This window comes from Quercus lobata, chromosome 5, assembly GCF_001633185.2.
Source record: "Quercus lobata isolate SW786 chromosome 5, ValleyOak3.0 Primary Assembly, whole genome shotgun sequence".
Taxonomy (NCBI): Eukaryota; Viridiplantae; Streptophyta; class Magnoliopsida; order Fagales; family Fagaceae; genus Quercus; species Quercus lobata.
In genome coordinates, this window is record NC_044908.1 from 3,986,391 (window position 1) to 4,044,928 (window position 58,538).

Genomic DNA, 58,538 nt, shown 5'->3' on the forward strand with positions numbered 1-58,538 from the left:
GGAAAAATGCTTGGAGGTTGAAATTGGATGTTATTACACCATTGCTTCCTGTCCAACAAAGTGTAGAGGATGTGCCTATACATAGCCCCTTGTTTGAGATTGAGACCAAAAGTGATCCAACGCTTCTCCACAATTCGTTGCCTCAATTGATGTGCACTTCAAATGGGGAAATATATTCGAACCAGACAATGCTTACATTGGATAATGAAACCCCTCCGTGGGGGTGGAATGGTGAGAGCATGGAGAGCAATGGCTCATGCTCATGTTGTAAGCTGTTTTGTTCTAAGCTTTTTTTACTGATTGAGATGCCATTGACAGTGCTAAGACGGTTAACAATTCCATTAGTCGACGATGAAACATGGTCGAAGGCATATGCTGTTTCGAGTGCTACATTGGATCCCATTCTTCTGGCATTTCTGTGGAATACCCAAGATGATTTGGGTTCTGAAATTAGAATAATTACATATAGTATTGGTATAGCAGTTGGTTGCACACTTGGTATTCTTGCGTACTGGTATACTGTACCTGATCATCCACCCCAGAAGTTATTAATTCTCTGGGTTTTAGGTGGATTTGTTATGAGTATTGTATGGTTCTATATGATTGCTAATGAGCTTGTTGCTCTATTGGTGGCATTTGGTCTAATTGCAGGTGTTAATACATCCATCCTTGGAGTGACTGTTTTAGCTTGGGGCAATTCAGTAGGTGACTTGATATCGGATGTTACATTGGCAATGCATGGCAAGGATGGCGTGCAGATTGCTTTATCTGGATGCTATGCCGGTCCCATGTTCAACACACTTATTGGTTTGGGGTTCTCCTTGCTGCTTGCAGCCTGGTCAGAGGGAGGTTCATACACAATTCCACTAGACAGTAGCTTGGTTTACACCATGGGGTTTCTCATAACAGCACTAATCTGGGCATTTGTTGTTTTACCTTTGTGTGACATGCGCCCTACTAGGACATTAGGAGTGGGCCTTATTGCCCTCTATTTGATATTTCTTTCTTTGAGGCTGGTCAGTGCTTTGGGACTTTTCTCATTTGCAATTTGAAGTTGACATTTGAGTTATGTTGTAATTAAAAGGACCAGTTTATCCAAAACCTTTGGTGCAGATATAATGTATTGATATACAGAGGCTACCCAAATTTGCAAATTTATTTTTATATAATGTCTATAAATGGTATTTATCCCCAAAAGAGTTCTCAAAAATTGGTTCTCCATGTGTGTGTGTTTCTTAAGTGATAGGTCATAATTTCAAAGGATAAAATACAAAAAAGGTGTTTGGGCTAATACTAGGTAATATTGAGACTCTTCAAAAATATTTAACTTGCTCTCTAAAGCACAAATGACACTTAACAACGTTTGAAAGTTCCCAACTCCTCCAAGTCTTTTGTTTCTTAACTTTCTTTCCAACAATTTGCCTTGACTGCACAAGTCTCACAGTAACTGCATTCTGAAAATTATATGCAAAAGAGAGTGTCTAGGTAGTTAATAGTAGATAAACAGCAGTTAGAGATGGAGAAGGAACGAGAAGGAGCAAATGAATTTTCAAACGATGTTAAGTAAGGTTTGTATTTAGCCCAAATCTTGGAATAATTTTTGTATTTTTTTTTTCCAAGTTTTAATTGTGATCCTGAGGGCTTATTCCTATTCTACCTTGAAATATTGTATGGCACAAACCACTTTGCGCAAGTGACCCAATTATAAGGATTAGTTGGGGTCTTAAGTTCTGACTTCTGAGTTCAGACCCTTGACCTTGAGGGAATCACATTGGTTCATTATCATCATTCTTTCTTTATGTGACTTTTTGAATGTTGTAGAGGTAGAGATAGGAGCCCCATTAACCAAAGTTAGCCCAACACCAATACACCATGGTCTGGATTTCGTGGGTTGGGTCATGATTTTTTTTTTTTTTTTTTTAAGCTCAAGTTGGGTTTAATATAAATTATTCAATTCGATTCATGCTATTAATAGTTTATATTAAGAAAATATGACTCCTAATGCCTATTGCACAACTTATTTTTGGGGCCTTACCTAGCCTACATCATGAGTTATTTATGGCCTGTTTGGTATGTGATTCTAAACAACAATTTATAGTGTTTAAACACTGAAAATTGTGGTTCTAAAAAAAAAAAAAAAACACGTTTGGTAAGGGTGTTTTTTTAGAAATGTTTGAGTTACGTTACTCATTTTAGGGTGTTTAAATATTGAATTTGAAAAATTCCTTTTACCAGTTTTCAAATTTCAAACAACGTTATTCAATGACACTTTTGTAAATATTTTGAAAAACATGGAGTGCACTTGATTAGTAACACATAAAGCTTCATTTTTCAATTCCAACCAGAGGGTCCACTTGTCAGCTTAAAAAAAAAAACACACACACACACACTCACACATAACAAACACACAATATATTTTTTCACTTAATGAAACATGTTATTTGAAACATGATACTAAACACTTTTTTTCTTTATGAATATTGTAAACACGTGTTTTCATGGCACTTTTTAAACTACAGTTTTTACATCATTTTAAACAACAATATTTAAAATCTCCAACCAAACGGGCTCTTAGCCTTCTCAGGTGGTGACACTTCACTTTTTCTTGAGGATATCTATCTCATTGTGGCTTTAGCACTACTTTGGATATAAAGTCTTTGTCGCTTTTTCTCTCGATGCTCTAGTTGGAGCTTATCTATTTAATAATAAATTAGCTTTTTAGATTTATATTAAAAAAAATTTTAATTCAATAATTAGAGGAAGAGGATTTAAACCTCAAATGTTTCAGGTGAAAACACCAACAAATAGTTAGTTAAACTGTAAAGTTTTGGATTTAATTGTTTAGCAACCAGCGTACTTGGTATGGAGTTTTGAGTTCCCCACCCCCTCCCTCTGTTTTAGAGTTTTTCAAAACTTAGATCTAAATTTGTTTGGCCATCTATTTATGATTTCCAAGTTATTATGCCATTTTGGCTATACTTTCATTGTAATTTTCTTTGAGGGATTGTGTTCCCCTAGCGTGTACTCCCTATAAATACTTTTTAGCAATAGTTTTTTTTTTTTTTTTTGCCAATTTCACTAAAAAAATATTTAAGAAAACATAGGTACTTTTATATGTACACTACGTAACAAATTTGTTAGATTATTTTATTTTGATGTTTTGAGACTTAGTTTTGATAAAGTTGAAATATTAAACCCTTCAATTAAAATTACAATTATTTATTAAATAATCAAATAAAAGCCTAACAAAATAGATCTAAATCGTAACTACATGCCAAGAGCTTTATAATTCAACTGACATTTTCTCATATTTGTAACAAAAATGTCAAATAAAAAAATAATGGAAAAAGTTTAGCTTCAAATTGATTTGGATTTATTTTCTTTCAACTCATTTTGTGGTGATTAAAGAGAGTGCATATTTAGTTTTAGTCACATAACTTTTTTATTAAGTTATATGACTTGTTTGAATAATATAGATAAATAGTTTTATAAACTGTTACATTGTGGGTTAAATAAGATAACTACAAATTAGTTTGAAACTAAATATTGTCCAAAAGTAACTAAATTTTTTTTTTTTTGAGTAAAATCCATTAACATACCTTTAGATTTGGACTAATATCAACCAAGTCCAAAATTTTTCAAAATTGACCAATTTAGTCCTTAAAAAGTAAAAATTGTTAGACTTGTGAGTCATTTGTATAAATTATTTTAAGAATTAAATTGACTTTAAAGACCAAATTGATTAGTTTTAAAAAGTTTTGAATTTGGTTAATGTTAGAGTGAGTAGGTCAAATTTACCCTCTTTTTTAATGATTAACTTATTAAAAAAAAAAAAAAAAACCCTAGTATCTACACAACATAACACATGGAGAGAGATGTGATGTAAGAAGAGATATTTCATAGATGGAGCCGAGGTGAGAATAGTTCTCTTCCTCTATTACATGACGTCACAGGAGCACGTTTAGTTGTCTGCGCCTAGATTTGCTAACATGCTCCTCCAGCGATGCACACGTCAGCAAAGGCATCGGCACGAGCGCATGTTTCGCTTGTAAATTGTAAGGTCTTGTCACTTTGACTTTTGGAAACCTCGAGGAAACTATACCTGTACCTTGTTCTCATCCTTGACCCTTTTCAATATTCAATTTTACACTTTCATCCTATTTTTGTAAAAAATATCTAATAATTTTGTTTTGGGTAAAAAAAAAGTTGCCACAAGTTTAATGATTGATGTTGTGTGTAATACATTTGGTTCTTCTAAATTATTTTATTTATTTTACTCTAAAATTTTTATTTATTTATAGGTTTGGTTGTAACATTTGTGAGGAAAATAGACATTTGCTCCTAATTTATAAATTATGTAGTAAAATGTCCATATTTTAAAATTATTTAGTAAAATACTCATGTTTTTAAAATTCAATTTTAACAAAATCGAGTTATAGGTGAAACTTGATATTAGCAATGTCAAGTTCTATGTATATTTTGCTACTTAAATTTTTTTTAAAAATAGAGACATTTTACTACATAGTTTGTAAATTATGGATAAATGCCCTTTCTCCTGCAAATGTTACAATCAAATAGAAGCATTTTGTTGCATAGTTTGTAAATTAGGAGTAAATTCTCATTTTCCCCTTAAATTTGCTATTCATACATAAAAAGTTGTGAATGATGTAATATAAAGTGGAATTAAAAAAAATGAGACATAGGATTCTAATTTAAAATTATATTTACATTTTTCATGGAACTAAATTATACTAAAAGCATTGAATATTTTGAAATTAAGAATGTTTGAAAAGATTTTTTTTCTTTTGCAAATAATTTAATCTTAAATGTCCGTTTGGAAATAATCTATTTAGTTTTTTGTTGAAAGTACAGTAGATAAAAATTAAAAGATAAATAAATAAGTTGATTGATTTTTTGTTGAAAGTACTTTAGCAAAAACAGTAGAGTGAGAACCGCAATAAGCAAAAGTACTTAACATTTTGAGAAAAACCATAGTGTGAGACCCATTTAGTTAATTGTATTTACTTTTTGACCAAAAACATAATAGTGGGTCACACAATAAATAAGCTACCAAGGCAAAAAATAAAAAGCTCCTTTATTGCTAGACCCACAAACAATAGAAGAAAAAAAAAAAACTCAAAGCTAGTTTATAATCTAATCTCAAATGCACTTAAAAAAAAAAAAAGCTAACTATTATTTATTTTTCTTTCTCACACATCTAAAATAAAAATTAGCAAAATGTATATATTTTAATAATCATTGCAAATAAGCTACCATAAGTTGTGGGGTACCCAAATAAACACTAGTGTAATTTCATTTTTCAAATAAAATGCATATCAAAATTTAGATTTTGTAATTTCTACATCCTATAGCAAAAACTTAAAAAAGAAAAAGAAAAAAGAAATATATATATATATATATATAGAGAGAGAGAGAGAGAGAGAGGATTTAAAAAAAAAATTAATCATTGTTATGCACATAAAGAGAGCTTATATTTTTGAAAATATATTAATATCTATAGTTATTACTATTACGTGCATTAAGAAATATCTATTACAATTATTATAAAAATTGATAAATTATTCTTCAATTTAAGAAATAACTATACTTAAAAAAAGATTCCATTACAAGATCTACAAATATGTACTAATAAACACTCCATTATTTTGAGGGGAAAAAAACAGCTATAGCTTGTAATATATATCTTTTTGAAGACAAGTGTAAATCACCGACTAAATAGAGATTATAAGGTAAGATTTTACTAATATTCAAACTTATGATCCGTTCAATAAGAGGTGATATTCAAAGCATATATATCACGGTGCATGAGTAATGAGTGATTGTCTTGTGTCAACAATTGCGGTTCAGCACTAATATGAGTGATTAAAGATAACAACTTTTGTCACTTTCATTTGCTAAATAATCAACTTTTGCTAGAAAATTAAGTACTTTTTGTCATTTTTGCTTTTAATAAAGACTAAATAAAGTTTGAACTGGCATGCAAAACTACAACCCCAATTCATTGGCACTTGGCAAACAAACCTGTTAATTTCACACCAAATGTTGCTGTGTTCCAAGGGGGTCAGTTGGTAAAAATATTCAACTCCCATGAATTTTAGAGACGACCAACAAGCTCATCATACGTGACCACTCACGTGTGATCTCTGCTCAGTCGTACTTTTCACCTCTCTGACCTCTTTCTCTGTGTCTTTTACGTGTGCAAACGTTTCAGATACCAAAGCCTTTGTTGTTCTGAGCTGGTCTCGATCTCTCTCTCTCTCTCTCTCTCTCTCTCTCGCATTCAGTCACTTATATACCTTCAACTAACATCATCGTTTACCTATAGACTGCATGGTCTTATAGCTAATACTACTACTACTACTAAAGGCTTAGTTTGATTCATAAAAAGAAATAATGGAGATAGTTCAGTTTCATGATTCTCTTTCCCCTTCATCTTCTTTTAGTTCTTCTGTGGTGAAGCCTAAGCCTACGACTATGAGACCAGAATCACCGTCTCATGGGGGCTTTGATTTGTATGGGAAGCGTAGGCTAGTGCTCAAGGTTCATGCCATGGAAAGAGAGATTGGTTTGCTTGAGGTCAGCTTTATTTATTTTATTTATTTTGTATTTTTCTTGTTCAAGCTTGATGATTTGCATTAATATGCTACGGGGGGTGGCCTAGAAATCGTGGATTTGAACTTTGAAGTAATAAATTGACACTTTGAAATTTGAATGATAGGCTTTCTATGTTCTTTATTGTTATTATTATTATTTTTGGATATAACATTGATGTATAATGTTATATTTTTTTGAATATGGATTTCTGGGTTTTGAGAGAACAGTTGAATATATTGTGATGTCCTTTCTATTTTGGATTTTCATGAGCGAAATCTTGGGAACCCAATAGGTTTTTCTTTCTTTGGATAAATATGGGTCCCAATAGTTGATTTTAAGAACTACAATTTGTAGGGATGAACAGAAACATTCAGTTAATATTTTTTGCTCAAAATTAACATTCAGTTAATTGTTTAGATCACGAAGCACACAAATTTAATGATAGATTTTGTTGACTTCATGAATATTCTTGCTGTGATCCTGTGGTATATATATGTTACTGCTTGACAAGAAGTTTTAGGGAAAGAATATTATCCAGGTTTCATGTGATATGCGCCCTTTTGTTTCTCTCTTTTATGTCACTTGTGTGGCTCCAAAGTTTTCATCTCTGTAGCCATTCTTTCCCAGCCAATCTCCTGATTTCATAATTATTTTTCACTACTTATATGATATTGTAATAGGAAAAAGTTAATGAATGTCTAAGCCATTAGTTTATGAAATATTTTTTTGAATTGTTTATGAAATAAATAAGAAACAATTAATTGTTTATGGATTTTTGTATTTCTTATAACAGTAGTATCAAAACTTTTTAAAAATATTTTGTTAATAATTGTTCTAAGGTCACTCATTAACAAGACCCATTATAATAAAGAAAACAAATTAAGTACAGTTTTTAGGTACAATATGTTAGATTTTTTATTATTATTATTAAATTCGAATACATATTTGCATTGACTAATGCACTATAAATAATATTATCTTTTTAAGTGACTATTAGTTCATTGCAGCCATGTGTTTACATTCAATTGAAGAATTTAATATATTGATTTAGAAAATTATACTGAAGTTATAATCAAGATCATTCACATCAAATATGCTAAAATAATTTAACTTTTAGTAACTTAAAATGTTATTTATTTATTTTAACATCTTACTTTATAATACACTCAATATCAAATATTCTATTATTTTACCATTTCATTTAAATATTCTTCATTTTACCACGCAAGTCTCTCTCTTTTAACTTTCATTTAAATATATATTATAGATATATAAATATAAATATATATATATATATTTAATGTTTACCATCTAGCTAAAGTAAAGTGCTTTTTTTTTTTTTTTTTTTTTTTTTTTTTTTTTTTTTGTGATAAAGCACTTTATTGTTGGCACTTTAGGTGTTAAAAAATTTAACTTTTGACACCTTTAATGTAGTCGATTTTTTTTTTTTTAATGTTTTTGGTGCTAAAATAATAGTTTAACTATTTTGGCATATTTGATGTAATGTAAATGCTCTAATTGTCACATATTGAAATTACGGTTAGTGATGAATCCATTTAATAGCAAGGTTCCTTTGATCACAATATATCAACTTAACAAGGTGTGAAAAAGATAATACTCCCCCTTTCTATAAAAAATAATAATAATAATAATAATAATAATTAAAAACTTGCTTACATGGATAGACACACGCTCAATAAAAGTGCTTTTTTCTGGGAACATACACAAAGGGTTGCTTCTTTTTAGCGTTAATTTGATTTTTATATGCTAGTCTATTTTTTTTTTTTTTTTTATCATATGTATAATGTTTAGCGTTGAGGATCCTATTGTACTCTTTCTTAATGACAATTATTGCATCGACTTTGTTGCGAACATAACTTTTCCACAACTTTTGAGTGGGGTTCAATCACTTTTGCATAGACCTATCATTAATACCATTTTCATTTTCACTATTTACAACATGTCACTTTAGCAAACTGTGAACAATGTGTGTCAATAAACTTATTCTTATTGTATAATATTTGAAGGAAGGAGCTAAGAGAACTGAAAATAGGGTGTCAATTTCTCTCTTTCATTCTTCTTTTTTTTCCGTTAACAATGAGCTGTTTAGTAATTTATGTGTTAACCCCTTGTTTTTCGCATATTCAGATAACTATAAAGGAGTAATTATTCAAGAATTTTGGAGTAATAATTCCTTCTCTCACAAAATAGTACATCTCATTAATTAAAATGATGACAAAATCTACCATTTATATGAGAGATGGGAACATTACTTTCAAAGTATTAAATAATTTTCAACTATAAGGGGCATTTTTTCCCATCAAGTAGAAGATAAAACATCTATTGTCTTTCTAGAGTAAGAATATTTATTTTTTGATGTATTATTAGATATGATAATGTGCTTACAGAAGATTTGATTGCAAGCAGGAGGAATTAAAATCACTTGAAGGCATGCAACCTGCTTCCATTTGTTGCCAAGAGTATGTGTGGATTCTTTATTAGTATAAATTTCTGTCTGGTTTTTTCAACAAAGTATGCTATTATCCATGCAAATTTATGTTACAATATGGCTACATTTGACCTCTTAACTCTCTATTTTCAGGCTAGACACCTATATAGTGGCTAAACCAGATCCTTTTATTGCAAAGTATAACTCTTGAGCTTAACATTTCTTCAACTTTAATATAGGTTAATTTTACGTTTCTAAAGTTGGATGATCCCTCTCTTTCTAACAGGAATCAGGATATCCAGAAGTCCCATCATTTCTGGAAGAGAATCTGGTACCTTTCGATAGTCTTCTCTTTGTTTCTACTTCATGAAATATCTACTCCTTTCTTGAATTAGTTGTGGTTTATATTTGCATTTATAGGCAAAGGACTTTATTTAATTGGAAATTTTTCTTGAACAAGATCAATTTATTCAACCTATGTTTAAAAAGAGAAATATGTTCGACTAGTAGGCTGACAAATAAGTTGATCCATTTTTTATGTTTTGGGACTAAGACTTTGTTGTTATATTGGGAATTGCAAAACTATCTTTTGTAATTGTTAATGCTTGCCTTATTATACAGTTTATTCATGACCACAAATGTAGAGAGGTATATGATGAAAGTCTCAAACTCAATATTCAATTCATTGGGATAATGAATGTTGAAATGAACTATATGCACATCTTAAAATATATACTATTGTTGACCAGGGCCAAATGTTGTCTCAATCTTCCATGGATTTGCTGCTTTAGCGGCTGCCAGATTCGTCTAAAATTGCCAAACTTATGTATCAGCTGTCGGCCATGCAAGTTCCAATGGCCTGGATGCTGCTGCTTTAAGAAGATTAGTTGTCAAACGTGTTGCAATTGCCTGAAAAATTCATGCATACCTTGTTCCTGCTGCTGCTTTAAGAAGATAAGTTGTCAAACGTGTTGCAATTGCCTGAAAAATTCATGCTTACCTTGTTCCTGCGGCTGCTTTAAGAAGATAAGTTGTCAAACGTGTTGTAATTGTCTGAAAAATTCATGCTTACCTTGTTCCTGCTGCTGTTTCAAAAGGTGTTCATGTAAATGTAGAAAGGTAAATCTTTGTTCTGGTTGTCCAACATACTCTTGTAATCCATGTAATCTATGTTGTTGTAATCCATGTAATCCATGTAATCTATGTTGTTGTTAACACATTGTAAATATATATTGCAGCGCCTTCTTCAACCCCTTATCATTTCAAATAGTATTAGCCTATTAGGATCTATCAATTTGAAATACATCTATTTTATGGTTTAGATTAAATATTTCACAAATTTAAAAGTGCATCCAATGCGACGTTATTTAAAATTTCAAATGATGTGATATTCTATCCAAAAAAATAAAATTTTAACCATGAAATGAAAAGCATTCTAACTGTTTAACATTTCTCCGCATAGTCTTGACTAGTTGACTATATTATGGTCTATATTCAAACTTAAATAATGACCTTCCACATTGATTACATTCATAATTTCTTAACGGTTTAAATTTGGAATAGTGATAATATCATGAGATTTGAGTTCGAATCTTGTCTTTTCTTTACCTATCATTTAAAAAGTTAAAAGTTACAAGTATTAGATCCTACTTTTAAAGAATCCAACAAAAATGATAAAAATTCACAATATTTTTAAATTAGCCCATTATCTAGGACATGAGACATTAAAATAAATAAAAAAGTTGTAGATTGTGGTGAGCCCACATATGAGGTGGTAGACTAATTTAAGAATATTGTAAATTTGTTCGTGAATTTTTGTTGTATCTCTAATTTTATTACTTATTAAAAGGGAGTTTTTTGTTTTGTTTTTTTTGTTTTTTTGTTTTTTATATATGGGAATTAAAAGGGAGTTAATTTACCCACACATGAGGGTAACTTTAGAATAACAGTTAAATTATTAAATTTACAAATTCATGATAATTTAAGTTTTTGGTATAATAGTAGATTTTAGTTAATTTAATTAATAAAATCTTTAGTTGGGGAATAAGAGATTTGATCTTTGGTCTCAACTTATACCAAAAATTTATTGGTGTCTTAACTTGATAATAAAAATCAATCATTATGAACACTATTAAGTTTAAAATACTATCATATCTATAAATATAAAAAGAAGAAAAAAAAAAAGTAAAAAGAGAAAGGTTTGTGGCATAATTGGTAGTTTATCATCTAGATATTGGCAAGACATGATGTTTTCTATTTGCTTTATATGCCTTGTTTGATTGTGTTGCGCTGATTTTTTAAAGTTTCTGGCAGAGTCTTTTCACCCTAGCCATGTAGGACCAGATTGGGCACCTTTATGAAAGTCTGCCATTAGAGATATACATTAAACCAGGCATACCTCTTTTTCCAAAAGTGGATCAAAGAATTCGGTTGGTAAAATGTCCTCTTCTGGCTAAGTGAATAGATATCTGCAAACGTTTTACACATTATTTTACCAAAGCAATCATCAAACGGCCAGACCTGTTTTGGTCCCACAGAGACAAATGGGTTTGATTTTGTAGTGCTACTTTATTTCTTAGTCATGATTCATTAGGCATAATGCAAAGTGTACACGCATTGAGATTCAACATGGTTTTGTTAAATTCAACCAAAAAAAAAAAAAAAAAAACTCATGGATTTGTTGAAACTTATAAGCTAACACAGACAAGTTGTAAAGGGTTACCAAAAAAAGGTTCATAAAGAAGGTATGCACTATGTAGAATGCAGAATGCCAATGAAATTGCTTCCAAACATTGAATGTAAATGATTGGTCATTAAAGGCATTTTTTAGTTACTAGATTGACATGCCACCTTATAGGAAGGTGAATTTGAAGATTTGAACATAAAAGATAGGTTGGTATGCCGTGTATAGGTCTCAATGCTTGTTTCTTCTACCAACACCCAACTCAGGTGTGGTTATCTTTAAGTGATGAAATCAGAGAGGAAAGACCAAAAGAGAAAGAAATATCCCAAATAAGCCAACTTAAAGCAAGTGATTATTATCACTAATTGACCATGGTACTAAATTCCAACTAGTTATTGGTATATAGTTTACACAACAAAAACATAACATCAAGCAGGAAAGATCCTTGAACTAACTAGGTGTGGGTATTGGAAAGTAGTGGGATAAGGAGACAAAATAAATATGTAATTGGTAGCATTCCCTTTGTCACAATCGGAGTCAGACTTTTGGTATTGCTTAGTCAGAGTTTTGGTATTACTTAGAGTTTAAGCTAGGCTCACCATTTGTCTGTATTTCAGCTATTAAAAAAAAAAAAAAAAAAATCAACCGTGAATAATAAATCACCGAATAACAACTTGGACCGGCATTAGGTTATACCTTTTTTATAGATAGTTTTAACTTTATGCGTTTGATGATTGCTTTTTTATTATCAAGCAAGATATCAATTAATTTTGGTGTAGGTAGGGATTAAACCTTAAATGATTCATGATGATTACTCTTTTATTATTAGATAAGATATTGATTGGTTTTTAGTATTGGTAAAGATTGAACCTTAGATCTCTTATTTAATTACAAAATATTTTACTAATTGAGTTAAATGAAACCCACGAACTAGAGAATACCTAGAGTCACCGTCTAAAAATTTTCATACCATACAATGATTTTGATTTATTATTATTATTATTATTATTATTATTATTAATTTTTTATTAGTGTGAGATAGAGGGATTGGATCTGGAATACAAATTCCACTAAAAGGGTCTTGAAATTACCAATATGGCAATAAAAAATTTCCATGTTGGTATAATTTTTCATTGCTAATCAATACAATTAAGTAACCTACTAACATGGTAAGCGTTTTGCTCAAAAAAAAAAAAAAAAAAACATGGTAAGCGCATCCCTCCAAAATGAATTTCACCAGGAAAGAAGTCCATGTGCAAATATGCACATCACTGGATGGTGGATATCGCCTTGCTTATTGATTAACGGCTGTGCCAAGCCACATGTGTTGTCGTTTTGTCAATAAGCTTGATGAATTGGCCCCACCAAAAATATGGATCAATTGTATTTTGATTGATACACTTCCATCCTTTCATAGTTTCATACGCCAAAAATATGGGCCAATTGTTTTTTATTTTATTTTTTTAAAGAGAGTTTTAACTTACAGAGTTTGTTTCTGATGATAGCTTTTTATCATTAAACCAAGATATCAATTGGTTTTTGGTGTAAGCGGGGATTAAATTGTAAATCTCTTATTCAACTATCAGAGATTTTATCAGTTGATTTAACTGAAACTCACGTTTTTTATTAATACACTTCAAACCGATCATACACCAAAAATATGGGCCAATTGTATTTGATTGATAATCTTTCAAATCCTTCCTCCATCAAAAATAGACAAATTTTGTGAAACTTTTATGTCACAATTTTTGTTACAATCGTAACATGTACATATGTGATTAATAGAGAAAAATTGATGAATCCATATGAAAGTATTGATTCACCATTTACAATGTAAAATATTTTCAGATTTTTAGTGTGACATGTAAAATTTTTCATGTACGAACCGCCAAAACTAGTAGCTTAGCTGTCGGCGTTGGAGGTCCAGTGAATGGATTGTCGTTTCAGCATTTCTAGAAACTTGATTATCGGCATCAGTTGCCTGAGCGGCAACTCCAACGACTGAATTAATTGACGAAACCCTTCTCTAGCAACTAGATTGCCAGAATTAACAGCAGGAAGGACAGCTCTAGCGATCAGACTAACGACCTAGTTAGATTGGGGGATGGCCCACTATGTATTTTTTACAAAATAATTTTACGATCAATAGAAAATAATTTACAAGTTTAACCACATTTTACATGGAAACAAACTACTAAAAATGAAAGGGCATCTTCCAGAAAATATTTTACTTCAAACGAACCGTTAACGGTCGAGATAGAAGTGGTGACATATTGTGTGATCCTAGAAGAACCCTCAAAAATATCAAATATTGACCCTTATGTGTCCCCCATTGATTGGTTTAGGACCATCAAACACCACTTCCCCCATAAACAAAAATCCCACAATATGGCCAACCCATTCATTCATTGGCTACAGAAAACCAAACTGAAATTATGCAAGTAAGCCATTCCTGTAAAGCAACACCAATGACTTGTCCTTCTATTCTCCACATGGTCCTACTCCCACACATATATATAAATAAACAGGTGTGTATAGACTAGAGTATAGATACACAAAGAACAGATACCCCACCTACCCTTTATCTACTCTCTCCAGTTTCTCAGGACTCAGTCAGAAACAAAACACAGACCAATGGCCATTTCCTCTCTCCTATTCTTCCTCTCCCTCCTCCTCTTCCTCCCTCTCACACTCTCAACCCAATCAGACCGTCCACAGACCTTCATAGTCCACGTGTCAAAACCCCACAAGCCTTCCCTCTTCACCTCCCACCACCAATGGTACACCTCCATCCTCAACTCCCTCCCTCCTTCACCTCACCCAACAAAGCTCCTCTACACGTACCAACATGCCTCCAATGGCTTCTCTGCTATCCTCACGCCTTCTCAAGCATCAGCAGTTCTTCAAAAAAACCCATCTTCCATTCTCTCCGTCACACCTGACAGGATCTCTCATCTCCACACCACACACACCCCTCAGTTCTTAGGCCTGACTGAAATATCTCCCCTCTTGGCTACCTCTGATGATGCCGAAAACATCATAATCGGCGTGTTGGATACCGGGATTTGGCCCGAACGCCACAGCTTTTCCAACTCGTCTGTGTCTTCTGTTCCTCCCGGTTGGAAAGGAACGTGTGAGACATCAGAGGATTTTAAGGATTCAGTTTGTAATGGAAAGATCATCGGTGCTAGAGCGTTTTACAAAGGGTGAGTCCAATCTTACTTGGTGCGCAAGCAAGGAAAATTATAATTTTTACTTGGTGTATTGCAGTTTTGTAATCTATGTTAGTTTAGAATTTAACCTACTTAAAGGCTTTGTATTGATCTCTAGTCTATAGGTCTGATGGGGTATTTAAAGTTTTCAATTTTTTAATTTGGGGTTTTTTGTTCAGTGAATATAGGCATATTAGCGAACCATGTATATCTCTATATTGTTTTTCACTGTATTGTTCACTATTATTGCTAGACCGAAAATCTACTACGTAGATAGCAAAGATGTAGTCAAGTCCAATCTTATTTGGTTTACAACTAAAGAAATCATAATTATACTTGCATTTCAAGTCTTGTAATCTATATTAGTCTTGGTGCGCAAGCAAAGAAAATTATAATTTTACTTGTTGTAAACTACTATAAGACTTTGTTATATAATTTCCTATATGCTTCATTGTAAATGATGGTTTATTGGAGATAGTGGCTAATATTCTAAATTGAAAGTAACATTGGTCTCTAATCTCGAGGTCTCATAGGGTGTTTAAAATTTTCAATTTATCAATTTGGGGTTTTTTTGGTTACTTGTTCCGTGAATATAGGCCCGTTGGCGAACTACATAAATTTTCATATTGTTTTTCTCTCTATTTTTTTACCAATATTGCTAGATTGAAAATCTACTATAGCTGTTCATATAGCAAAGATGTAGTTAAGTCCAATCTTATTTGGTTCACAACTAAAGAGATCATAATTGTACTTGTATTTCAAGTCTTGTAATCTATGTTAGTCTTGTAATTTGTGTTTAGCCTATTATAAATACCCTAATAGTAATACAGTCCATTGTAAAACATGATTCATATAACAAAAATGTAGTGCTTTGCTTTGAGAAATCAAATAATTTTAAAGGTTGTGATCGAAAGATAATCGACCTGTATTGTAAATCTTGTAATTTCAAAACATGATTTGTATAGCAAACATGTAGTTATCAATGGCTTTCCTCCATGGATATAAGCCATTAGGCTAAACCATGTTAATTCTTTGACATTGTCTCTAAATGTTTGGTTTTCTTTTTTCTTTATTTATAGATATGAGTCTTATCTGGAGGGACCAATGGATGAAACAGCGGAATCTAAATCTCCAAGGGATACAGAGGGTCATGGGACTCACACAGCATCCACAGCTGCAGGGTCAGTGGTTTCTGATTCTGGCTTCTTTGAATATGCTAATGGTGAAGCTAGAGGGATGGCGACTAAAGCCAGGATAGCGGTGTATAAAATTTGTTGGAAATATGGTTGTTTTGATTCGGATATACTTGCTGCTATGGACCAAGCTATTGCTGATGGGGTCAATGTGATTTCTCTTTCTGTTGGGGCTAATGGTCATGCTCCTCCTTATGATCATGATTCTATTGCAATTGGAGCATTTGCTGCAGTACAACATGGTGTGGTTGTTTCATGTTCTGCTGGGAATTCTGGACCTGGTCCATATACCGCTGTGAACATTGCTCCTTGGATTTTGACTGTTGGTGCTTCTACTATTGATAGAGAGTTTCCTGCTGATGTGGTTCTTGGTGATGAAAGAGTTTTTGGGGGTGTATCATTGTACTCGGGGGAAGCTCTTGTTGATTTCAAGCTTCCATTAGTCTATGCTGGAGACATTGGAAATAGGTATTGCTATGTGGGTAGTATTCCACCTTCAAAAGTGACTGGGAAAATTGTTGTTTGTGATCGAGGAGGGAATGCAAGAGTAGAGAAAGGAAGCGCGGTGAAGCTTGCAGGTGGGATGGGAATGATTCTGGCCAATACAGCTGATAGTGGTGAAGAGCTTATTGCGGATCCACATCTTATACCGACTACTATGGTGGGTCAGACAGCTGGTGATAAGATAAAGGAATATATCAAATTAGGCCAGTTCCCAACTGCGACAATTGTGTTCCGTGGGACTGTAATTGGGACTTCACCAGCGGCTCCAAAGGTTGCAGCCTTTTCAAGCCGGGGTCCAAACCATTTGACAAAAGAGATTCTCAAGCCAGATGTTATTGCTCCTGGTGTTAACATTTTGGCTGGATGGACTGGGTTTGCTAGTCCAACTGATTTGGACATTGATTCTAGGCGTGTGGAATTCAATATCATTTCAGGTACTTCTATGTCTTGCCCTCATGTAAGTGGCATAGCAGCCTTACTTCGAAAGTCTTATCCGAATTGGTCACCTGCTGCAATAAAATCAGCACTGATGACAACAGCTTATAATGTGGATAATTCTGGGAAGAATATCAATGATCTTGCTACTGGTAAAGAATCAACGCCATTCATTCATGGGGCTGGACATGTTGATCCGAATAGAGCTCTTAATCCTGGGTTGGTGTATGATATGGATGTTAATGACTATGTTGCATTCCTTTGTGCCATTGGGTATGATACTAAGAGAATTGCGGTGTTCTTGAGACAGCCACCTAGTTCTGATATATGTGCAAGACAATTAGCTACTACAGGAAAATTGGCTAGTGCGGGTGATTTGAATTATCCATCATTCTCAGTGGTTTTCAATTCTGATCAAGATTTGGTTAAGTATAGGAGAGTTGTGACTAATGTTGGAAGTTCAGTTGATGCAGTTTATGAGGTGAAAGTGAATGCTCCAACAGATGTTGAAATTAGTGTTTCACCAAGTAAGCTTGTGTTCAATGCAGAAAATCAGACTCAAACATATGAGATTACATTTGCAAAGGGTATTGGGTACAGTTCTGCTAGCTATGGTTCAATTGAGTGGACTGATGGAAGTCACAGTGTGAGGAGTCCGGTTGCTGTTAGGGGGAGCAGTGCTTACGCAACTGACATGTGAGTTTGCATTTGGGAATTGGTTTGTCACCACCCAAGAAGGGAAGGGAGGATGGAGCATTGCAAGTGGAGGTGTTTAATGCATATTTCATGGTCATGGTCTTTGTTTTCTATCGTATTTGTAACTTATCAGCCTCTTGTACAAAATGGAATGGTGGATGAGGCACTGTCACTTAATGTTCTTGCATAAATCTGTAATTTTTATGAGTATGATCCAGCATTAATTGCAACATTGCAAGCTCTAACGAAACTCAAAACTCCAACTATTTCATTTTGAGAAATGATAGTGTGATGTTAATACAATCTCACGTACAAATTCAAACTGAATTTTGAGTTTTATGAGTTGCTAGTATCTTGGAAATCAAGAGAACAGTGTTTGATTGTCTTGGAACAATAAGTCAGATTATTTACCTGAAATGAGGCTGCTATGGAGTTGCATAAGGGAAGCATGTAGAAATCTTTACTTGTGCCTGCCTTGAACACTTCCAAAAACCAAAATATGTGCAGCTTCACATTCTTGGCCCTCGTGCCATAGGCTATTTCGGTAGCTATTTGCATAGTCTGGCTAATGCATATAACAGAAAAAGGCATACAGCCAAATAGGTAGTTGTTCTCTTGTGAAAATTGAAGATCAATCTAGAAATAAACTAGTACAGGATTTTATTATTATTTTTTATAGTGTTGCAAATCTAATTTTTAGGCTAAACTGTACTTTACATCCTCTTAGTTTGGAGTTGTTTCTAAATTGATCTAGGGACTTTCAAAACTTTTAATTTATACCTTCGATTATTACAATGATGTCAATGTATTTCATTCATAATGATTTTTTTTTTATCACATTTTCAATGTTAACCAGACCAAAAACTACGTTTTCTCCTATTTTTTAGGTAGGTTAATGGTATAAGATTCTAACATATGTTGACAATGACAAAAGGAATTCATTGAAATTGTTACAATATTTGAGAGGGTAAGCTTCAAGTTTTTATAATTAAAGGAAGTTTTTATAATTAAAGGATTGATTTAAGATGAAACTTCAAATTTAAAGCGTACAAGTAATATATTCACTTTTTATAAAGAAGCAAACTGAAAAATTAAAGAATGTTGACATGGATGTCATTATTGTGAATGTCATCACAGCCCAATAATCACAGAATTTCATGACTATTAGAATAAGGAAGTCATTATGGAGAAGGGATAAAAGAGTTTAATAAGTTTCTGTCAATTACCAAGAACAATTGGTTTTGGGAAAAGAAAAGAAAAGGTCAAGTTATTTTATTCAAGCCATTTGGCATCAAACAGTCGCTTTGGCCGAGTGGTTAAGGCGTGTGCCTGCTAAGTACATGGGGTTTCCCCGCGAGAGTTCGAATCTCTCAGGCGACGTTTTTTTTTTTTTTTTTCCTCATTGATTTGTAAAGTTAGAATGGTAGAAACTAGAATGTAGAAACATTTTTCACACTTCCTTTTTTTTTTTCCTCATTAATTTGTAAAGTTAGAATGGTAGAAACTAGAATGTAGAAACATTTTTCACACTTCGACTACCATTATTGTGGTTGGGGACAGTTTCTATATTTAAAATAATAATTAAAAAAAAAAACTTTTTTATTTTTAGAAAGTAGAAGTTTTATTTTCAATCACTAATATAGGAAACATTCTTCTCCTCGTTTACAAGTTGGATGGAAGATATACCACCAAATATCGCTGATGTACTTCAAGTTTATTTTACCAGCTTTCGTTAATTGAAATGCATTGTCTTTCTTCTAAAATAAATAAATAAATATAGGGGTATATTTAATTTCATACATAATTTCACAACATAGGTTGATATTTTCTGCCCACTATTTTTTACATGGGCTTACCATTTTTTTTTTCTCTACCACTCATAATTGACAATTTAAATATTTAATCATGTTGTGAAATTGGAATACAAGCCCTCTGTATCTGTGTACCACTTTTTGTGTTCTGCTTTATGTTCTACTAATTACAACTTATCATGTATTTGTTTAATTTTCCTTATAAAATGGTCAAAGTTTAAAATGGAGAAAAATAAACACATGACAAGTTGTAATTAGTAAAATATAAAGTGGAACACAAAAAGTGATACACAGATACAGAGGATTTGTATTCGTGAAATTAGGCAAGTAGGTAGAATTGTTGTATTTCAATGAGAGACAAGTTAGACAACTACTCACTAAGCAATACATAAAGAGATGTTTGGGGGGCAAAGAGCCAAACCAAACTTGAGGGCCCTTAAAATCCTTAAGGCCCGTTTGCTACATGTGTTTAAGTATGCATTTGGATACCACTTATTTGGTTGAAAATTAAAAACTTATTGCTGAAAATACTGTAGCAACATATTTTTTATTACTACATATTACTATTCACCCGTTTTTAGTACTTGGCTGGTCCATGAACAGGACCAGCCAAAATATGAAACTTATACAAATGCAAACGTAATAAGCTCTACACAAACGCACCTTAAACACACATTTTTAGTTTTTAAACAACATTACACATATTTTCACACTTTTTCACTCACGTATTTCTAAAAAATCTAAAAATTGTTGTTTAAACACACGTATTTCCTAGCTAAAGTGTGTGACACTCAATTACATTGTCTTTTTACATGTGAAAACTTGGAAGAAAAGCATATTAATTTATTGAGGATCAATAGCGAAATTACATTAGCGTGTAACAAGAATGGGATGTCTCATCGACCAAATTATGAACTATGGCCTCCTCTGGAAGATCTCTTCTTTGAGACATTAATAAGCAATGGACTTGGCAGCCACGGGTTGCCCCAAATTTTGATCTCTCGCCCATCACCTATCAGCCTTGCAAAGCAATTCTCTATATACACGTCAAAAAGTCTTCGTAATACTTATTGATTGGGACTTGGGAGAGCTACAATTATGTTAACTTGTCACTATCCCGTGCGTTGCACTGGATAGTTAAATAATTAATATATATATATATATATATATATAGCTTGAAGGTATAATCAATTTCATGCAATTTATTTAAAAGTAATGAGGTTAAAACAAATGAGTAATGTCCCTAAAAATTATATTTGTATATTCATAACCTTCATGTTTAGAGAGAATTTCACTTAAATTTAGTTGAACTAAAATGCTACATTAATATGGCCTAGTAAGAGAATATCAACAATAAATACTATGTTAAGATTTTAGATATTACAAGTTTAAGATCTATATATTTTTTTAATAAATTTGGATTTAGAATAGGTGCTTTTAACCCAAACTTGTCTTTTCTCATTATATAAGTGTCCAAAAATGGACTGAATGCACCAAATGGACCAAAGTGGACCGAATAGAACTGAATGGAACCAAAATGGATTGAATAGGAGCGAAGTGGACCGAAAAAGACTGAATGGACTGCATAAGACCGAGTAAGACCCAATGGACCGAATAGGACAGTGTAGGACTAAAGTGGACTGTGTAGGACCAAATTGAACCGAATAGGACTAAAGTGGACCGAATAAGAATAAAGTGGACCGATTGGACTGAATAGAACCGAAGTGTAACAAATAAGACCAACGTGAATCGAATAGACCAAATATGACCAAATTGGACCGAATAAGACCAAATGGGACCAAATAAAACCGAATAAGACCAAAGTGGACCGATTGGACATAATAGACCGAATATGACCGAATTGTATGAATAAGACTAAAGTGGACCGAATAGGACTGAAGTGGATCGAATAAGACTGAATGGACCGAATATAACCACAGTGGACCGAATAAGACCGAATGGACTAAATATGACTAAAATGGACCGAATAAGACCTAAGTGGACCGTAGTAGACTGAATTAACCAAAGTGGATCGAATAAGACCAAAATGGACCGAATGGGCCAAATTGCATTTGGACCAAATAAGACCTAATGGACCGAATATGATGAAAGTGGACCGAATAGGACATAGCAAGACTAAAGTGGAAATACTAGACCAAATAGGACCGAGTTCAAAGTAGACCATATTGGACCATGTAAGACCGAATAGGACCATGTAAGACTGAATAGGACCAAAGTAGATTGAATATGATATTCTAGAGTGATGATTAATTCAAACCTGAAAAAAAAAAAAAATGCAAATCAAATGTGAAATCAAAAGGAGAAGACATACTTAGAGATTTGTAGCATTGCTTTAGTCTTTTTCTCCTATGCAAAAATTTAGGAACAAATAAATTTAGAGTTTAAGCTTCACAATTTTTATCATTAACATTACAAGTAGTGATTACAACATTACCTACACATCAATAAATAACAACTTTTATTAGTTCCAATCGAAATTATGGAAAAATTATGTTAGTGGATTTATTGATTCAATGAGTGTACGGTCAGTCAAAACCATTCGAAGCACAAACACGTTCAAATAGCAAAGGAAAGTAGCCATTAAAAAAAATCAAAAGAACATAATAAACGAGATAAAAGAGAAAACCATCATAACTTCACTGCTAACAAAATAAAAATGACCACAAAGTCCACAAATAGGCAAATTAATACTTTCATTAATCTCATGGAGTACTTAATACATTCTCATCCTTAATCCTTAAATTTGGGTCCAAAATGCTATTTTCGAAGCCTTAATAACATGAAAGGCCAAAAAAAAAAAAAAAAAAACAATAGGGCAAATACTATCAAATAACATCAAAGCACTAAAAAGTATTGAATTTCAGGTTATGCACTTTGAACTGCTGGCTTAAAACAAGCTGAGGCAAAAGAAACAATATGCAGTGTTCTTGTTGTCAACAGTTCTAGTGACCATATTTTTGGAACTCCCACTCGCTATTGTCTGCAAGTGAAAAAAAAAAAAAAAAAAAAAAAAAAAAAAAAACACTTAATGAGAAGTCAAAACTCACAATATCTGAAGTATGCAGAGCAGATAAGGGTTAAGCCATCGCATGAAATATTAGATTGCACCACATGGCCCATGGACTAGTGGAATGTCCAGTTCCTCCTCCTATCGGAGAGAGCCATGGTTTGAACGCCCTGAGGCTCATGACCTAATGTTGTAAGCATAAAGAAATACATTAATAAATTGCCATAAAACATAGTACATACCCAATGGGCAAACTTGGCGAGTTTTCAACCATCGACTGATGCAGTGGAAGTGGAAGGCATGGTTGCAAACACCTGCAGAAAAATAAACCATGTTTGTAAATAAAACAAATTAATCACTGAAAAAACCAAGGCACATATTAACAAATCAATTTTCACATTAAGAAAAATCAATTGGTCATCATCAGGCATATGATGACAAAGAAGATCCTTCTCAAGGTAAAACTCCCAAGTTATTAAACTTTGAATCAAAACTTCAATGAGTAATGCACAATTTACTGTCAGACTACCTGCCAAAAGTTGGGGAAACTTAAGACACAAAGCTTGAGAATATATATATCTATGGGAAGACATAGGTCATAATTGGGATCCTAATGTTGACAGAACTATAATGTTGCAAACAGATACTTAAATTAACCAATAAAACAGAAGTTCTTCCTCAAAACTACAGAGTGACACCTGCACAAACAAAGTAACAAACTATCAACATCCCACTACTAGGGCCTTCTCTTCCCAATCAAACCGCCAACTCAGACTCCAGTTTGTCCTTAAAGTTGAAGAGGGTGTTTAGACTTTATACCATCCTCAGTTTGGACACAGTAATTACTAAGAATACAGTGGGCTATGGAAAGATACACGGGAAATACAAGATGAAGAGGATATTTAACAATCCTCAGTTTGGATAGAGTCAATTAATGAAAATGCAGCAGCATATGTAAAACACCATTGTCCTAAAAAAAAAAAACTAAAATAATCCTTGCCAGGATTCAAGAAAACCAAAAAGTCCTGACCATGAAACCACTTTTCCCTCCCCTATGCTTGGAGTAGTATTTATTTATTTTTTAAACTAATAAATGAGGCTCATCCATGAAGAAAACTACTGATAAAAAGGACTTCCCTTATAGCACTTAACTTGGTGAAGAAAATAAAAATTACTTTCTTCTAGTAGACTATATATATATATGCGTCGAATTCCTCAATAGTTAATACTGATCACAAAATTTGGTGATGGACACTCATAAGGAATCTGTCATTCTATGCCTATTTGGCTACGGCCGTGCCAATACAAAGAACAAAAAGATTCCAAAAATAAGACTAAATTCTAATCCTAAATTTCAGATCCCAAGTGCCTTATCTAGGCATATGAACTAACAGAAAGTGATAATTAAAGTATCAACCCTGATTGAGCCACTGCATATGAAACAAAGTTACCAAATTAAATGGGCCAAATCTGATTGATAGTGCATAGTTAAAATACATATCAAGCAGTCACACTCCTAGAGTATTATTACCAAAGCTAGAAAGATAATAGTACATGAATTTCAGACTTTTAGAGTATGATTATTTATTGTGATGTCCTCAAATTCATAAACTTTGCTCATTTCGCAATACCTCGATATTATCTGAGGTATAAAAGAAGAAAATTTTCAAATGCTAACACTCAAATTTCAAAGATGTTTAAACCCCAACCATTACTAGAAGTTTCACTAGATCCTTAAGTGATAATCTTCAAATTAGCTTATAAACAAACTGAATCTATACACCTCGGAGCTCCCATTATTCACTCCAACTCCAACTTCGAAGAGTAAACAAAATTTCCCATAATCTAATTTAAAAACTCAACAATTCACAGAAATAAAAGCCAATGACATGCAAAGTGTGTAATGGACCGACATATTTAAGCAAAAAAACCACACTACATCATTGGACAGTTTTAATATCCCAACATATCCACTTTGCGAGATGTAATCAAAGCCCGAAATCCTAATCACACATGGCTAAGTAATACTAATATCCCAACAACAAGAAAAAAGGAGACCAATTTCATCCACTAGTCCAAATGGGGTTATATATTAACTTTCAGTAAGACACATTAACCAATTCAAGACCCAATACACGCTAACATATCATATGAAAAACACAACAAAAACTAAAAAAAGAAACACCCCATATGGAGATTGCAACACAGTTCACACATATTAATACTTCCCAAAACAAAACATCACTCCATTGTGGTTATTACATTAAAAAAAAACCAAGTTAGCAGACCAACAAAAACCCATTTATTAATCACATACTCCCATTATTTTTCATATCTCACATTTTTTTTCTTGGGTAAGATTACACAAATATTCATAAGAACAAGAAAAACAAAAGAAAAAAAAAATTAAGGTTAGTTCATACCCCAAGCAACAGTGCATTCCTCGCTAGTAGCACTAGCCTGATTTGCCTGGCACTCAATGCCTAATCAAAACCCCATATTAGAAAAAACCCAAAAAAAATTAAAACTTAAAAAAAAAAAAAAAAAAAAAAAGCTCAAAATTAGGGGTTACATACAAAGATCCATGATGTGGTTCCTACAGATGGCACAGTTATCGACCACAATATCTGCAATCAAACAAAACCAACAAATTAAGCAACCAAATTCAGACAAAAAAATAAAAAGAGATAAGAAGGGAAAATTGATAAGAGAAATAACCCCAAGCCCAGAGAGAAACGGCGTTCCACTTTTTGATTTCGAAGCGTTTGTTGTTTTTCTTAAAAGAAGAGGAAGACGAAGAAGCCAGAAGGGCTGAGCTTGAGGAGGCGGGCTCGGCCACGGCCTCGGTTTCGGTGTTGGCTGGAACCATGGTCACATCTGTGTCTGCGTCTGTTTCCATTGCTTTTTCGCTGTGAGACTTGGGAGAGAAAGATAGTGGGGTTCGATTTTCCCAGGTAAAGTAGGAGAGAAGATTCTGAGTACCGAGGAGTAGTGTGTATACAACGCTCGCTGATGACAATTATACGGAAAAAAACAAAAGTCGGTTAACTCGAATTAAATATGGACCAACCTGGTTTTTTTTTTTTAAGCCAACTTTGAAACTTCTTTTTTCTTAAAATTTATATCATTTGTCTTAGTTTATTTGTCATTTATTCTATTTTAAAATGTCTCGAAATATTATCATGTTTTTTAAAATAAAAATTATTAATTTACTAATATTTTTATTATACTTTTATTCTATTTTCAAAACTATTTGAAAAAAAAAACTAACAAATATTTAAAAAATCAATCTAATTGGGACACATTTTTAGTTATCTCATTAAGAATAATTCTTTAAAAAAAAAACTGATAAATTTATTTAAGGGTGATTTTGTAAATTTATACATTTTTATAAGACAAGATAATTAGTGATATTTTCTTAAAAAATTTGACTTTTCAAACAGGACAAACAAATACTAACTTGAGTCTTTTTTTTTTTTTTTGGAAGAGAATACTAACTTGAGTTAAATATGGGCCAACTGGTTTTGCTTTTTTTTTTTTTCTTTTTTCTTTTTTTGGTTTTTTGGTAGGCCAACTGGATCCAAAGGTCGGTTAATCTATGACCCGATCTGTTTTTTAAACTTCTTTTTTCCTAAAAATTATTTAAAAACTATGTAGAAAGGTGTACTAGATTGCTAGGTGCATAACATTATCACAAAGGCACAATTAGCTTGTGTGTGCCCCCATTTATTAAAAAAATAAAGAGGTAAATGAAAGTGGAAAAAGAAAAAAACAAAAACAAAAAACAAAAGGAAGAACTAAAGCAACTACTGTATTGTTTGGTGTCTACACTACTAAGCAGGAAGCACTAACCTTATAACCGAGTAACACTAAGTAAGTTAAGATTACTAAGTAACTATTAGTCTATTACTAACACACTAAAGTCCAAGTTTGTCTAACTAGCACAAAGTGACAAACACAAATGTTGTGGTATTTTTTTAATAATGAAATTATAATGTTGTGTCATATTTTTTTAATTGCAATTCTTTTAACGATTAGGAATTTGAGTATTATGAAAGTTCTTGTAGTGCCAAAAAAAAAGAAAAAAAAAAAGAAGAAGATAAAAAGAAAACCTCAATTGGATTTGTACATGGAAGAGCCTAGACTTAGCAAAAAGCAAAATTCAAAGTTAGAAGTTCAAAATTACAATCAGTTTCTAGAACTCTCTTTAATGGCATAGGAACTAATGAGCATTTCTATAACTATTGTTGCATCTGAATCAAGTTTTAGTATAGGAAAAAAATTATTACTCCATATCGATCACGTCTTTTGCCTGAAAAATATCATTAGTGAACTTTGAATTTGAAGTATGTAGAGACTTTTAGTCATGCTTAAAAGTCAAAACTATCAGAATTGCAAGGATATGGAAGGCTTTATGTTTTTTTGTTTTTCCCTTCACATGTATAATAGTAAGTTAGTAACAAATGGTCTAACTATTTGATATGATTCATTCTTTCTAAAAATTTGGCATTTATTTGTTTTTTTAATGTGAAAAATATGGACCAACTTGACCTACAATCCAATTGACTCAGCCCGTTTTCAATTCGTTTAAAATGACCCATTTTTTACCCAGCCCATTTTAATTTGCAACCCAATTGACCAGACCCAAACTCGACTTGACCTAACCAATTGCGATGTCTAGGTGTGATTTTTTAAAAGAGCCTCTTTAACTGGGGAGAATTGAATATTAATTCAATTAATAGAACACAAAAATGGATATTTTTATTAATTATTAACTAACATTGTTTTTCTTATACAACAATTATAATATGTAATATCCGCTCGTTATGAAAAAAAATTTGTAATATTTTGATGAGGAACATTACTTTTATAAGAGCTGAGTTGATTACTAATATACTTTTTTTTTTTTATTGCAAATTAATCATGATATATCATTTTAACAAGTTGCGGGAAAAAAAAAGAGTTATGTTAATTACTATTTTAATATGTAATTATGGATACTTGTAATCATATTAGCACTTGTGTTTATTTTCAAGGATTTTTAATGAATTATTAATAAAAACGTAAAAAGCAAAGAAAGTTAAGTGTTACACTCAAATCTTCAAAAAATATGTATTTTACAAAGAAATTAGACAGAGATTTTGTATATTTTCACTTAATTTAAAAAAAAAAAATAAATTTTAATGTATTTTATTAAAATTATAGATAAAACATGAATTTATGAAGAGTAAATAATATTTTGCTCACAAAAAATTTAGAATATATGTTTTAAAAAAAGGAGTCGTAAGTTAATTATAGAATTGTCAGAATATTAATTCAGTGAATAATTAAGGAAAGGTGCTACATCCACATCATTTTTACAATATTTTCACAACAAATTATAGGTGGTTAGTTATTATTGGTTCAAATTTGAATTTAACACTAAAATTACTTTTTTGTCTCAACAATAACAACCAGTAACAACTTGCTACTTAAGATTTGTTGTAAAAATATTGTGGATATATCATTTCTCATAATTAAGGGGGTTTCATAAAAAAAGGAAGAAGAGAGAATAATTAAGGTGCGAGCATATATATATATAATAGTGCTTTAATTTGTTTCCAAATAAAGATCGTCAATGTGCTCATCTTAGAATATATGAGCTAATGGTTAGGTATCATGTTGCCATTATATCTTCAATGGTTGAACTGGGTGTGGCCTCTATAGGTCCATTGACAATTACTTTTTGTGTTTGCTTTCATGGTTGGGGTATAGATGTCATCATGATGAGGTTTTCTGTCAAGAAAGTGGAATAATAATGGTTACCAATAGATATTTATGAAGGAGGAAAAGGATGTCCATTGGTTAATGGACTCAATGCATACAAGGAATCCTTGGGGATATTAACCCAGTTACCAAGTTGGCACAAAAAAAACAATTCAACTAAAAGTTCACATCATTGGGTTAAACAATAATAACGGGATGAAAATCAATAGTAATTTACTTCTAAGTGCAGTGAAATTTAACTTTTTGTTGAATATGTTTTACTGAAAGTTCACATCATTGGGTTAAACAGTAATAACGGGATGAAAATCAATAATAATTTACTTTGAAGTGCAATGAAATTTAACTTTTTGTTGAATATGTTTTACTGAAAGCATGTTAAAGTATACTTGTACCTTAATAAAATTTAAAAAAAAAAGTAAAAAAAAAAAAGTAAAAAAAAAAAGTTCAAAAAACTATACCAAAAAAAATAAAACTTTTTTGTTGAATACATTTTACTTTTAAGTGTGGTGAACAACTTATTTAATTTTTTGTTGAAAACGTTTTACTGAAAGTATGTTAAAGTATACTTGTACTTTAATAAATTTAAAAATATATAAAAAAAATTGAGGTTTTAAAAAACTATAAAAAAAAACTAAATTTTTTTGCTGAAAGTACTATAGACAAATGTAAAAATTAATTGAAATATTATAGTGAGACCCATAAATAGTATCAAAAAGTGTAGTAAATCCCATAAATAATAGTAAAAATAAACTGAATAGTAAAATAAGTTGGTTTTTTAATTTTTGCCAAACAATAAATAATGTGAAAATGGTTGTGTACTTAAACATTTTTGTGTAGGGTTTTGTATCATTTTCTTTTGAAACACAATTCTCTTCGGCTTAAAATGTAAGCCCATGCACTGCCTTTTGTAAGAGCAAATGGTATTGTATCCATATACACTGTTCTTAAGTGGGTGTGCAAAAGCCCATTTGTTGAGATATCAAGGCCCAGCTAGGTAAATTTCAGTATAGGGATTTTGTGTATAAAGACAAAATTTAGCTACAGAATTGGTTATAACTTAAAATTATAACCTTATTCAATATTTTTTTTTTGAGCTAAATTTTGATAAATCTATCATTGGATTATATTTTCTTCTTATATCCTCTATACTTCCAAAATTTATAGAAAATTAAAGAGCAATAGTTATGTCATCAATAAATTGTTTAAATTACAAGTTTTTGTAGTTTAAAATTATGCATAAAATATAGATCATATAGTAAACAATATCCAATTGGTACAAAATTGAAAATTTGATGTGTATTAAGAGTGTAAAGAACATACAATCCAACTACTAGATTTTCGAAATATGTAGTAATTTTAATGATATTGAGTAAAGTTATACAATTTTATAGCTAAATTTTGTCATTTTTAGAAACACAATTATTTTCGACCCATAATGTAAGCCCATGTACTGCCTTTTGTAAAAGCAAATGATACTGTATCCATTTTTCTCTGTTCTTAAGTGGGTGTGCAAAAGCCCACTTGTCAATAAGGACTACTTAGGGTTATCAAGGCCCAGCTAGCTGAATTTTAGTACTGGGATTTTGTGTCTATTGTTAGAAGCACAATTCTTTTCAGCCCATAATGTAAGCCCGTGTACTGCCTTTTGTAAAAGCAAATGATACTGTATCCATTTTTCTTTGTTCTAAAGTGGGTGTGCAAAAGCCCATTTGTCAATACAAGGACTTCGTAGGGATATCAAGGCCCAGCTAGCTGAATGTACTGAGATTTTTGTGTCCATTTTTAGAAAACTAATTTAAACAAAAAGTGAGCTTTTAAAATATTTTGTAGAAATATAAGTAGAAAAAAAAGTAAAAAAGTTTCATTTTATTTATATTAGTAGTCATTAACTCTTGTAATATACGGAAATTTAACCATATGTTTAGAGAAGATCAACCAAAATTTAATTAGAATTTTCGTATATTACAAGAGTTAATAAATTTTAAAAAGAAAGAAAAATCTTGCCTAATTTAATTAGAATTTGTTTAAAAAATATCAACCATAATTTAATCAAATTTTTTTAATTTTATTGGGTTGTTTTATCCAAAAAGACGGCGAGCCCTAATTATTTAAACTTATGTACCTAAAAATATTTTACAACTCCAAAAAGCAAATTAGAATATATTTTATGATGATACATGAAAAATGGGAGTTTTTAAAAGTCTATGCGGCAACATTGGAAGAAGTTAACAAAATGTCACATACATTCATTTTATGTACATTATAGATTAATAAAATTGATTCTTAATATATATATATATATATATATATGTTTTGACCTTCTATAATAAAATTTTGAACACGCTGATCCAATATTTTTAAAGCGCAACTAAAATAAATTTGAATATGATCCTCTTACCAACAGTTTGACATTTTTAAACAAAACAAAAAGCCCAACAACAAACTAATTTGATCTTAAACCTTACAAATAAAAAAATTGTTGTTAAATTTGAATGTGCTTTTAATTTGTTATTTGTTGAGTGGGGGTTGGGAGCGTGGGATACGCTGAGAGTGATTGAGTGTAAACAAAAGTAAGTGTTAACACAACACAAATTTTCTTAGTATTCGTTTGGGAATATCTAATATAACTTTTTGCTGAAAATATAAAATAAATAGGGAGTCAAATGGGACCTGTAAATAGTAAAAAAAAAAAAAAAAAAAGAAGTAATAAGTTGGCTTATAATCTAGACCCAAACGCACACATGATACAATTGCAAAGAATAATAGATATCAAAGTTGAATTGAATGGTTAAAAAATTTTGCAACCGCCACTGTCAAAAGTAAAATATGAAAGTGAGACTACAATAGACAAGGAATGTAGGATTATGTAAGGGAAAAGGAATAAAACATATCAATGAGTGGAGGGGAAGAAAAATTTTATTTAAAACTGTTAGGTCATATGTGTTTCACATGTTAAGAACATATGTCATGATTTTATGTAATTGGCTTATCATTTGACAAAACACACTTTACTTGTATTTGGGTAGATTTAGGATGTGTTTAAATATTTCAAGAAACCATGTTTCAAGATCAAGTGTTGAAACCTTCAAATCTGTCCAAGAAAACAAGTTGATAGTACAAATTCATTAAAGCTCGATAGCTGGCTCGACAGCTGCATCTATCAAGCTTAAGAAAGCTGTTCAAAGCTTGGTGTGCTCGATACTTGCTCGACACCTCCTATCTGTCGAGGTTTAAGATTTTTAGAATTCAAATATGATTTTATTGGGATCTGTGAATATGTCTTTGGGCTTTCTTTTCTCCTAACCCTAGACATATAAAATGATTGTTTTAAGGGTCGTCAAACAGTTCACAAGTTGCACAAGCATTGAGCAAACTCTATTCAAGAAAATTGTGACCGGAGACGAAATTTTTGCCCTAATTCATCTCTTTCTCTTGAGGAAGTTGCTGTGTATATGCATCGTAGGGTTTTGTGACTAAACATCTTTTTGATCTTCATCATGTGGATGAATTGAAGAACTTTGCAAACAACAACCTTCTTAGTTGGCGATTGAAGTCGAGTACTGGGATCCACGCAATTGGTTAGTCATGTACTTGGGAGTCGCGTATCAAAAAGGGGAATTGTCACTACAGAACAAGTCCAATTGGGTATTGGGGTAAGGGTTCAATTGTAGGTTGGTAAAGTACTTGAGATTCCTTTACTTGTAATTGCTTGTTGTGATAATAGTGGAGTTTCGTTTGTGGCTTATTAAGTGGTATCAGAGCAGGCACACTCTGATTAGGGTTTAATTTTTGTTGTGTTGATCCATTGACCCTTGTTTGTCATGGATAGAGGACAGTCATTAATCATACTTCGTTTATTTGATGGCACTAACTATGCATACTATAAAGTACGCATGAGAGTTTTCTTGCAGTTTTTAGATGAGAAAGTGTGGCAAGCTGTGGAGATAGGCTGGACTAAGCCTACAGAAGCGCCAGCCGATTGGGATGATGCCAAGATTAAGGCGGCAAACTTCAATAGCAGAGCATTGAATGCATTGTTCAGTGGAGTCACCAATGAGGAGTTCAAGAAGATATCCTCAACTAAAACTGCCAAGGAGGCTTGGACCATCCTCTAGACAACCTATGAGGGTACAAAGGCTGTAAAAGATTCAAAACTTCAGAGGCTCACTACAGGATTTGAAGAGATAAAAATGGAGGAGGATTAGTCTTTCGATGAGTTCTATGCCAAGCTAAAGGATATAGTGAACTCAGTCTTCAATCTTGGGGAAACCATTCCTGTACCCAAGATTGTAAGGAAGGTGCTCAGATCTCTACCTGAGAGATTTCATGCCAAGATCACGGCAATAGAGGAATCAAAGGATATTGATAAGATTCATTTGACTAAGTTGGTTGGAAACTTGCAGACCTACGAGCTAGTGTTAACAAGGATTGGCAAGACGAGTAAAAGTAAGAGCATGGCACTGAAGGCCAAGAGCAGTGAGACAGATGAGTCTTCTGATGATGAAGATTCCAAGATGAAGTCCTACATCACCAAGCAGTTCAAGAAGTTTATGAAGAACGCCAATGGAAAGGGTTTCGACAAGGATCGCAGGCAATCCAGTTCTTCTCAGTTTAAAGGCCAAGACAAAGGGAAGAAGGATACTAAGGAAGGTGGTCAGTACACTGTTCCCGCAGAACCTAAGTGTTTTGGCTGTCAAGGTTTTGGTCACATGAAAAATGAGTGTCCTACATATCTCAAGAGCATTGGGAAGAGCAAGGCACTTGTTGTTACCCTAAGTGACACCGAGCCTAAGGATGATTCCGACAATGAGGATGACGAAATCTTAAATGCCTTCACGACCATTGTTGAAGATGTGGTTGAAGAGGAGGAATTGGTGGAATCCAAATTTGAGAAGATGGATGACCAAGATGACATCCATACAGCCTATGAGAAGTTGTACAAGTTTTCTGAGAAGCATGAGAAACTATATAGGCTAACCACCAAGAAGCTCAGTGATATAGAACTTGATCGTGAGGAGCTTTCCACAAAATTTGATGAAACTAATCAGATTATTGGAGCACTGAGGTTCGAGAACAATTTCTTGGTTAAGAAGACCAAGAAGCTTGAAGCGGAGCTATTTCAAGTCAGAGCTCAATTGGAGAGGACTTCAAGTGCAAAGCTTGATGATATGCTCATCATTCAAAAATCTGATTCAGATCGAACAGGTTTAGGGTATGGTATTTCTTCTTCTAATACTGCTTCTACTAGTACTACTATTTTTGTTCCTCCTGCTAGTAATGTTAAAATTGAGAACAATGAGAGTAAAACTGAATTAGCTAGTGAGAACATAGACAAGGATAAATCTATCTAAGGAGCACCCCCTAAGTTTGAGAAGAAAGATGTTAAAAACTTAGGGCTAAGAAGGCTAACTCTCAAAAGCCTAAACAAAAGAAGTAGCATCTCTATCATCATTGTGGAGCTGCTAGTCATACGCGACCAAATTGCTACAAGTGGCTTGCCACTCAACAGAGCAACGGCATGACAGCATCTAGGAACCAGAATCAGCTTCAATCCTCTCTTGCGTCCCTTGGAGATCTTCTTAAAGCCCTTATGTTCCTTTCGAACTTGAACGGGTTTTCCCCCTTACCGCCAGTCCAAGGGTTTAATCAAAGGAAATGTTCTTCTAAGGTGTGAAAGGAAAATGGCTCAAAGTGATTCTGTCACTTTTTTCTCTCTCTTCTTGTTTTTGTGTGTGCATTACTTATGTGTTTTGCTTTCAAATTTTGAGTCAGTCTAGTTTCTATGCTTTGGTTGTTTAACATGTTTTTGTTTTCTTTTCAGTTTTTGTTTTTTTTTTTGGTTTTTTATATAAAAATTAAAAAAAAATTGAAAAATCAGAAATATATAAAAACAGTGTGTGTTTTGTGTACTTTGGTACTTGTGTACCTTGGATGGCCATTGAAACAAAATCTTCTAAACTTTGTATTTTTTGTAACTTAGATGAGCATCTCTATGCACAACTAAGCAAGTGAGTTTTGTGGCTCTTATTTATGATGAGTAAGATTAAGTTGTCTTTTGTACTTAACATTCGTATCACTCTTTTTGACGGGAATAACTAAAAAGTCTTAAGAGAAAGACATTAATAACCATCTCACCACTGTTACCCGCCAATCATAATATGACACCTGTATGCTTCGATATAGTAAAAGTGCAGTGTCAATAACATTTGTGTGCTTAGGCATAACAAAATTGAAATGTCAAATATCATTGGGTATTTCTTTTCTCTCTCTAATATGCCCATGTATGATATGCTTAAAAGAAAAATATGCAAAGAAAAATCAAAAGCAAAAAGATCAAAAATGCTTTAAAAAAATGATTGCAAGCGTGTATTCTAGGAGATGTGGGAGTTATAGGATGTACTTTGAAGATGATAGTCTCCATCAAGCAATTATGATTGTGTGTGAGTTAAATTGATTTTCTTATATCCCAAATCGTCATAACATGTATACACTTATGCAATCTTGCGATATTTTTTCACACACAACAAGCAATATTCTTTTCTATTCTTGATACATGTGCAGGTACAATGTGATTTGGCCATTACAAGATTTTACATGTGTTAATGTATGCTCACTAAATTGTCTTGATTTGTTTTTGAAATATAAAATTGGTTAGACTTGTTTATAGTGTGTGTGTGTGTGTTTCTTTTGGAAGATCCATGTGCTTAAATTTTTTATTGAGAGATGATTTTGAGAGTTTAATATGTTGATTGGATCATTGGTTGAGTTGCATGTTGGATTGCATTCATGTCTATATTTTTCACATCTCGAAAAACTGATTTTAAATGCTGGCTTGACACCTCCTCGATACCTTATTGTCTGTCGATCTTCTTCAGTTTTTTCTAATCACAATCCCAACAGCTTCTTGATACCTGGTGGATCGATCGAGAATGGCTCTGCATCCTCAATAGCTTCTTGACACCTAGTGGATCAATCGAGCTTCTGTTCTTGGTTCTGTTGGGGTGTTCCTCGACACCTCCTCAATACCTCAGCTGTCAACGACCATCTTCTCGACACCTCCCTCGACAGATATCTCGATACCTCTCGATACTTGCATCTGTCGAGATTTACTGCTGGCACTATGTAAGCTCCCTGTGCGATCCGGAACCCATTTCATTCGATCTCTCTCTTGATACTTCTCTCTTTTCTCTCCCAAACATTCTCATCTCACTCCAATCTTTGTTCCTCAAGGATTCTTCAAGCTTTTTCAAGAATTTCTTCACTTGGTAAGCTTCTAATCCTTTCACATTCATGCATTTCATGTTTTGAAACCTAGGTTTTAGGTTTTTTGAAAAATTTTGGGGTTTTTCAAAATTGACGAGTTATTATTGAAATTTTGGGATGGGTTTTCACTTAAATAAGTTTAAAACCTTATACATTGCATCACATTAACATTATAATGGTATTATCATGCATTTAGATGTGTGTTATCTGTTTGTGTGCTAATAGGTTTGGATTGGGCTGAGCCCATGATGCAGTTTTTTTTGCATGTCACATGTTCATGCATTTCCCATGCATACGTACTCTTTTTCAATATACTTGTTATATTTGAAATTGCTTGGGACTTTTCTGATTGTCTTTCCTTTCTCTCCCTCTCTTTTTGTTTATGTTAGTTGTGTCTATGGCACCTAAGCGTAAATCCACTCCAGCCCAAAACCCTCTTCGTTCCGGAGCTTCTTCATCATCTGATCCTACACTATCTCATATTCGGTTCCGTGATGATGATGCCTTCAAGGCATTTCAGAGAACTTTTCTAGACGAGGCATTCATTCGGAATGCCAAGTCATTCTGTCGGACTTTGTCGACACCAACCTTCCCTTTGTCATTCACAGTAAGGGAAGGGAGTCATTATGTGACGTCCCGGTCACCTGTTCTCTCGAGTTTATCCAGGAGTTTTACTCCAACATGCACGAGATTGATTAGTCAGTACCTCTTTTCTTCACTTACGTCCGAGGTACGCGCATTCCTATCACATCGCAACTTGTTGCGGATGTGCTTCGGGTCCCTAGGATAGAGTTTTCTGACTATTCTAGTTATGAGCATCTGAGAACTGTGTCTAGGGATGAGCTCATGTCTACTTTCTGTGAGTGCCCTTCTGTTTGGGGTGAGTGTCTGTTTACACCATGTCGACCTTTTGCTAAAGGTCCTAGATTCATGAACATGGTGATGACCTTTGTTTTGCATCCACTCTTTCACTACAACTCTATTACAGAGCCTCGTGCTCGATTTTTGTTATCTCTTCTTGAGCATCCTACTATAGATTTCCCTTCTCATTTCATTCTGTCTATTATAGATGTTCATCTAGATTTGGTGTCCTGTGATAAGCTCATCTTTCCTTCCGCTATCATGAGGATCTTACGCCATTTTTCCATTTCTTTTCCCTTTTCCGACCATTTCACCGTCATGTGTGCCATAGATTATGCTACCGTTAAACGTAGCAAGGCCCAGCTTCGGTCACGGCAGTCGGATTTAGTAGCTCCTCCCTCTCGTTCAGCTCCATCTCGTTCTACTCCATCCACATCCGCTCCTCCCTCTTCTTCGGGTGATGTGACTTTAGGAGACATCATGGCGTAGCTGCAGCGCATGGATGCTCGCCTAGATACACTCTCTACAGAGTTGTATCAGGTGAATGTTCGTATCGGTTGTATTGCACAGTGACAGGCGTCCATGGGTGGTTTTGCTCCTGAGGCTACTCCTTCACCACCTTCTCTTGTAGCTTCTGATTCTGAGGATGAGAATGATGATGATGGTGATGACGATGATACTTCGGATGATGTTGATGGAGATGCTAGCTCTACCAATGAGATGTCTACTTGACACTCTTACCCTTTGTCACCCGTGACAAAAAGGGGGAGTAGTTTTGATATAAGAGTAGTCATTCTTAGGGGGAGAGTTAGTATAAGACCATTTTGTTAGGGGGAGTGTTAATATGTTTTGAGGGATGTAGTGAGGATAGTATGTATCTTTTCTTTTCTTTCTTTTTAGATACATTATTCTTGTACATGAGGTCTTGTGACCATTTATAGACATACTTTGTTCTTATCTCCTTATTTATGTTGATGTATGTCTTTCTTTCACCTACCTCTTCATGTGTTGTTTCTTTTCTCCCTTAATACACATGTTTCTTATACTTGTATGCAATCTATTATTTCTGTTTCACACAAATATGCCTTGATGAGTTTTGTTTAAAGTGTTTCAAAAATATAAGTTGTCAAAGTCTACTTGCCATAAACTCTCTTCTTGCAAAATTTTTCAAGAGTTTGTGTTAGGATAGATTTTATTGTATTCAACAAATGAATATGAGTTGAGTGATTTATGATTTCTCTCATATGTTCATTTATTTGTTGTGGTTTTGTCACGAATTGCTAAAGGGGGAGATTGTTAGGACATATGTGTTTCATATGTTAAGAACATATGTCATAATTTTATGTAATTGACTTATCTTGTAACAAAACGCACTTTACTTATATTTGGGTAGATTTAGGATGTGTTTAAATACTTCAAGAAACCATGTTTCAAGATCAAGTGTTGAAACCTTCAAGTCTATCCAAGAAAACAAGTTGATAGTGTAAATTTATTAAAACTCGATAGCTGGCTCGACAGCTGCATTTATCAAACTTAAGAAAGCTGTTCAAAGCCCAGTGTGCTCGACACCTCCTATTTGTCGAGGTTTAAGATTTTCAAAATTCAAATATGATTTTCTTAGGATCCGTGAATATGTCTTTGGGCTTTCTTTTCTCCTAACCCTAGACATATAAAAGGATTGTTTTAAGGGCTATCAAACACTTCACAAATTGCACAAGCATTGAGCAAATTCTATTCAAGCAAATTGTGACCGGAGACGAAGTTCTTGCCCTAGTTCATCTCTTTCTCTTGAAGAAGTTGCTGTGTATGTGCACCGTAGGATTTTGTGACCAAGCATCTTCTTGATCTTCATCATGTGGATGAACTAAAGAACTTTACAACCAACAACCTTCTTAGTTGGTGATTGCAGTCACGTACTGGGATCCGCACAATTGGTTAGTCACGTACTTGGGAGTCGTGCATTAGAAAGGGGAACTGTCACTACAGAACAAGTCCAATTGGTTATTGGGGTAAAGGTTCAACTGTAGGTTGGTAAGGTACTTGGGATTCCTTTACTTGTAACCGCTTGTTGTTATAATAGTGGAGTTTCGGGAGTGGTGACCTGAAAATCACCCGTGGGGTTTTTGCCGTTAGGTTTTCCCTATTCGTAAACAAATCACCGTGTTATTTATTTTCTGCTGTATAATTAGTTTATTGGTGATTTGTTTGTGCTACCACGTTTTTGCATGATAAATTGATTAATTAATAAGTTGGCTAATTAATTAATTAATTTATATCACAAGAGGTCATTCAGTTTGTGGCCTATCAAAAACCACTTCCAATCAATTTGAAACTAATGCAAATTTTCTTGCCAAAACTTATTATTAATTAAAATATAAATTTGGAAATTAAAATCCATACTCTAAAAAAATTGGTTGTTTGTTTTCAATATATTTTCATAATAATTTAATTTTCATAACTTATATTTGAAAGCTATAAAATTATATATATATATATATATATATATATAAAATTCAATAATTGGAAAAGAAGAGATTTGAATGATGTCTGTATTGAAAATAATAGTAAGTGCAAATTGAATGAGCTACAAGGCTCTTGACTTAAGTATTAAATAAATTAATTGTATCACAATAGTAAAAATTAGCAAATGACCTTTTTTTTAATCTAAAAAAATATCTAAACATATTACTCAGGAATAAATTTTTTGTATACTCTACCAAATAATATTATGACCAGATTTTTTCACAAGTTAAAAGTATACACGGCAGTGGAGCTATTTTTTTAGCTATTTGACAATACAAAAAGCTACTTTATCTATTTTACCTACTTATTTTACAAAACATCCAACACTAGTGGATCTATTTTAACTTTCAACATAATAAAATAATATAAATATCACAATAAAATAATATATTTATTACAATAAAATAATACATTCCACTACCAAAAAGACACTACAAACCGATCAATGGCACAATCCACAACCATTGCCAACCAAGAACAACCACCCACAACCACTACCAAAAATCTAATATATCCAGATTTCAATAATATGAAGAAAGAAAGATTTCAACAATCATACCTATATGAACTTCCTTGCCCACTTGATCAAAACCAATAGAAGGGGTTGGATTACAAGGACCCACAATCCATCAATTAAAAATTAAGGAAAACCACAAAGCCTCCAAATGTCTATGAAGCACCCTAACCCATCAGTTTGAAGAAACAAATAACACCGACCAAAAAAAAAAAAAAAACCTAGTTGCAAAACTCAATCTTTTTTGTTTGTTTTTGTTTTTGATAATATGCAAAACCCAATCTTGAAAAAAGTAATGTTGTGGTGGAAGAACTGCTCTTGCTTCCATTGCCGATTCTTTGTGATTGTCGTTGAAACGCTTGCAGACTAAGGAAAGAAGAGAAGCTGGAGAGAGAGAAAAAGAAAGAAAAGATAAAATATTTTTTTAATGAGAGAAGAGAGAGAGAGAGTTTAATAATAAAAAAAATATATATATATTTTAGCTTCTTGCGACAGTGCATAACCATTTATGGCTATGTATTATAGTAAGAAGCTAAAAAATTTTAGCTATAGCACCATTGCTATAGCATGCATTTTGAGTATTGGTGGTGCTAAAAATAGCTATATAGCTATTTAGCACCACTATTGCTAGTGCTTTAACAAAACTTTCAATTCTAACATCGGCTATGTTCAACTTAGGTATGGAATTTCATATGTATCTACTTATATTTATTTTTAAATGTGTTAATGTGTATGTATGAGATTACAAAGCTAGTAAATATTTATAGGAATCGCCAAATAACACCCCTTATCTAAAAAAAAAACAACAAAAATGATAAAAGTAAGACGCTTAAAATCAAATGACCCTCCTAACGTAATAACTAAGCTAGCTAATAAGTGATAAGACACTTAGCTTGTTATTCCAAAAAAAAAAAAAAAAAAAAAAAAGTAGAACCAAACTCCTTGTCCCCAAGGTATACTTATCATTAAGGGTGTTTGCAATGTAGTGCGGTTTTAAATCATTTTTAGCATTGCACTTTGTTGTGCAGTTTAGTCAAAACCATAACTGCACCACACCTTATTTTTATAGTCACATGTGTGGTGCGGTGCGGTTTAGAGAGTTTAGCCAAAACTATAACTGCACTGCACCTCACTTTATTTTTGTGGTCACATGTACAGTGCGGTGTATAAGATGCGGTTTGAATAGTTTGAAATCGGTATATTTTTCAAATTTTAGGCTTTTCCTACTCGCCCAAAACTAATTTTTCCCTTTGTTTTGGGCTAAGTTTTAAACTATTGAGTTTGTTTTTCTCTATTTTGGGTTGGCTTTCCTAGTTAACACTTGCTAGGTTTATTAAACTTTTTTTTTTTTTTTTGAAAACTAGGGTTATTAAACTATTAAAAGTATATTTATTAATATTGAAAATAAATAAATATATTAATACGAGGGGGTGTGGTGTGGTGCAATTTGTGCAATTTTCTTATTATAAAACTGCAAACTGCACTACATTATGTAGTGCGGTGTGGTATGATTATGCCATTTTATGGGCGATTTTAGTGTGGTTTGGTGAACAATCTTACTTATTGTACATGCAAGTTAGACTATAAAAACTATGTAATAGAATATGTGATAGATCTAATAGTACATTTAAGTGAAAAAGCCTAAGAACACTAAAAATGAAACTTTTAACACTTTAAAGTCTAGAGAAATAGAAATAGTGCGGTGTGGTATGATTATGCCATTTTATGGGCGATTTTAGTGTGGTTTGGTGAACAATCTTACTTATTGTACATGCAACTTAGACTATAAAAACTATGTAATAGAATATGTGATAGATCTAATAGTACATTTAAGTGAAAAAGCCTAAGAACACTAAAAATGAAACTTTTAACACTTTAAAGTCTAGAGAAATAGAAAGAATAACATGGAAAGTAAAGAAAGCATGGGAAAAATGTGAAAACCCTTTGAAAGGGATGAAAAACCACGGGTGAGCAAGGGGGAATGTCCCTCACTCTCTTGAGCTTTATATCATGTAAAAATGAAGGCCTTTGTACAATGGTGATGTTCTTTTCCAAAGAGTGCATTTTTTCTCTACCTCAGTTTCCTATCCAAGCTTTCTGGCTTTTCCCTTAGTTTCTCCCTAGGTTCTTGCCCTAATGGTTCAACAACATGCTCCTCTTATAATATGAGGAATGTTGCTAGGTACATAAGGACAAGTGTCAACCGTAATTCCTCCACTTAAATGCTAATACAACTATTGTACTATGTAATTGTTAGAGGAGAGAGAAGCACGCAAATGTCATGGTAGTGGAATAAAGGGCGGCTTTGCTACTACGTGGAGGGCAAACCTTAGACAAGGAAATGGACATTAGGGATGCTAGGACCTTAGACAAGGAAATGGACATTAGGGATGCTAGGAGTGATACACTAGTCTTTAACAGTGGTCTAGCACGAGCTCAGCTAATAAGGGGTGTTATAGCATATGACCATAGGGGTTGCTATCTCCGTTTTGCGCAAGTATTGGTTGTCCATATCAGGTGCAAATCTCACTCTTACCCAAGATGGTCACGTCATTGGCACGGGTCAAAGATCCTTTTCTTCAGTCAGCGTTTCCTTTCCTTTGTTCACAACTGCTCCACGTGTATGGTCCAAATTCAGCCACACCAACACTGTCACTAGCCTTGGTTGGTGTAATGTACACTTATCATTCTATTTTTGCAATATATCCACACGTAAATAGTTCCTGTCCTCTAAATTCAAAAAATCATTCGTTGTCCCCACTTCATTAATCATCCTTATTTTAGTTGGGCCGACACCCTAAAATGAGATTTATTATTAAAAAAAACAAATTAAAAAAAAAAAAAGCAGCCTTATATATATAAATAGTCGTCTATCACTAGCTAACATAAAAAACTTAATTGGTAAAAAAAATAAAATAAAAAACTTAACAGTTCATTGTTTCTCAAAAAAAAAAAAAAAAAAAAAAAAAAAAGTTCATTGGTACTATATCTACTTACCCAATCCCTAATAACAAGAAACATTATTGTGACTTGTCTAAAGGACTTATTGACTATATAATTAAAATACAAATGAATGATTATTGGAATTGTCACTCAAAAAAATTAGAAAAGATTTTCTATTAAAATAAAAATTAGAGAGGAATCTTCTAAACAAGAAAAATGCATGTGTTTGGTTGGCATAAATTTAAGGTGAAAATTTAATTTCTTGGGGGTTACTGAAATTATGGGTGTTCAGCTGATTAATATGGTGAAAGTTTGAATATCTTGGACATCTCCATTCTTATAATTTATGGGATTCTAAAGTCTTACATGAAAGTTAAGAATTTAAATATCCAGTGTCTTGCACTTAATTGTAAGCTTATCAAGATTTCGATCTATTTATTCACTTAACCCTAAACTAGTTTGTTTGGAACTACTAAACGCCATGATCTAACTACTCATGAATTCAAACAATCGAAAGTTTAAACTCGTGAAAATCTTAAAAATTCCTAAAAAAACAAAAAATACCAATCCATCACTCCCGAAAATTTTATTCAAATGGATTTATTCCAATGCACACTTGAACCACAGCATGATTAGACAAACTTGCAGGTGCAGCTAGCATTAGGTTTCAATCTGTTTTGTACTAAAATCTTATCATCTTTTTTAATAATCAGTTTTCTGAGTCAGACCACCTCCTCAAAAGCTAGACGGCAAAAAGAAATCTTATCATCTTTTTTAATAATCAGTTTTCAGAATCAGTTTAATATTTGGCTTTGATTCATTCTTGGGGGAGACAAAAAGAAATCTTGTTTATTTGGTTAAATCCAAACTTGGCACACATGGCTAGCATGGAGTTTCTAAAAGAGTTTGTACGGTCATGCGTAATATACGATATACACACAGGACAAGGCAGGTATATAGTCAGACACAGTAAGCCCCATTAGTTAATTAGAAATTACAGCAATAAAAAGCATACAACAAAACACCAAATCTGTCATCATTGTATACGTAATACACATTACAATATTAATCAGTAGGTTCTTTCTCATTTCTTAATCAATAGGTTTGTCTGGATGTATGTTGTATATTGAATCATAGCCTATAGAAGAATAAGAATAATTAATAAAAAAAAAAACCAAAAGAGAAAGATGTAACCATGGGAATTTGAGGGTTATTTTTGTGTGTACAATTCTTGTACTTATTGACTGAAAGCAATAGATTTTACACTTCCAACAGGAAAAAGACTTATGTGGACTAAGTAAATGTTAAATGGGATTCAATAATTTGGCAGTAATTAAACACTATATGTTAGATTTATCTGCATGTCTATCTAATCTCATGTCAGAGTATTTTAATCAACTCGTTTTTTGTGTATGTGCACATGTAAGAACCATGTTTATTTCCTGTTTGTCTTCTTCATATCTTATGTGTAGAATAGCCTGAAGCTTCTAAAATAAAGTATCATTAATAGCTATGGTAATATCAAGTTATATATGGTTAAAGATATATTAGCTCATTAGCATAGCCTCAAGCCCACCTTTTATATGTGCAAGTCAAGTTATATATTGTTAAAAATATATTAGCTCATTAGTATAGCCCCAAACCCACCTTCTATATGTGCAAGTCAAGTCTCCTACTTGTACTAAAAGTTTATTAGTCTAGGATTTAGACTACTACACATCTTCCTCTTCTTCTTCTTCTTCTTTTCCATTTTTTTTTTTTTTTGAGAGAGTTTCAACTTATGGCTGGGATTGAACCCCAATCGGTTTTTGGTGTAGGCAGAAATTGAATTCCAGATCTCTTATTCAACTATCATAGACTTGACCAATTGAGCTAGCTGGAACCCACTATTATACATCTTTAATATATAAAAGTGTAGTACAAATCCTATTATATTAAACCTTAACATGGATATATATAGTAGGCTATAAACCCTACTAATAATAATACAAGTAGGAGACTTGACTTACACATATAATATAAAAAGATTAGGCTTAAACATATGCTAATGAGCTCATGTATATCTCTAAACCTTCGACATCTGATTTCAAAACTCTAAACCTTAGGAGGAGTTATCTCATACAATAAGTATATATGCACCGGAGCCTCACCACATGTGAGTTTTTACAGGTGTAAATGTCACCAATTATAATATACTAGCCGGATGCATATATTAACTGTAGGGATACATTCTCAAACCTTAAAAGAGGAAATAAAAATTGTAAATCTACTAGTGAATTGTTTGGAACTTAAAGCAAAATACATTGTGACACGGAGAAAGGATAAAAATACTCTGTTTACTAGTCACGTTTTAATTGTGTTAATACGATGTAAAGGGTTAATATCATAGACACAAAGTCACCTATTCCTATTTATTCCAATGTTTTCAAAATTGCGAGGAATGAGGATTTGAATCCAAATTTTCTACATTGAAAAAACTAAATAATGTCACTTGACCAAGATAGTCTTGACCATACGGAAAATTATTAGGTACTCATGGAGTACTATAAATACGTATTCCCTCCTCTCACATAAATGGTGGGTCTCACCATAAATTTAATTAGTGTGATCCACCATTCATGTAAGATGAGAGAATACACATTTATAATACTTTAGAAATACACAATAATTTCCCTGACCATACAAATACTAAGTTAAAAAACCTTGTTATAATATTTGCTAATCATTAGCATTATCTACTATCTTAATTAGTGGGTTTTCTAATCTTTATATGAAAATGATATGGTAAGTTCTAAGAGTCACTCAACTAGTGATTTTTTTTTTTTGGTCGAATAAAATCCCAATAAATTGATTCACGTAATGGAATGATGATAAAAAGCATTCATCTTGGAGTGAACGTTATAGGTTGACATTGTAGCGTATCTATCAAAATTATATATATATATATATATCATTTTGTAATCGTGCATACCCCTAGACTATTTCTTTCCTTTTCTTTTTGGTTTTTGGATAAGAATTTTTGACCACTTCATAGAATTAGATTCAAAACAAGAAGAGGTCTTTTTTTTTTTTTTTTTTAATAAAAAATTTGCCTCAAAGGCAATCCAAAAACCTAAGGAGGAAAAATTAGTTTTGCTGTTATTTTGAGAGTATGATGCATGTCATGTACACAAATTGGCATAAAGAATCTTTAGATTAACACTTAGGAAAGTAACATTTTTTTTTCAATGATTGACATAATCTATTATGATTAAAAGAACATCACTTTCACTTGTATTCAATATTAACACCAATTTTTGTATATATATATATATATATATATATATATATAAAACATTAACACCAATTTTAATATGCACTAATCACAACAAATTATAGTGAAAAAAAAAATGTTGAAAAATGGTGTGACCCGACTTATTGGGATTCTTTTTCCACAATAAACAAGGCACCTAGCTAGCCCAAATTCCACGAGCAATCGACTGATTTTACTCTTCCCCTTGCATGTTCTTGTAACCTGTAAAGCACAAAATAAATACACAACTGAATTAATTCCATAATATATAATCTCAATCCCCTCTCAACTGGCCCACATACCCAAAGATGCTCTTTTGTTCTCATTTAAATTGTCAACGTAACCATCTTTAGTTCTCCATAAGTTATCACCCCCACCTTTTAATTTCTCTCCCCCCACAATCTCCTTCTTTTATCTCTCTCACACACATCTCAAACACACAGTGTTACATGGCTCAAGATCATGAACCTCTCAACCCAAACCCAACGGTCCCAACCCAAACCCACCTCAACCCAATTTGCCGGTACCCACCACGTGTCCGGATCCCCCTCCGTCGACGACGGAAACTACCGACGGTGCGCCTAGGAGGGAATAAGAAGCCTAGGAGAGTGCTTCCCCTAGCAAAAATATTCAGGAGGATGAGACTAAGGTGGCTCAAGTTGCAGTACAGGATAATGTTGAGGAAACTTAAGGAGTACTATAGGAATATGATTAAAGATATGAAGGAAGCTAGTGCAACCCTTGAGACTTTCCACCATAGGGTTCTCTTGGAAGCCTCGTTTGCTGTGCCAGTCATGGGAGTTTCTTTCAATAGCTACCCTTATTTGCCTGGTTCAGATCGCCCTCGAACACTCACCATGTGAAATTCTCCAGGGTTCATTTACTTCTGTTGCTTTCTCTACAACCTTTTTTGTTTGCTTTAATATTAAGTCAATTTGAATTAATATGTATGAAAGTAAAATGAACATGTACAATAATGTCTTTCCTAGCTACCAATTATACATATCTTTTCATATGTTAAAAGTATCAATTTTTTGTATGCATGTACGAACAATAATGTTGGGGGAAATTATAAATAGGAAGAGAAATGTAAATCTTACTTATGGAGAATCTTATAATAGGCCATGGCTGGGAAATTAATAAAAGGAACTTTTGTAATTCTCTCTATCTAGTTAATTTCTCTCCCTCTGTCTCTCTGTCTGTCTGTCTCTCTCTCTCTCACAGATTTCTTATTAACCACAACATGTTGCTATGAAGTCTAATTAATGGGGTTGGATCATTTGAAATTTTTCTTATTAACTACTGTATTAATTTGATTACAAAAAGATCACAAAAGGACTTGGTAATCAAGTTCCTTATTAACTTTTGTTTTTGTTTTTGTTTTTTTTAATTACCACATCAATTTGTAAAATCTATGTGAAATAATTTGTAATTATCTTAACATTTATCAATAAATTTTGACCTTCGAACTATTAAAAAATAATCTAAAATTATTTACCATTTAGGTGAATTATATATGAATATATTATTTTTACTGCAGATCCAAGTTACAAGGTCATATACTCAAGTCACAATCATCTATCTATATTACAATTTTTTAGCATTATCATGTGCTGTATGTAAGGTAACAAAGCTTAAAATGGGGAAAAGATATCATAAATTCCAATTCAAAGTTCAAACTGGCTTCTAGATCATCATCTAGGCATGCAAGTTGGCATCACTTACAGTACAACTTATAAGTTAAAACCTATACGTCATCCTTATATTTTTTTTGTGTTCTACATTTACATTGGGAAGCTTAATTTATTAGTTAGTTTGGTTTTGCTTTTGAAAGAGCACTAATTAGCTTTTACATCAACTACTTCTGAGTATTGACTTTTGAGACACTAGTGGGGGCCTTGATTAAATACATGAAGTAAGTGTCATATTCCCTAATTTTTAAAGAAGGCTATCTGTTAACTGATATTATAAGCAAACAAGTTAGGTGCATTTATTAGTCTATTAAATACTGATTTTTATACCATTTCTCAACAAACAAACAAAAAAGGGTTAAAATGTGAACATATAGTATAAAATAAAAGCAAAAAACACAAATTTTCATAATGAATTTGTGCATGCAAACTTTCTCCACCAAAAAAAAAAAAAAAAAGAGCATGCAATTTAGTGAATTATTGATGAGTGTATTTTTCTTTTTGAAAAAGATACATTGCAACTCATAATTGAATATTCATTATTTAATTAATTATTTTTTGTAGATTCCAATTAGCTCAATTGGTAAAATATCTGATGGTTGAATAAGAAATCTGTAATTCAATTCTCATCTAGACTAAAAACCGATTGGTGTCTTGGTTTGATGATAAAGAACTATTATTAGAAATAGACGCTATATGTTGAAACTCTTTAAAAAAAAAAATTCATTACTTCTTAACATGTGTCTTTTGGACACTTCTAAGAATAATACTAGTATTTTTTTCTCTCACATAATCTCACTAATTAAATTCATTATAAACATTACCAATGAAATGTAAAGAGTGAGCATTATTCTCCAAATATTGAATAATTTTCCCTGGATGAAGACCAGTTTTTATTGGTTAAGAGGCTTGTTCTACTTCTAACTTCTAATTGAGAGTCAGCCACCAAAGTTGGTATGCAAGCAAAAGCAACCTCATTTAATTTGTTGATGAAAAGGAGGAATGGGGAAACTCATTGGCTTGTGCCAATTAATGATTTTGCATCTACCTCGAATTGCTTCAATTTCCACTTTGTTTGACTGTATAATAGCCAGTTTATGCTTGTTTTACCTATAGGTAATTAAGTATGACAGTCTTGTTAATAGATGTCTTTAAGACAATTGTTAATAAACTATCTTAAGAAAATTTTTACAACACGAGTGTATGTCTCTTTGACCCAAGCCTATATATCATTTGAAATTCCAAATTCAAATCCGTTGTTTTGAAATTGTCTTCGTTTGCGCTCTAGATTTGACATCATATATAAATTAATTACACACCGCTTATTTCTTTAATCAACCACTATCCCTACCCTTTTTAAAAGGAATAATGAATTCGGACGAGGAACAATTAGGTAGACACATACAATAAAATAATAATGATTTTTAATGAATCAATCAATAAGAATATTGATGATAATTAAATTCTTGCGTCATGAGAGATCATGGTATATATATAATATCATCTTGTTATATACAAGTCTATTATTCTTGGTCATGACTGCATGCAGAGATAAGGCTAATTAAATATTCCTTTAAGCTTTATCTCCATCCTATAAAATATCTTGAAAATTATAAGTTCCAAAAAACATATACTATAAAACATTGTTCACAATTTAATATAAAATTTAATTTCTATTCTAACATAATCTAAATATATATGTGAGTAAAACTCATTCCTGGAGACTTGAACCTCGACCCTTGTCACCCACACCTCACAAGTACTTATACTTGTAGAGTAATCACTGCACACCTTGGTGTGGTGGTCACAATGACATATTAAAATTCAATTACTTCAACTAAATGCTTTTCCACATGTTGAAATCAGAATTTGACATATCTTCAAAAAAGGAAAATTATTCAATATTTTTAACATAATATTTTCTTCTTTCACGTAAACGTAATAGTAAATCCCAATAATAAAACTTATTATTTATGTAAGAGTGATGAATATTACTTGGAAATACTGAATATATATAATTTTATATATATATATATATATATATTTATGAATGAGAGTGTTCAGACCTCTTCGAATATCTTACTATTCCCTCGAATGTATGCAGTCCTCCTATCCCACACACACCACCTCAACCAGCCAACAAGCCTATCATGACCAACTGACTATAACTATGACATGACATAGTTAATTTGTTGATTTATATACATAATGGAGGACCTAATTGGACTACCCAAGTTATTCATACAAACTATATATGAGATAACCATCTCTAATAGTTAATATACAAAACTATATCACTGAATCCAAAAGGCTAATATCGCTTACGAATTTAACGTTCCTCTTAATATGTATCTATGTATTTTTATAGATATATGCATAGAGGATATGTACACACCTATTTCATATTGATACTTTTTTTTGGTAGAAACGGAGGTCTTATTTAATTATAAACAACGTTCATACATCACTAGTTATAGCTAGCCTTCGGACACACAGTCTATTACTCTCTAGGTTGATAATATCCTTCACATAACACGAATACATAAAAGTAGAGCAAGTGTCATATATAGTCAAAACTTCTTGTAGGTGATTTCCTCGTTTTGTGAGACCTTCGTATTGATACCTTTGCTTACTATTGTTTATACACAAGTGATAAAATACTACAAATATGACTATCAATTTGGCAATAAATATTGATGTGACTATACATGCTTATGTCAAATGTAATGTATGATATGTATTGGTTCTAAGTTTTGAATATCAAACCCATGGAATTGGAAAATGTAATACTTGTGACTCCACATAACTTTTCAAACACATCGATTTATAACTTTTATATTAAATTGTTCTCTATCCCAAAGTTTTTTTCTTTAGAAAATACAAGGTGACCATAGTTTCAATTCAATAAAGAGTCTGATCATTCAGTTCTCATTTTTTTTTTTTTCCTTGGAAACAAAAGAAGTTATGGACACAAAAGAAGTTATGGGCTCAAAGTGAAAATGGATCCACTCAATCCAACTAGTCAAGCCCAAATTTATTGGCAAACAAAGTAAAACGACAGGCCCAAAATTATTACCACTGCCCATTGACTTCTTATTTGGGCCTACAGCTCCGGAATCCGCCCAGTCCAGAACAGAAGTGCAACTCACTGGATGGACAGACACATTACCCTCTCTCTATATACAAAAGAGAAATCTACATTTACAAAAGATTTCGCCAAACTAAGAATATCCTCAATTGTAGCTTTGATGCTTCAATAATTATACTGTTAAATCCCCTAGCTGCTGCTCTATGGATAGAACATCAAGTTGCTTCAGCTTCACCAAGCATAGAACTTCTAGGGCTAATTTGCTGTGTCCATGCCTCAATAAGATTCTCTCTATGGTCTCTACTTACCACAGCCACAAAGCTATTTCCTTCTTAGATAGCTGCAACAAAATACAACTTAATCTAGTATGATGGTGGAGAATGGTATTGCTTTCATAAACAAGATTTGAAAGCATACTCAGTTGTGATCTAAAAAAGGACGTTAACTCGTTAACTTGGACAGAGTCAATGGATTATCAAGGCCCGTGGTTTAGATCATAATTTATGGGTGATTAGGAAGGCCAACTGCACTTGGAAAATGAGGAAATGAGGTAAATTTTAAGAATCAAATTGAATCAATTTACAAAACTTTAAGAATTTGATTTCTACTTTTGAAACTCTAGGGATTGAATTGGAAAATGGTCAAAATTTTAAGAACCAAAATTGTTGTTTGCCTTAGAAAACAGGATGTTTACTCAATTTGCCCACAAATGGTTTACAGTTTACACATTTACTTATGCACACCCCCCTTCCATGACATAGAGCTTGCAATTTCTATATGTTGCAAAATTGCAACCATGTGCTGCTCTGTATTGCTGGTATAAACTGGGTCACTTTGACAGATTAGGAGCATGATTATACGAATTTAAAATCAGTCTCTCGTTTGCCATGATAGTCTCTATGTGCATATGCCTTCTGTTTTAGCATGGAGACAGAGAGGTTTAAAAATTGGCATATATTATATAAACACTATTCTTTTATTTACACATAATGAGTCTATTTGGTTAGGCATTTTGAGAGTTTAAAATAGCATTTTTAAAACCCAAACTTCGCTTTGCAAACAAAATTTCATAATTTCTTTACAAACTTTCATTTTAAACTTAAAACACAGTTTTCCAAACGTTTATACAAACAGGCCTACTTGGTTGACTAACATTACAACAAATTATTTGACTTAAATCTGTGAATCCTATCCATAGTCCATTCTTCAGAAGTGAACACAGGGCTTTCACTTTCCAAGAGCCCATCATGTTGGGCTTTTAGATTAAAAGTGGCTGGAACAATGAGCAGTAGTAGGCCTTATAGTCTCAACAAGTACATCGCTTTAGAAAACCCAAACTAAGATGAAGCCCAATAGAATTTGATTAACATTGTTTTTGTTTTCTTGGGTCCTAATTGAATTGCTTTTCAGTGACGGCAAATTAATCTAGCTAATCCATTTCCAAAGCATGATAAATATTTGGATTGGGAAAGTTCGTCCTTTTTGTCGGAAAAAGTAGAAGCATAAGATATTTAAATTTGTCCATTTCCAGAAAGAAAGTAAACTTTCACACAAGATTATCCCAAAAAAGAAAAAAAAAAAAAAAGGTAACTTCCACTCAAAATCTTGAGATTTTTGTATCTAGGACAATAGAGGAGTAGAATAGGAGAAATAAAATAGTTTTGGTTTTTTGAGTTTTACAAAAATATCCCTTGTGAATTGTGATGTTATAGTTAGGAAAGAAGCCCCTAATGAATGATGGAATTGAAGAGTGGGAATTACTCTCATGTTTCAATTAAATGCTTCATGGAGTTATGATCTTAATGCTCCTTGTAGTGTTTGAACAATCATTTTTCAACCGATACAATATAATTTGAAATTGTAGTGTTTGTTTTATAATAGTTATTTTTTATCCTTCGGTTAATACATCAATGATCAATGAGTTTCTTCTTGATATAAGTAAGATTCGAATTCAAATACCATATTTAATAACAAAATATTATATTAATATACTACAACAAACTTTAGTTATTTCAACCCTCTTTTATTGAGGGTTTACTAAAATCTATTGATACAATCTATAAATACAAATGAAGCAGGCTATTTTACTCAACTTTATTTCAAAGGTTATTTGGTCCCTCAAAATAAGTTAAAACACCATTGAAATAAATGTGAAAAAAAAAAAACGCACCGGTTTTTTCAGCCCAAAACCCTTGATAAAATATGATACCAACAAACACAATATCACTCTCTTAATAAAACCACATAAAAACAAAATTTCAACAAAATTTGGAATGACTTGTTGAGCTGTTTATGTGGATAGAATAGATAGGTATTGGTTTGCTTTTGCAATCCTTATCTTGAAAATTTATTGTGGATGTTCGTTTTTTTGGTAGCTGATGAAAGTAGTGAGTAGTGACATTAGAACAAATAAGTGGAGTACAGTAGAGAATAATTTGGATGATGTAAGTTATTTTTAGACTCTATTCATTACCTTAGAAATTGGTGAATGTCTCTTAAACCATAAATCCAAAACCTTAAACCAAGACATTTATTTAATTCTTTTTGAAATTAAAAAGAATTATAGGAGAAACGTTGGTATTTTTCTCATCAATCCTTCCAAAAAGATCTACTATATATCCCATCTCTCTGTTCTGTACATGGATTTTCATATGTATGTGTTGACTTAACTTTCAATTTTTTTTTTTCTTTTTGGTTGTGGCAGATTTTTTCTGCTTCAAGGTTGGATATACCCAGTGCTTGGCAATTGCCGCAGGTAATTTTTTCCTTTTTGGTTTTATATTGATGTGCTGTAATTTGATTGCTTTGGAAAATAAATTGCTGTGTTTGCTTGGTGTGATTATTTGTGATATTAAAAATAAAATAAGAAATAATAGACAGGTACCCACGTATTTTATGGACCTATGTTCTTTCCAAGTGTTCTTCTTAAATATTATTTTTATTTTTTATGGATAAATGGATTTTTATGAAAGAAAGTAATTTCGTAAGACTTTGTTGATGAATGATGTTTCTTTAATCAGCATGTTTTATTTAGATATATAAACTCTGTTGTGCCTTTTTTGTTCTTTTTAAAATTGTGGGTATCTTGAATTTGATATTGTGGAAAGGTGTGTAGATATATTTGCTTTGAAATTAACAAACTTTTGGTATCATTCTCTCTTTTTCAGAAACTTGAGGGCACCCATAATGACTGAAATATTCAATTGTATTAGTTGATAACTTCTTACTTTGGAGATGATGATAAAGAATAAAATGTATCAAAACTTTTAACTCTTGGACAGATTTGGTCTTTGTACAAATTGTGGTTGTCGATATCTTTTCTCTTAAACAATAATTAACATATTGGCAGTTTGTATGCGGCCCCTAATCTGTTAATTTGTAAGTTTGAGTTTAGAGATCAAAAAAAGTGTAATTGTAGCAATATACCACTTTTACTATATATCAATATCATAGCATATCATCTCAACAATTGTGAATTTTTGTGTGTAATTGAAGTAATATATATATATATATATACATATATATTTTGTGCATGATTGTGGTTTTTTTAAAAAAAAAAAAAAAAAAAAATCTTATTTTGTGGGTCAAGAGACCCATTAAATAACCTTATTTATCAAGGGTTGTAAATATAAATCTTTTAAACCTTGGTAAAAGGTTATTTAAGGGTCTCTTGACCCTCAAAATAAGATTAGAGCACTTGTTTTGAGGGTCACGAAGGCCTTCAAAATTTCCTTTTCGACGGTATATGTTTTGAAGGTTATTAAGAGTTAATTGGACTCTTAAAATGATTTTTTTCTAGGTTTTTTAATACTTTTTTTTAAGGGTTTTGACTCTTAAAAAAGGTCAGATTTGTTGTAGTGAATTTGAGTTAACTGAAATCCGCTTTAAACAATCTTGTTTGAGTAGTAGCCTAGCGCGTAACATTAACTTAAAATAAATAGAGAAAATTATATTTGGAAGTGTAATACGTGTCCACTTATATACATGTTACATATTTTATACCTTTTATTTTTTTTAAATTTCTCGTGATTGTCTAATTGAAACATTATAAAAATTGCATGCGGATTATTCAATAAAGAAGTTTGAGCTTTATTTTAAACAATAAAAAAAAATATTTTAATGAGGAAAACGTGGTTCCTTAAATTAATAATGGTAATTAAGTGCTTACTTGGACATTGCCACACTAAAGTTAAACAGACAAAATGAAAACAAAATGACTAGAATAATTAATTGGCACACATGTTCTGAGCACAATAGTATATAAGAAAATTCATTAAAAAAAAAAAGTATATAAGAAAAACAAAAAGTAATCATTCTCTGTTGGAAACTAGAAAGTATGTTAAAGTTTTTCTTTTTTGGCCGAAGAAAAGGAAACAATTTTTTTTAAGTTCACGAGTGCTCTGTTGAGAAAACAATGACTTTACTTTAATGGCTATGGGTATATTTTTTTCTCTCTCATTCGGTCTAACTCGTGCGGATATCAACAGTACAATTAAAAATAATTATAATTAAATATATATATATATATATATATATATAGGTTTAAACTATACTTAGAATAAGAGTTAACACATTTTTAAAGTTATAAATGAGTTTTACTCTCTTTTTTCTTTTATTTTTTTATTTTAGTTTTTTATGATATACACATGATTTTACTTTTTTTTTTTAAATTGGGTTTTTTTATGGTTTAATTATATTAAACTCTTTGTCTTTTACACAACATTAACTCACTTATAAAAAAATTGAAAAAATTTAAATAGGACACATGATGCAAAATTAGACATAAATTGGAATTCAATTTAGAATCTAGTTGGATTTTCTTTCAATTTTGACTTTAATTAATTATATATATATTACATGAAAAAATTCATAATTTTATTTTTATTTTTTTACAAATCTACTAGTTGAACTGTTATGATTAGTGTATTTACACTAATATTAGTGGTGAAACTATGTAAAAATGATGTTGTAACTTACCATTTACCCCAAAAAGTAGTGAGTATTTTTAAAAAGGTTGTGTCTTTTATCATTGGTCTCAATTTATTTTTAGTCATAGGCTAATGTAGATTCACCACTTGACCTAAATAAAAATGGCTAAGCCAGCAAGAAATTACATTTCTAAAATGGGTGAGACTGCTTTTTGGTTTGGCAAAAGAGGAACAATAGGACTCTAGAATTCTTCTAATTCAACTAATCTGATGTGTGAAAACGTTTGATTAAGGTGCATTCATCAAGGACCAAAGAATTTTAGCGTCTTTGCGGTTGGCTAGATAGGAAGAAATCCTTTAGTGGATTTCATAGAATACACATTGCTTTAATGTGCCTTTTCTTTAATATTGCATTTAAAATGACAATAGAATAGTGTTGTACTCATTCTCATGATCATGTCCATACCTGTTGGGTTTTGCTATGATAATTCTGGGTGGGTTTGATCTTAGTTTTTATTTATTTATTATTTTTAGATAATATAGATTTGAATGTATTGTATGTGCTTTATAATGATTACTCTTTATTATTATAATAATATATTAATTGATTACTCCTTATTAATAGATTTGAACTAGAGAGTTCAATTGAGGTCAAATCGTGATGATATTATAAATAATTTTTAATAACACTAGTCTTACGGGTATATAAATATATATTAATTGTCTATCTTTGACAATTGAAATTGTGTAGCCCAATAGATATCAACTAGGACATGTTATGTAACCTCTAGTCTTGCCAACAACAAAATTTTAACTATTTTTAATTGAACAAATAGGAGATTGAAAATTGGCCTTTGGACCGATTCCTTGTTAACTTAAGATCCGTTTGGGTAGTGCGGCTACGTCCGTGTTTTGAGCCTTTTTTTTTTTTTTTTTTTTTTGTCCAACGCGTTATGCACTGTTCATTGACCATGAATAGTGATTTTAGGCCAATGAACAGTGCTGAACAGTAATAAACAGTAAAAGAAATTATTTTTTTTTACTGTTTTTAGTTTTCAACAAAATAAGCTGTATCTAAATGCACACTTAGTCGGTCTACCTAGTTCTGTCCGGATTTCAAAACAGTTTTTTTTATTTTATTTTATTTTATTTTATTTTTTTTTTATTTTTTACAACTATTGAATATATTGCGATTGATGAACAATTATCATGGTGTCTATAGTAACAAAAATTAACCATCTCATAATGTTGTAAAAAGTGAATGCGATTTTTTTATTGTTTAATCTCTTGACATTACTCTCTCATTTGAAATTGTCCCGCTATGGGGTACCATCATGTCTCCCTCCTAAATCAAGGAGAAAGATTCGGGTCCAAATTTCCATGTCATATAATCTTAAACAAAGACAAAAATTATTCTTGTATAGTTCATGCGTGAATCATGATATTTTAAAAGTCTTCAGCTGGTAGTATTTGCTGCAGCTGGTTTTCCTGAATCAGGAGAAGAAAGAATGAAAGTTCCTCTCAAAAACAGAAAAGGAGAAGAAATTTTGTGCTCCGAAATTTCTCTGTCATTGCTTAAAGCAATAACTAATCATTCCTGTTTGGTTTATAACGTGAAACATGTTATTTGGAGGTGTTCAAACTGTATTATCACTATGGATATATATTGAGGAATTTGATTGACAGTAGTATTAATAAACTATTGCTTATTACTCTTTCACTATAGTAGACTAGTTTGTAATTTCATACAAATGCATGGATACACTTGAAGATGTACAATAAAATACATAATACAATTCTTATATATATAATTGAAATACTATTGATAGTCATTTTTATATTTTGTTAACTCTTTAAAATTTTTTTTAAGGATATTATTAAGTATAAAATGTAAATTGTTCATTTTTTTTATATAATTATTTTGAAGCATTTTTTTTTTTTACAATTCATTTATTCTAAACTTTTGATTTTTGTACTTAATAATTCACTTGGATAAATATTTATGATGTGATCCCATATTTGATTTTAAAATTAAGAAATGAAATTCTTTGAGAATAAATAATTTAGGACACATGGTACAAAATTGGAACTCTAATTTGGAATTCTAATTTGAATTTCTCTCACCTTCACTTTTATATATATATATATATATATATAGATTTATTATTATATATATAGATTAGTGGTAGGAGGAAACTGAAGATATATGGAAATTATGTTTCTCCCACAAGTTTAAATTTTTTACCTTTCCCGTTAGGGTTTTGACATGTGAAAATTTTCAGTTAAGTAAATATAAGATTCGAAATCAGATTACTTCTTATTATACCATGATAAATTATCATTTTTTTTTTCAAAAGTTTAAATTGTTATGAAATAATAAATTTTATCATTTAACTATTATTTTGATAAATCCAAATTTCTAGATCAATACTGAAGCAAGATTAATAATTTTTGAATGGTTTTCGTGAAACATGCTATTTTAGAGTCTTGGACTCATAAGAAAATAACTTATATTGTGAGTTTTGGTTGAAAGTGATCTCCAATGGCATGTTGCTCCATCACTGGCGAGCATCTAGGAATTAAGTTAGTATGTGGACTTCAAGGGTCCGTTTGGATTGAGCTTATTGTTGCTGAAACTGAAAACTGAAAATACTGTAGCAAAATAATTTCTAAATGTGTGAAAAGTACCGTGGGACCTGTTTTTAATATTTTTAATACGTGAACAGTGTTGCTACAGTACGTGAATAGTACTACTACAGTGCCTAAACAGTAATTTTTGTCTCTGCACAATAAATTTACTGTTCATGTGCTAAAAAAAAAAAAAAAAAGACAGAAACGCGGAAATGAAAACGTGAACGTTGGTTTCAGTTGAAACCAAACGCTCACCAAGGATGAAATAATCCATGCTTTTGGGAGTTTTGGCATTATAGTGCAAGTCAAGTTGTAGCCATCCTAGGTTGGACATAGCTGCTCGATCGAAGAGTCGTAGGGTTAACAAAATAGTGTCCTATTCAAATTTTAATGGAACTGGAAGAATTCAAAG

The 58,538-nt window shown here is 32.0% G+C and overlaps 5 protein-coding genes and 1 non-coding gene across 6 annotated transcripts in view; 5 read left to right on the forward strand and 1 right to left on the reverse strand.

The window, feature by feature from the left end:
- LOC115988782 (cation/calcium exchanger 4-like) overlaps nucleotides 1–1,140 on the forward strand; it is a 2,570-nt gene extending 1,430 nt beyond the window's left edge. Inside the window, exon 1 of the mRNA XM_031112396.1 lies at nucleotides 1–1,140. This exon is cut by the window's left edge and continues 1,430 nt beyond it. Coding sequence (XP_030968256.1) covers nucleotides 1–1,052 — 1,052 coding nt within the window. The 3' untranslated portion in view covers nucleotides 1,053–1,140.
- A 4,953-nt stretch (nucleotides 1,141–6,093) lies between these two features.
- On the forward strand, nucleotides 6,094–10,314 carry LOC115988696 (guanine nucleotide-binding protein subunit gamma 3-like). The gene is made up of 4 exons (XM_031112294.1): nucleotides 6,094–6,597; nucleotides 9,043–9,095; nucleotides 9,218–9,395; nucleotides 9,814–10,314. Exons 1-3 carry the CDS (start codon nucleotides 6,415–6,417, stop codon nucleotides 9,273–9,275), a joined length of 294 nt encoding a protein of 97 aa, XP_030968154.1. The 5' UTR covers nucleotides 6,094–6,414; the 3' UTR covers nucleotides 9,276–9,395; nucleotides 9,814–10,314.
- Nucleotides 10,315–14,191: 3,877 nt separating this feature from the next.
- Nucleotides 14,192–18,114, forward strand: LOC115990776 (subtilisin-like protease SBT1.4). Its single transcript, XM_031114568.1, has 2 exons — nucleotides 14,192–14,953; nucleotides 16,039–18,114. The coding sequence occupies exons 1-2, from the start codon at nucleotides 14,382–14,384 to the stop codon at nucleotides 17,789–17,791; spliced, it is 2,325 nt and encodes a 774-aa protein (XP_030970428.1). The 5' UTR covers nucleotides 14,192–14,381; the 3' UTR covers nucleotides 17,792–18,114.
- A 971-nt stretch (nucleotides 18,115–19,085) lies between these two features.
- On the forward strand, nucleotides 19,086–19,167 carry TRNAS-GCU. The gene has a single exon. It is a non-coding gene; the product is annotated as a tRNA-Ser (tRNA).
- A 3,120-nt stretch (nucleotides 19,168–22,287) lies between these two features.
- Nucleotides 22,288–25,627, reverse strand: LOC115988613 (RING-box protein 1A-like). Its single transcript, XM_031112176.1, has 5 exons — nucleotides 25,345–25,627; nucleotides 25,203–25,253; nucleotides 25,050–25,109; nucleotides 22,869–22,940; nucleotides 22,288–22,599 (listed from the first exon to the last, which is right to left on the reverse strand). The coding sequence occupies exons 1-5, from the start codon at nucleotides 25,523–25,525 to the stop codon at nucleotides 22,562–22,564; spliced, it is 402 nt and encodes a 133-aa protein (XP_030968036.1). The 5' UTR covers nucleotides 25,526–25,627; the 3' UTR covers nucleotides 22,288–22,561.
- A 20,506-nt stretch (nucleotides 25,628–46,133) lies between these two features.
- LOC115992445 lies at nucleotides 46,134–46,950 on the forward strand. Its single transcript, XM_031116641.1, has one exon. The coding sequence runs from the start codon at nucleotides 46,238–46,240 to the stop codon at nucleotides 46,649–46,651; it is 414 nt and encodes a 137-aa protein (XP_030972501.1). The 5' UTR covers nucleotides 46,134–46,237; the 3' UTR covers nucleotides 46,652–46,950.
- Nucleotides 46,951–58,538: the final 11,588 nt, after the last annotated feature.

Bases quoted from the DNA above. Each gene is read 5' to 3' on its own strand.
- LOC115988696 (XM_031112294.1), top strand. From the start codon at position 6,415: ATGGAGATAGTTCAGTTTCATGATTCTCTTTCCCCTTCATCTTCTTTT. The intron at 6,598-9,042 runs GTCAGCTTTATT...GATTGCAAGCAG, and splicing joins GAGAGATTGGTTTGCTTGAG to GAGGAATTAAAATCACTTGA. The intron at 9,096-9,217 runs GTATGTGTGGAT...CTCTATTTTCAG, and splicing joins GCTTCCATTTGTTGCCAAGA to GCTAGACACCTATATAGTGG.
- LOC115990776 (XM_031114568.1), top strand. From the start codon at position 14,382: ATGGCCATTTCCTCTCTCCTATTCTTCCTCTCCCTCCTCCTCTTCCTC. The intron at 14,954-16,038 runs GTGAGTCCAATC...CTTTATTTATAG, and splicing joins GCTAGAGCGTTTTACAAAGG to ATATGAGTCTTATCTGGAGG.
- LOC115988613 (XM_031112176.1), bottom strand. From the start codon at position 25,525: ATGGAAACAGACGCAGACACAGATGTGACCATGGTTCCAGCCAACACC. The intron at 25,254-25,344 runs GTTATTTCTCTT...GTTTGATTGCAG, and splicing joins CGTTTCTCTCTGGGCTTGGG to ATATTGTGGTCGATAACTGT. The intron at 25,110-25,202 runs GTATGTAACCCC...GGTTTTGATTAG, and splicing joins GAACCACATCATGGATCTTT to GCATTGAGTGCCAGGCAAAT.
- LOC115992445 (XM_031116641.1), top strand. From the start codon at position 46,238: ATGGCTCAAGATCATGAACCTCTCAACCCAAACCCAACGGTCCCAACC.